This window comes from Arachis hypogaea, chromosome 3 (assembly GCF_003086295.3).
Source record: "Arachis hypogaea cultivar Tifrunner chromosome 3, arahy.Tifrunner.gnm2.J5K5, whole genome shotgun sequence".
Taxonomy (NCBI): Eukaryota; Viridiplantae; Streptophyta; class Magnoliopsida; order Fabales; family Fabaceae; genus Arachis; species Arachis hypogaea.
The window spans coordinates 10,465,796-10,537,884 of NC_092038.1; the positions used below are offsets into that span (position 1 = coordinate 10,465,796).

A 72,089-nucleotide genomic window follows, 5' to 3' on the forward strand; every position below is an offset into this window, starting at 1 on the left:
AAACATCATCAACACGTGCTGGTCAGATTTAATATGCATCTTCTGATATGTAAACGAATTAGCTACAACAACGGGCATCCTGTAAATGAGCGTACTGATCTCCTTTTTTCCAATCAGCCCAGTGTTCATCAGAATCATATTTTTAAGTTGTTGCAGACACGACTGTGGAGAAATCATTATCCAAAGTGGGTCGTCACACATAAAGGTCACTCCCTCACCTGTATACGAAATTTCACCATTGGGATATATGACCACATAAATATATTCAGATGCCATTATGACACCCAAAAATTAGTGAAAGTAGCTCCTGTGAGAGTGGAATTTTCGGAGAAGAAAGAAGGGTAGAAGAAGTGAGAGTGAGAAATGTGGGTTTACTTCTGCTGGCGAAGGGCTTTTATAGCCTAGCCGTTATCCTAATTCGTGTGCAGTACACACAAATTTGTGACATTTCGTGTGCGGTACAGGAGACATGGATTCTGAACTCAGCCGTACACCCATTTTGCTGATGCCTGCCGTGAGTTCCTCCTTCCATTTCGCTGCTGCCCTCTTGGAAATGGGATATCCATTTCGTGGGCACCATAATTGAAATGGAGTTCATTTCCATTTCACGGGCAGAGGCCACAAAATGGCAATGCGCATTTACAGAAAGATTTTCAGCCATGCGCATTTTGGAAATTAATGTTTTTTAGATGCGCATTTAGGTAAAAAAGCCAGTTTTTAGTATAATAGTTCAACAACATATTTTATTTTATATTTTTAAATATTGATAATTAATTAATAATTAAAAATAACAAATTTTAATAATCCTCTAAGGTTACTCTTAATATTATAACTAGACTATCATATAACATTATTTCTACTTATTGACCATCTAAATAGCAAGATTGAGATAAGATATTTAAAAATTAGAGTAAATTTTTGGCTAAAAAATGACTTTTTTTAGTTTATGATATTTTTTAACACGACAGATTAATGATTAATTCGTATTCATTTAAAAATTTGTTGCTAACTAATGAGTTGATGCTAGATTTGAATCATTTTTTTTTGTATTAGATTCGAAACATTCTAAATGGATCTTAATAGATCCTGTCCAGGTCCAGGAAGTAAAACTTATCCAAAAAGAAAATAAAAAAAGAGAGTTAATATTTGGTTCAATTACAGCTCCAAAGAATGCAAGCAAGGCCCCAAAAAACCAAACAATAGAGTAATAGACAGTTATTACTTATTATTGCTGCAACTGCCTAGCTCATTCTTCTTCTCAACTCTAGCTTCCAAGTCAACACAAGTAGCTGAAGTCAACTTGCTTAGATTCAAGATTCAACACACGTCCAAGTAAATCACAGCAATACATACTTCATTTCTAGTTTCTTGATTGAATCTTGTGAGAGCAGCAATGGTGGTCGATGTGGCAAGTGCTTTGCTCTCTGCCTCCCTGCAAGTCTTGATTGACAGGTTAGCTTCTCCTCAGCTTCTGTTCTTCTTTCGCAACAAGACCTACGAAGCTGCCGAGGATTTGAAGCTGCAGTTACTCTCAGTGAACTCTGTCCTCGTGGATGCAGAGGAGAAGCAGATCGTCAACCCATACGTCAAGATATGGCTCAACGAGCTTCGAGAAGCTCTCTACTCTGCCGAAGATCTTCTTGATAAGCTTGACACTCAGGTTTTGGAATACAAGGTGAGGTCTCAGTCACACACCACATTGGACACTGTAATAGACTACTTTGATTCTGTTTCTCCTTTCGCTAAGTCGTTGAATCGTAGCCTTGAGAAAATAAATCTCAGGCTTCATGTTTTGAGAGACTATCAAAACTGTTTGGGCCTTAGGGAAGTCCCACAGAATCTGTTCCCACTGCTACCTAATGTGCCTACTACTAGAAGGGTGGATTGGGCTAGGGTTTATGGCAGGGACAGTGTAAAAGAAACAATCATACAAGGTATGCTTGGAACCATGAATGAGGAAGTTGAACCAATTGTTGTGGCAATTGTTGGGATGGCAGGGGTTGGCAAAACTACTCTGTCTCAGGTTTTGTTCAGCGATGAACATGTAACGCGAAACTTCCATATACGGTCTTGGGTTTATGTCTCTGAGGGTTCTGATGTTCTCTACTTAACCACCAAGGTTTATGAGTCATTGACGGGTTCTAGTGTTGGGAGTACAAGCTTGGACAGACTTCAAGACCAAGTAGCATCTTTGTTGAGTGGAAAGAACTTCTTGTTGGTTTTAGATGATTTTTGGGCTGAGAGTTTCTTTGACTGGGAACTCTTCAAGATGGCCTTTATGGATGCTGCTATTAGATGTGTTATTCTAGTCACCACCCGCAATGAAAATGTGGCAATCACTATGCGTGCTGCTGTTTATTTCCTTTCACATCTACCGGATGATGATTGTTGGAACATCTTTGCTCATTATGCATTTGGGAACAGAAATCCGGAGCCAACTTTGTTGGAGATTGGTCACAGGATAGTGAGAAAGTGCAAGGGTCTTCCTTTAGCTGCAAAAGTGCTTGGGAGTGTTTTACATTCAGTGACAGAAGCTGAAGAATGGAATAACATACTGCAAAGTAAGATGTGGGATTTGCCGGCTAATAAGAGCAACATCTTGGCTGCATTAAGATTAAGCTATCAACTTCTTCCTTCACATTTGAAGGCCTGCTTTGCCTACTGCTCCATATTTCCCAAGGGATATGAAATTAAGAAGTTGAACTTGATCCATTTATGGATGGCTGAGGGTCTTCTACAACCATCAAAGGCTAAAACAATGCAGAGGGTAGGTGAGGAATACCTGTGTGAGCTTTTGTCGAGGTCATTGCTAGAACGATCAACAAGTAATGATTCGTTCATTATCATGCATGACCTCATAAGCGACTTAGCACAATATGTTGGGGGCGAATTTTTTCATCTTTTTGAGGATGATAATGCTGGACGAATTTCGGAGAAAGTTCGCCATCTCTCCTTCTTGCAAGATAAGCTTGATGCACCAGACAAATTTGATGCTTTCTATGATCATTCACAGTTGAGAACCTTCATACCATTTAAGCTCTCAAACTCAAGGCAGTTTGGTTTATCAGCTGATGTAGTTTTCGGTAGCTTGATACCAAGATTCGTTTGTGCTCGGGTGCTTTCTTTGTCAGGTTACTCACTCATTACACTGCCTGATACAATTGGAAACTTGAAGCACTTGCGTTATTTGAATCTTTCTCACACAAATATTCAGCAATTACCGAAATCCATAGGGCTTTTGTACAATCTGCAAATATTGTTGCTTTCAAATTGTGTTCATCTCACTAGTTTGCCTGAAAGTCTGGTGAATTTGATTTACTTGCACCATCTTGATATCATCGGTGTCCCTTTGACAGAGATGCCCCCGCAATTTGGCAAATTGAAGCTTCTTCAAAATCTTGCTGTCTTTGTTGTCAACAGAAACACAGGATCAAGCATTAGCGAGTTAGGGGCTCTATTGCAACTTCATGGTTCACTTTCTATTGTGAACTTGCAGAACATTGCTGATGCCACAGATGCATTCAGAGCCAACTTGATGGGTAAGAAATTTCTTGATGAGTTAGTATTGAAATGGACAAATACTATCCATGACTTACACATTGAAGCAGCTGTTCTTGAAAATCTTCAGCCACATGGAAACTTGAAAAGGCTGAATTGAAAACTATGGTGGCCGAGCATTTCCAGGTTGGTTGGGAAATCCTTTGTTCTCTAACATGGTGTCTATAAATCTAACTGGTTGCATCAACTGCTCGAATTTGCCACCACTTGGGCAATTATCCTCTCTCAAGACTCTACTCATAGCAAACATGAGAAGCCTAAGAAGAGTTGGTCCTGAGTTCTATGGAAATATAGATTCACCTTTTAGAGCCCTTGAAATGTTGATTTTTGAGGACATGCTTATATGGGGAGAGTGGTTGCCAACTGAGTTTGAAGAATTCCCTTCCCTTAAAGAGCTTCACATAAAGAGATGTCCATTATTGACCGGGAACTTGTCCCGCCATTTGGGTTCTCTAGAAAAACTTGTCATCTCTGGATGCCATAATCTTGCCAATTCATTTCCAAGAGTCCCAAGATTGAGAGAACTAGAGCTAACTGATTGCGATGCATTGATGATCTTGCCGGAGGAAATGATGCTAGGGACTGGAGCTCTAAGAAGGGTGACCATATGCGACTGTCCCTTGCTTCAATCTTTTCCTGCACTTGGTCTTCTTACACGGTTAAAGTCACTTCACATATGCAACTCTAGGAATTTAGAGTTTCTTCCACTGCAACAAGCTCCACACAATTACCAAGCAATGGAGCAGTTGCACTTGGAAGGCAGCTGCGACGATCTGGTTTTTTTCCCACTGTCTTCCTTCCCGGCTCTCCGTGATCTTCACATCCAAGACTGTCTCAATCTCCAATCTCTTCAGAGGCTGGCAGACTGGGAACTGCCCTCTCTTGAAAGCATATTGATAAAAGATTGCCCAAACTTGATGTCTTTCCCGGAAGGAGGGTTACCACCTACTCCTATCCTTCGATGCATTTCAATTAGCAACTGTCCAAACCTGTCACCCCAAGCAGAATGGGGTCTTCATGAATTGACATGTCTTGAATTGTTCAGGATTGAAGGGGAACTGATTGGTTTAGAGTCATTTCCAGATGAAGGGGTGCTTCCAGCTTGCTTGAATTCTCTTCACATCACTGGACTTGTGAACCTCACAACTCTCAATCATAGTGGTCTTCAGCACCTTGAATCCCTCAAACTTCTGCAGATTAGTGGTTGTAACATGCTACAATCTCTACCTGCAGAGGGTCTTCCAAATTCCTTGTGTTCTCTCATCATCATGGATTGTCCTCTGCTTGCTCCTCTGTGTGAAGAGGAGACGGGAGAGCATTGGCCTCTCATTTCTCACATCCCAAACATAGTTATTTACTGATCAAAACTCTCTTCCTTTTAGTATTCTACTCTTCTTATGTACTTTATTTATCTCTTCCCGTGTTCCCGAGTAATGTGGATTCATTGTCAGATTATATCCATGTTTGTATATGAATGTTGACTAAGCATTTTACATGTTTATAATAAAATCTAATATTTAAAAGATAGAAGCGGAATGATAAACTTAGATTATGGATCATTACATGGAAAATATCGCAAGTCTCACCTCCTCTGCTTATCTAAATTTAGATCATAGACTTTCAAGGGCTAGGTTGTGTGCCATCTATTCTTAATATATAAAAGTAGATTCATAGGGTTACCCAGATTACTTTTAAGTTATTTCTCTTCTTCTACTAACGTTATGTCAGCACCATGGCTTACTTGGCAAAATTTTAGAATTCACTACTCAAATTTTGTCAAATCAACTTTTATTTTCAAATAAAAAAAACACAAAAAACAATTAAAAAACACAATAAAAACCAACTTAACTTTTTCCAAATCAATCCTTATTTCTAAAACAACAAAAACACAAATTAACATTTACCCCAAAAAAAAGCTCTGAAAACCAAAGAGCTTATTATCTTTCTCATATTTCTCGAAACCCTCTTCCTCTTGGCACCTCTCCGTACCAAGATCCTATTTCCTCCATCTTCTTCCAGTCCCATGAGCCATTGTTTTTTTCTCAAAACAAATTGTCCATCACGATGTCCATCTCCAGCGGAGCCGCATTGCATAAATTGCAGAAACTAAGGCAAACTCCATTTCTCCTGTTGCAGTTTTTCTGTCGGAGCTCGATTTTGGGTCTCAGACCAACGTCACCATTCGGCGCCGCCAACATAGGAAATTTGTCCCAAGTATCTTTCTAAAGATTTTCAACTTTGTCGTTTACTCTTCTCATTCTATTGTTCAATATCATTTTCAATGGTCCTATTTATTTGTTATAAATAATAACATTTTAATTGTATGTGAACTCATTGCAAGTAGCACAGGTTTATATATTCCTCTTTTTTAAACGGTTCTGTCCAACAGTTACAACCAAAATTAGGTTTACCTACATTATTTCTAATTTATTTCTCTTCTTCTACTAACACCATGTCAGCACCATTGCTTACTTGGCAAAATTTTAGAATTCACCACTCAAATCTTGTCAAATCTATCTATCTATCTATCTATTTATCTATTTATAATATATAAGAGCTAATACCAACTCTCTCCACAATGAGTTTAAGCCATCTTTTCTTTGCTAATGATGTCACATCAGCAATTCTAATGACTTGGCAAAAGATGAAAATCAACCAATCACTATTTAGTAAAATAAAATATTTTTAAAAAATTAAAACAAAAAACTCTTATCTATTATTATTCAATTGAAACATCAAGTACTAATTACATGCAATGAACATACATTAAAAGTGCCATAATAATAATAATTATAAAAAATTTCAGTTACAAATATTCAAAATTTACAACTTATACATATTAAGACTCTTACTATTCTTCATTTCTTAATCTCTCATATTAATTGTAAAAGATTTCTTAAATTTAATATAACATTTTTATTTACAAACAAACAAAAAACGTAAGAAAAAGACAAAATGTAGCAATTCATGCAAAACGAAAAATGAAAAAAAAATGAAAATGCAGTTTTATATAACTCTAATATAAATAACCTATGTCTTTTTTAAAAATAAATAAATTCAAAATCTATTTATAATATGTTCTCTAACATATTTTTAATATAACATTTATTAAAATACACTATATAGTATAAATAATCTATCTCTCCCTACATTGCGCGGGTCTTACATCAACCAATCACTATTTAGTAAAATGTTTTAAAAAAATTAAAACAAAAAACTCTTATCTATTATTATTCAAATACTAATTAAATGCAATAAGCATACATTAAAAGTGTCATAATAATAATTATTATAAAAAATTTCAGTTACAAATATTCAAATTCTACAACTTATACATATTAAGACTCTTACTACTCTTCATTTCTTAATCTCTCATACTAATTGTCAAAAATTTCTTAAATTTAATTTAACATTTTTATAGTATATAAAAGCTGATACTAACTTTCTCCGCAATGAGTTTAAACTATCTTTTCTTTGCTAATCATGTCACATAAGCAATTTTAATAACTTGGCAACAGATGAAAATCAATCAATCACTATTTAGTAAAATGTTTAAAAAAATTAAAACAAAAAATTCTTATGTATTATTATTCAATTAAAATATCAAGTACTAATTAAATGCAATAAACATACATTAAAAGTGTCATGATAATAATTATTATAAAAAATTTCAGTTACAAATATTCAAATTCTATAACTTATACATATTAAGACTCTTACTACTCTTCATTTCTTAATCTCTCATACTAATTGTCAAAAATTTCTTAAATTTAATTTAACATTTTTATATGTTTTTCATTCTTATTCATTTATTTTTTAAATTATTTACAAAAAAAAAGCAAAAAAAGACAAAGTGTAACAATTAATGCAAATCGGAAAAAAAAATGAAAATACAGTTTTATATAACTCTAATATAAATAATCTATGTCTTTTTTTAAAAAAAATTCAAAATCTATTTATAATATGTTCTCTAAAATATTTTTAATATAACATTTATTAAAATCTATTTATAATATAAGTAATCTACCTCTCCGCACATTGCGCGTGTCTCACTCTAGTTTGGGTAAAGATCGGTGGCACTGTCTAAGTAGAAGTTCGCATATAGTTAATTGGCGGCCTGCAGTCCGATATAGATTTTTTTTTAAGTATTAAACTTAGTCTGTTATTTAATCTGACCTAATTTAAAATTTATTAAAAAGTTTGATAATTTTTTTTATAAAAATAAAAATATTATTTAAAAAATTTATTTTTAATAAAAATATTTATATATAATATGTTATATTTAATATTTATAAGAATTTTTAAATTTTTAAAGTATTTAAAATATACAAAAGTATTTATAATTAAATATAATAAATTTAAAATATCTCGTAATTTTGTTAATAATAAAAAAATTATTTATATATGTATTATATATAAGGTTAATTAGTGAGTTTGGACTTGTCTTATTAACATATTAAATTTTTTTATAAAAATCTGTGCCTATTTTATAACATGTCAGACTAAACACAGGCCAGGCTGCAGGTTTTTTGGCAGGCCGTCTGACCTTTTTCCACCCCTAAATTAGTATCCACAATTAATTGGTCCTAGGATCACTCACTCATATGAGTAATACAATCATATTTTTAATCTTTCAAACTTACCAACACTCATAATAATAATAAAAAAAATTTAATCAAAATATATCTATTTTATTTGATTGGAACACACATAATATACAAAGCATGTATGGCTTTATATAGACTAAATTTCTTAATAAAATAATAGTTTTTTTCTTAACAACTAAAACTACATTAATGATGATCATGAAATTTGTAGAGCTTACATGTTTTGTCATCATTTTTTTAATAATCAAATATCTCTCTTAAATATTTTTGGTAATTTTTTAAATTTTTAACATTTTTTAATAAATAAATGATTATTATTTTTAATTCAAACTCTACTTTTTCAATTTTTTAATCATATTTCATGAAGATTTTGGTCCATACAAATTGACGTGTACCCCATAATACTCGGAAACAAGATCAGAATCAAAACCGACCATAAAGTCCAGAAACAAGCAATCAAAGCTGAAACCACAACTTGGCCAAAATTGTGCACAAGTCAAACATTATCTCCTAGCCATTACCCACAACAACGGAACTCACTACCTAAGCCACTAATATCGGAACAAACAAACAGAAGATAGCACCTCACTCATCTATAAAACCAAACCCAATAGCCCAGGAGAAAGACAGGTCACAAATACACTCTCACTCATTTAACCGCATTAATTTCTTAAACACTCTTATTGACTTGAGTGTCGGAGTACTTTTTGCAGGTGCTCCTGCAGCCATGTTTCGTAGTGCTGAGGTCAATTCCGAAGGTTGCCTCCAGGACGACGTATAGCTCTGCCTAAAACCAAGCAGTCGCGAAAGGAATGATACACCTCGGTTGAGCAAGAACGGAACATTTGGCGCCCACCGTGGGGCCGAAGAAAGAAAAACTCATCTAACCCCACTATTTTCTTCATCTGGCTTTCTGTTTCTTTTCTCTTGCAGGATCTCTGATCCTCCACTATGGCTGAGAATGGTGCTCACCAACTTACGCAAGCAGAACTTTTAGCCCAAATGGCCAAACTTCAGGCGGAAGTCCGAAGGTTAGCTGAACTGTCCGTTCATAACAATGCTGAAAAACACGAAGAAGGAAACCCCAAAGGCTCGACTCAAGGCAACAGCGATCCCTTATGTCTCAATCCACCGAAAGAGAAGCTGACCTTGGACAACCCATTCTACAAGGAGATCACCAACTTCTAGATGCCCAAGAATTTCGTGCTACCTACTTCCCTTGAGCCATATAAGGGGATTGGTGACCCCCAGACTCATGTTAAAAAATTCCAATCTATGATTTTTTTAATGGCGCTAACAACGAACCTATATTATGTCGAGCTTTTCCTACTTACCTTGATGGTGCTGCATTACTATGGTTTTCTAAACTGTCTGCAGGTTCAATCTCCTCGTTTGAAGAATTGGCAAGATCCTTCATTGACTACTTTGCAGCCTCAAGGATATATGTTCACGGATCAGATTACTTTGGTACCATCCGACAGGGGAAAAATGAGAGCTTGAAGGAATACATGACGAGATTTGCTGAGGCGACCATGGAGATACCGGATTTAGACCCAGCAATCCACCTGCATGCCCTTAAAGCCGGCCTCCGACCCGGAAAGTTCTGGGAGACAATCGCAGTCACTAAGCCGAAGACATTGGAGGAATTTTGAGAAAGGGCAGCGGAACCGATGGAGATTAAAGAACTCCGCGAAGCCAAAAGAACAGAAAGGAAACAACCTCGGAAGGAGGAACACAGGACCATAAGATCGGTAAGCACTAAAGAATCAAGGAAGCCATTCAAGCTCACCCCAAAATTTGACAACTATACCAAATTCAACACAAAGAGAGAAAGAATAATCAAAGAGATCCTCAACACCAAAATTATAAAACCTCCAGCACGAGCAGGAAGTTACCAGGATCAACGATTTGTGGATAAGAGCAAACATTGTGCTTTCCATCAGAAAAATGGATACACAACAGACGAATGCGTGATCGCCAAGGACTTATTGGAGAGGCTGGCCCGGCAAGACCTCTTGGACAAATATGTAGAAGGAAGAAGAAAAACTGAAGACACACGAGACCGAGAAGAGCGCCGACAACCCCCGAAAGAAAGAGATGACAACAAATGGTCCAACCCTAATCCGCCAAAAGGGATCATCAACTGCATATTCGGGGGATTCGCCGGGGGAGGCGAGACAATCTCGGCGCACAAACGAAGCTACCGTGCAATGCTGGCAATCGAAGGAACAGCGCCACAAAGTAATAAGGATGCAATCGACCTTAAAATCACCTTCAACCAGGCAGACGTATCCTCGGCCATTCCGAACTTGGATGATCCGGTGGTAATTTCCACCCAAATAGGCGACCTATTGGTAAGAAAAGTCCTATTGGACCCAGGTAGTAGTGCAAATGTTCTTTTCTATTCAACTTTTATTAAAATGAACTTATCTAAAAAAGAAATGCAATCCTCATCCGGGGAATTGGTAGGATTCTCTGGAGAAAGGATCCCAATTAAAGGTTATATATGGCTAAAAACAACACTGGGGAACACCCCACTATCACGAACCATGGATATACAATATCTTATAGTTGATTACCCCAATCCTTACAATATTATTCTCGGAAGACCAGCTCTGAACATGTTCAGGGCAGTGGTATCGACCTTTCATTTGTGCGTTAAGTTTTAGGCACAGGATGACGAGATTGCAACACTCCATTCAGATTGCCAACAAGCTCGGCAATGTTACAACGCAAGCCTAAAGAGATCAGACATGCAGCAAAAATATCAACAAGAGGTCAAGGTAATTCACAGCACAAGCGAAGTACTGTCCCTGGCAGAACTCGACCCTCGGGAGGACACCCAAGAAAGACCCCAACCAGCAGATGAACTTCAGAAAGTTCCCCTGACGTCAAAGCCAGAACGATTCACCTACATCGGCCAAGCACTCGAAGGACAAAAACAATTGGAGCTTATAAAGGTACTACAAGACAATGCCGACCTATTTGCTTGGACACCTGCGGATATGCCAGGCATAGATCCGAATGTCATTTGCTACAAGCTCGCCATCGATAGGACGATCTAACCTATAGCTCAAAAGAAAAGGAACCTCGGAGCAGAAAAAGCAAAGGCGTCCCTAGAAGAAACTAAAAAGTTACTCAGCGCCGACTTCATTAGAGAAATCCGCTTCACCACGTGGCTCTCGAACGTGGTAATGGTAAGAAAAAATTCAGGTAAATGGCGCTTGTGCGTCGACTTTACAAACCTCAACAAGGCATGTCCAAAAGATGCCTACCCTCTGCCATATATTAACAAGCTTGTAGACAATGCGTCAGGTTTCAAAAGCTTAAGCTTCATGGATGCATATTCTAGTTACAACCAGATCCTTATGCATCCAGAAGACCAGAGAAAAACAGCCTTTATAACTGAGCATGGAAATTTTTGTTATAGAGTAATGCCATTTGGTCTAAAGAATACAGGTGCAACATACCAGCGACTAATGGACAAGGTATTCCACCAATAGATAGGTCGGAACATGAAAATCTATGTGGACGATATGGTCGCCAAGACCACACCAGAGAGATCCCACTGTGAAGACCTCAAAGAGATATTCAATTAGATCCGAGCATATAACATGAGACTCAACCCAGAGAAATGTGTCTTTTGGGTATAAGGAGGCAAATTCCTTGGATTTATGTTGACCTCACGAGGAATTGAAGCAAACCCATAAAAGTGCGACGCAATACTTAACATGGCAAGTCCAAAGACAATAAAAGAGGTGTAGTAACTCACAGGAAGAGTAGCGGCCCTGTCACGATTCTTACCAGCAATATCGAGCCGATTGTATCACTTTTTCCAAACGATATTAAAGAACAAAAAATTCGAGTGGACAAGCGAATGCGAAATGACATTCGCCGAACTCAAAGCTATCCTATCATCGCCACCAGTGCTGCAAAGCCCGGAAGTCAGTAAACCTTTATATCTATATTTATCTGTTTCCAATTATTCCATAAGCTCGGTTCTCATCACTGTGATAGGAAAGACACAAAAGCCAGTATACTTCGTCAGCAGAGTCATGCAACCAACAGAACGAAGATATCCAAGAATAGAACAACTAGCCTTAGCATTAGTAACAACAGCAAGAAAACTTAGACACTACTTTTAGAGCCACACAGTTATTGTAAGGACAAATCAACCGCTAAGACAAATATTAACTAAGCCAGAGCTGGCAGGAAGGTTGACCAAGTGGTATATTGAACTTTCTGAGTTTGATATCCAGTGCCAATCAAGGTCGGCTTTAAAGTCACAAATCCTGGCAGACTTCGTTTCTGAACTCACACCTGACGAGCACCAACACAGCCAAACTTGGGAATTACATGTGGACGGAGCATTAAACCGAGAAGGAAGCGGAGGCGGGATAGTACTAAAGGAAGGAGACACAGTGATGACTGAGCAATCTTTACAATTTCACTTCTCGACAAGCAACAATCAAGCCAAATACGAGGTGCTCATAGCAGGACTTAAGCTCACCCTCAGCCTTCAAGTATAGAACCTAACAGTATATTGTGACTCTCTATTGGTGGTTCAACAAATCAAAGGAGAATTCCAGGTAATAGATCCTTTGTTAGAGCAGTATTGGCTCATAGCAAAGGATCTCATTTCAAAATTTGATAAATTCGTCATATTACATGTGCATAGAGAAAAGAACATTAGAGCAGACATATTATCTAAACTTGCAGTCACTAGGGCTAGTACACAAACATCGGCACTATCACAACTTACACTAAAAAAACCCAGCATTGAGTCACTATGCATAATGAGCATCACTCACACAGATGATTGGAGAATACCCTATCTTGAATATATTAATACTAGTATTATTCTCAGATATGAGACTAACCCTCAAAATTTCAAACGAAAGGCAAGTCTCTTTACAACTGTCGCAGGAGAACTATACAGGCGAGGGTTCTCACATCCATTGCTGAAATGCCTCAGCAAAAACGAAGCAAATAAAGTCATGAACAAGATCCATGAAGGTGTATGTGGAAACCATATAGGAGGACGAGCTCTGGCAGCAAAGATTATCCGAACAGGATATTACTGGCTGACCATGAAGAGGGACTGCATCACGAAAGTAAAAACCTGCGACAACTGTCAAAAGCATGCCACTATCTCAATGAGGCCCGCCGAGGTAATGCACAGTATGGAGGTAAGCTGGCCTTTCCACAGATGAGGGCTCGATATACTCGGCCCATTTCCAATAACACTCGGACAGGTAAAGTTCCTTTTGGTTTCAATAGATTATTTTTCAAAATAGATAGAAGCACAGCCACTAGCAAGAGTAACGGCTGAGAAGGTACGATCTTTCATATGGAAAAATATTATATGTCGGTTTGGAATACCAAAGGAGATAATATCGAATAACGGTAGACAATTTACAGATAACAAACTGGCATCATTTTTGAAAAGTTTTAACATACAACATCATTTTAGCTCGGTCAAACACCCACAAACCAATGGGCAGGCCGAGGCTGCTAATCGAGTAATATTGCAGGCAATGAGAAAAAAGCTCAGTGATGCGAAAGGAGAATGGGTAAAATTGATCCCAGAAATATTATGGAGCTATAATACGACAATACAGTCTATCACAGGCGAAACACCGTTCAAACTAGTCTACGAATCAGAAGCATTAATTCCAATTGAAGTTGGCGTTCCTACCCTCAGAACCAAACTATACAATCAGCAACACAATGCCAGCATAGGAAACACCGAGCTTGATCTTGCCGAGGAAGACCGAGATATCGCCGTTATCAAGCAAAGTGCCATGAAGCAGATTATTGAAAGAAGGCACAACAAAAAGGTGGTATCGAGAACACTCGATGTCGGAAACCTCATCCTCAGATGAACAGAGGAAGCTAGGTGACCTCCATCACACGGTAAGCTCGCCGTAAATTGAGAGGGACCATTTCGGATCGCAAAAGTCCTCAGAATGGGAGCTTACCAACTACAAACACTACAGAGCGACTCAATATCTGGAAATTAGAACATCTCTTCCTTAAAGTTGTATAGATCGTAACTTGTACACTTCGCAGATGAAGGTACTATTTTTCCCCCTTAGAGGTTTTTCCCCAAACAAGGGTTTTACCTAAGGAGGGTTTTAACGAGGTTGGACGCCCAACATATCAAGTATGTATATCATTATACAATCTGATCTCTACTTTCTATCTTCATCTTATTCTGCTCACAAAAGCAAAAAGACATTCAACTATGCATTATTCTACGAATAGTCAAAACGACAAACACTGTCAAAGTAACTCAACCTCAGTCTATTCAAACAAAAGATGATTAAGTCTAAAACATAAAACCAAACATCCATAACCATATACATTTAACAGTCAAAAGCTAAAACCACAAATTGGTTAGCAAAAGCACAAAGTCATCAAAATACATCAAAAGGACTAAACACGTCCAAAACAAATAATCGAAATATCATAAATCAAGAAGGAGAGATATTTTCATCATGATCCTCCATGGTACCATCCACCACCAATTTTCCACCGACCACTATCTTGGTCACATCAAGACGATCACAATCAAACTCTGGGGCCAGCACAGCAATTTGGCTAACAGCACGCTCAAAACCATAGGAGAACATCTCCATCCCATTTTCCTCCAGTTCATGAAAGTTAATAGAGGAGGGATCTTTTTCTTTTAAAATTTCTTTACAAACTCAAATCCTTGAAAGAGCCTGGTGCGGTATTTTACAACTCACAAACTTATCGGCAAGTGCATCGGGTCATACCAAGTAATACCTTACGTGAGTAAAGGTCGATCCCACGAGAATTGATGGATTAAGCAACAATAGCGTTTGATAGGATTAGTTAGACAAACAGAAAATAGTGTTGGAAGTTCAAATAGCATTAAACAGTAAATTAAGAATATTAAAGACAGGCAGATAAATAAGTTGGGAATAAAATATTGAGAAGACAGTTAAGGTTTCAGAGTTATCTATTTTTCGGATTAACTTTTATTACTAACTAATTTAATCATGCAAGATTTAATTTCATGGCAAACTATATGTGACTAGACCCTAATTCCTTAGACCTTCCTAGTCTCCTCTAAAATTCATTAACTGCCAATTCCTTGGTCAATTAATTCCAATTAAATGGTGATGATCAATTTCTAGTTTATATGCCAAAAGAATCCTAATTATCCAAAAATAAGGGGATTATATATCACGTATCCCGTTAAATACAAACAATTAGAAATTCAGTATAATATGTTTTCAAGCTGTTGTTCAAGTAAAGAGCTTTTCCAAGTTTCACAAAAACTCAAATAGAACATGGGTCATACTTCCGTTCCACCCATATTCATAAAATAAAGAGCGAAAATAATTATTGAAATATAAACCAAGACATGGATTAAATTTGAAAGATCAAACAAATCAATCCATACAAATAGACAGAGCTCCTTACCTTAACAATGAAGGATTAGTTGCTCATGGTTCAGAGAAGAAAAATAAGGGTTCTGGTAAAAATGTACTGTCTTTCTATCTGATGGCATCAGATCCCTTTTTATAACTAATCATAATAAATTTAAAATCTAATTATCTAAAATTAAAAATAATATCTTTTCCTAAAAATAAGATTTGAATTTAAATTCGAATTAATTAACAAGTCTTCAACTGATGGGTGGGGACCACTTGATTTGTCCATTCTGCAGCTTCTAATCTATGTTTTCTGGGCTGGAAATTGGGTCAAAACAGCCTAGAAATTGCCCCAGCATTTTCTGTATTTTTGCAGATCGCGCATGTGACGCGTCCGCGTCGTCCACGCGTTCGCGTCATTTATGCAGATTTCAGTCCACGCGTTCGCGTCAGGCACGCGATCGCGTAATTGCGATTTCTCTATTCCGCGCGGTCGCGTGAGCCACGCGTTCGCGTCGGTTTTCGCTGGTCATCTCTTTGGTTCTTTCTCTTTCTCTGCAGAAACTTCATCCAATCCATCTGAATGCTACCTAAAATAAATAAAATTGTACAAAACTCAAAATAGTATCCATGGTGGCTAAAATATAATTAATTCTTAATTAAATTCAACAAATTAGGTTTAAATTCACTAGAAAAAGATAGACAAAATGTTCACACATTAGAGCCCAACGCTACAAAAAAAATTCCAAACATAAAAGCCTTACACGCGAGAACCAATTCCATTAAGCTCGCCTACCATTTCCATACAAAGCCAGACGAGTTTGGGGCCTATGACGTGTACCCCATAATACTCGAAAACAAGATCAGAATCAAAACTGACCATAAAGTCCGGAAACAAGCAATAAAGCTGAAACCACAACTTGGCCAAAATTATGCACAAGTCAAACACTATCTCCTAGCCGTTACCCACAACAACGGAACTCACTACCTAAGTCACTAATATCGGAACAAACAAATAGAAGATAGCACCTCACTCATCTATAAAACCAAACCCAATAACTCAAGAGAAAGACAGGTCACAAATACACTCTCACTCATTTAACCGCATTAATTTCTTAAACATTCTTATTGACTTGAGTGTCGGAGTACTTTTTGCAGGTGTTCCTGCCGCCGTGTTTCGCAGTGCGAGGTCAATTTCAAAGGCTGCCTCTAGGACGACGTATAGGTCTGCCTAAAACCAAGCAGTCGCGAAAGGGATAATACACCTCGGTTGAGCAAGAACGGAACACAAATTAATTTAAAATTGTTAATCAATATCGCATGATATGTTTGATCCTTTTCAACTCACTATCCCAGCATGATTTCTTTTACTAATAGACTGGATTTTACACCTCCGAGAAAAGTGATGGAGGATGCCCCCTTTTTTGGGGTTTTCGATCTGAACATTTTAATTTGCAAATTAATTTGTAGCGAATTTCAATTCAGAAAAATTTGAGGATGATGTTTTGTCATTGGTAGCGAACCTCTTTTAATTGTGATTTGTCAATGCTCTGTCCGGTTTCATCTTTGGAGTTTGGATAAACTTCGAGATATATTTTTAAAAAATATTTTAAACAATAAAATAATTTAACATTTAAATATTTTATATACAAATATTTTTTATTTGTAATTATATTTGAATACGATAATATAAAAATAACTTTTTATTAAATAAAAATATTTTTTTTCTAAAAGGATAAAAATGTAAATATCTTTAAAAGATATATTATTTTAGTAATTTTATATTTATTTAAAAGAGTTTGTAAATTATACTAAAATATTTCTAAAAAATAATATAATTTTTTTTGGGTAAAGTATATTTTTTGTTTCTAAAGTTTGACAAAAGTTTCAAAAATACTTTTAAATTTTATTTTGTTTAAATTTTGTCTCAAAAGTTTTCGATTTGCATCAAATATACCCCAAACGGATAACTTTTCAAAAAATTTAAGACCAATTCAATAACAATTTCATAAGAATAACTCTCAACACAAGTAAATCAAGCATAATTTTTATGCATATTGTTAGATTGGTCTTAAATTTTTTGAAGCCGTCGATGATATATTTGATGCAAATAAAAAACTTTTGGAATCAAATTGAAACAAAATAAAACTTAAGGATATTTTTAAAACTTTTGCCAAACTTCAGGAATAAAAATTATACTTTACCCATTTTTTTAAAACACGCTCAAATATGCTGAGATGCATAGTTATCATAACCGAATTGACAATCCACCCGATTAGAGTATTAGATTAATAGATTACTGATTTAATCATTTGGTGACTGATTGAACTAGCTGATCGATCATAATTAAATAATTATATATAATTTTTTTATAATGAGTAATTTTTATTTTATTTTTATATTATACATTAGCAGCAACCACAGCCGCCTCCATCACTGCCGCCACCGCCACCCTCAGTTTCACAGCCACAAGCACAACAAGAACCTTAGTCATATATTCATCACACACAGCTCTCGGATTATTTTACATCACCAGTTCCATTACACCAACAGTATTGGGGTGTTCTACAATTTGAATCAGGGGATCAAGCCTGGTTTAGCCAACTGTTTGGATTCATAGCTCCGATGCCAGATCACTCATATTCAGGTAATTATGTTGACATTCCCACCAAACAGGGGGCCATTCGAGTGGTATTGCTTCATGTAGGAGGTTCTTGGACTTGAGAACTTGGCACCGCACTTTGTCATCACATTCTGGAGGTAGACAATCTGTTGAGTCCAGTAGGAGTGATGATGCCATGGGAGGGATCATACAGAGCAGGAACCCACGACGTATTTCAATGAGTCTAATTCAGGAGAGTAATAAGGCAATTGATGATGAGGCTGATGACTACCTAGTTGACTATTCAGATGAGGATAATGATGAGGATAAGGATGGTGATGATTATTCAAATGGTCAATATGATGAAGACCGCAGCAATGATCCAGCATAATTGAGATAAAGTAATTTATTGGAGTAATCCCACTGTATAAGCTATATTTAATTGAGATAGAGCATTGTATATGTTGAATTTTGTTTAAGGTACTACATGATATTCTATTTGCTTTGATTAGTTGGTCATTGCTTGTGTTGTATTTTGATAGGTACATCCACAAGCAGAAAAGAAAAATGTTACAATCTTAGAGTTGATCCTCCACGTCAAAGCACTAATCGATATACTCCATCTACTTTTAACAAAGTTGTAAAGAAGTGCAAAAAGTTATATAAAGATATAAGATGGGCAATGAAAAAATAATGCCTTTGTGTCATTAACTATGTTAATTCACATGTACTATGTTAATTAGAGTTTATATCATGCACTATGTTAATACAATATATAATAACATCATAAAGACAATACCAAAGTCATACAATAACATCAAACTCTATTGGGTGGCTGGATCTGCACTTGCACAACCACGTTGACGACATTTGCTATGGTTGTGGCTCTCGACCCCACATTGTTTACAGCGCCTTGGTGCACGCAACATCCGAGTGTCCATCTCATTCAAGAAGCAGGTCATCTTTGGTCGACCTTTGGCTACTCGTCTCAGAAATGGATTGCTTACGAATCGAGGTCCATGATAAACAGGCCACATTGTCAGATTTTCTAGTGGCCTAAACCTAGCTCTGTATATTCTTTGAACTTGGTCCATCTTGTAGACGTCATGAACGTACACTTGCCAATCCAGCTGCTGATTTGCACAACAAGAAAATACATGTCAATACAGAATCCGGTTCACTTGAAATTCACCACAATTGCATACTCTTCGACATAGGTCAACTGCATACTCCACTCCACTCGACATCTCACGTACTTCAAATACTTCAATCTGTCTATCAAACAAACTAACATGGATGTTTTCCGATACTCGCTGATTCGCATGTAATTTGGAGGTCACAAGCTCAGAGAACACATGTCTAGCATTAATATGAGTCTCAGCCTCGACTCTTTTTCTTGTGAACAACTCATTAAGCCTGTAAAACATTGCCTTAACAAGTGCAGTGACTAGGAGATTGCGTGCTCCTTTCAAGATCGAATTGATGCATTCCACTAGATTGGTGGTCATATGACCCCATCGGTATCCACCATCAAATGCCAAAGCATACTGTTCACGTGGGATCCGGTTCAGCCAGTTAGTGTAAGCCTCACCCCATTCGCGTAATCGCTGATAACACATCTTGTACTCACGAACCGTCCTCGAATATCCTATGATAAACAAAAGGCTTCCTATAGAAAACATGCATTATAACAGAATCTGTAACAATAACAAATTTCGTTGTATTCAAATTTACCTATGTTGATGATAAGCTTCTGTAGGTACGGAGTCTTGAACTTCGTTAAGAAGTTGGACTATATATGCCTGATACAAAACATGTGAAAAGCTCTAGGAGGAGACCAGGCTTTGTTACTACGAGCAATAGCTGAGTTGATAGACTCGTGTCGATTGGAAATAAGGCCCACACCATCATGTGTCATCACATGCTGTCGCAAGTTATTAAGAAAAAAGTGCCACGCCTCAGATATCTCTCCCTCCACTATCGCAAATGCAATAGGCACAATATTGTTATTGCCATCCTATGAAACTGCAACTAACAAACAATCCTTATATCTCCCATACAAATGAGTACTGTCTACCTGCACTATTGGCTTGCAATGTCTAAATGCTCTAATACAAGGGTAATAACTCCAGAAGACTCGATGTAGTACACGGATATTAGGAACCAAGTCATCCCCCTGATAAGCAGGCATTGTTTTAAAATAAACAACTGCTGATGACTCATTGTGACACATGGCCTCAAACCATATGGACAAAGCTTCATACGAAGCTTTCCAACCACAAAAAATTGATTCCACTGCCTTCTGCTTTGCTAACCATCCTTTGTGATAACTTATGGTGTAGTTAAACTTTGACTGTACTTCCGCAATGACTGATTTCACTTTTATAGATGAGTCAACTTCTACCAAGGCCTTTATTGCTTCTGCAATTGTGTTGGAATCCAACTTCAAATGGTCTTGAGAAATGGTGGCTCTAGTACAAGTGTGACTACCATTGTACCTCCTTATCTCCCAGTAGTACTTCTTGCACATGTTACTAACCTTGATCAGCCAATCACAACCTACGTCGTATTGTGTACATTTAGCATAGAATGTCGTTGGTTCTGACTCATAAACTTGATAATCTACACCTCGACAAATTGTATAATCTTTTATCGCCTTAATCATTGCCCTCTAGAACTGAATTCCATTCCCACGATGAATTCACAATCTTCTACAACAGGAAGTTCTGCTACATTCACACCACAAAATATGTATTTGATAAATAATTGTTAAATATATGTCTTAACAGTTAAAACCTATTTATAAATTATAAATTATAAATTATAAATAAGCAATAATATAAATATAAATATAAAATCTATCAATATTTATCGTTATCCAAAATATAAATATAAATAAGTAATAATAAATTATTAACCATGCAAAAATACAATATATAATAAATTATAAAATATACATAAATAATAAATAAATAAATAAAAATAATTAATAAAATGCTACTTACTAAATAAAAAAATATACATATGTGTGTGTGAATATAAATATAAATAAGTAATAATAAATTATTAACCATGCAAAAATACAATATATAATAAATTATAAAATATACATAAATAATAAATAAATAAATAAAAATAATTAATCAAATGCTACTTACTAAATAAAAAAAATATACATGTGTGTGTGTGATTATCCTATAACTTTAACTAAATAAATAATAATCAAATGCTATTTGATAAATTATATTATACAAATTACATGTTGGTCATATTATCTAATCAATCTATAATATTTATCTATCATACATTGTATCAAAAATACATAACTGTATTCATATACTGAGAAAATTCTGGTACATGTATGGTCTCCAAATCCAACGAACGAATGAAAATAGGCTCCACAAACGGATGCTGGATTATTAGTGCATTTGCCACCTCTACTACATCTGCCTCCAAAGTGCCGTCAGTTTGATCTTCGTCTCCACTCAGATCAACGACCTCATAGTTACTTTCAAACTCCTCTTCGCTATCGCTATTATAATCTTCCAACTCAATATTTTGATCTGCTTCAGATTGTTCAAACTTAATATTTTAAAAAATTGAAATCGGACCGTCCGATTATTATACAAACGAAAATTTAAATTTTTCTTTTGCCCACACACAAATCGGACGGTCCGATTTGTGTTTCTCTTTTTTGTCACAAAGAAATCGAACGGTCTAATTTCTTCTCCCTAACTTCAAAAAACTAATGCCATCACAACAGCATATTGAGTATGGAAAAGTATAGGTTACCAAGATATAAATCTGCTAACTATTACAAACAATAATAATTAAAAATACTTAAATATAATTTTTTTATATCAATTAAGAATTTAACAAATAATTAGAATTTAAATAATCCTAATTCAAATATGTTTTCCATCTTATGCATTTTGGTTGAGGTGCTTGTATGGAAATTATTAAATGTTTGTTGATCTGTGATATATGTATCATGTAGGAGATTCTGGACCTGTGAAAATGTTTGAAAGAAATAATTTGGCAAACAATCAACTCATTAATTATCTATATGACCCTATAGAAAAATGGTTGTTTTTTATTGGTATTGCTCCTGGTTCCTAAGGTATGTCTTTGGTGCCTTGCATGTGTTATAAGAAGTAGGCAACTTAGTTAATTACATTCATTTTCAAGTTTGCTTTAAGATTTCTGCCTCTTTATGCAAGTTAAGAATTTAACACGGTTTGTAAAGTTTCTGAATAGTCTATACTTCTATTTTAGTAAATCTCCACTAGCAGAGAGGATTTTTATAATTTAAGTTAGTCTTGACTACTATTTAATGTTCTGCAGGCTGTGAAGAGGAAGATTACAAATTAAAGAAGCAGATCAGAAGATATGCTAAGAATTTGAACTGCAAGACCACATTGAAAAGGCAGAAAATCTACTTTAAGATGATTGATGAATCTAAACTAATGGAAGAGGAATTTAAAACAGTTGATGAACTGGATGAAGTGAAAAAGACGTGATCCAAATGTAGCAAATAGAAAGTTGTTCTTTGTTTAGCTAATTGTATAGTAATGATATAATAATTTTCTAAACGATGTAGCTTTACCCCTCTAACAAAATATAAAGTTCTTGCATTATTTTTGGTCATGATGAATTCCTGATTCTACAGCGATGCAAATTGTATGAATAAGTTGAATGAGTATTATGATTTCTTTCGTTATCTCAGCATGATGACAAATTTATAGTTACAGGATCACTATAACCAAATAGATGTAACAAACAATTGAACTTACATTGATATAAATATGTCTAAAGGAAAATTGAGAAGCTCGGAAAAATTCTGTGCACATACATTCATATAAACTTTTGAAAATATGTCTACATTGATGAACAAACTATGTTTCTTGACGTTCAAAATAAGAATCTGACAACTCCTTAAGAGTATAAATCACTTAATCTTAAAAACTTGAGAATCCAACAAGAAACTATTCGATCTGAGTACTCTTCATGTTAGCAACCTCTTTGATCACACTCCTTGAAATGGAACTTTGGTTCATCTATCTAACTTGCTTGAGAGACCAAGTTAGTTGTAGCTTCCTTCACCTGCTCTTCCAACTTCTCATACTTAGTGCAAACAGCCACAATTTCCCTCTCTTATAACAAAAGAAACATCTATTAAAAACACATCCAAAAAATGTTTTAAACAGAAGGCATATCCAATACACACATTTAACAGGAGACACATCTATTAAAGATACATCCAAGTAAATTTTAAATATAAGATATATCCATAAAAGACATATCCATTAAGGAAACGGAAGATATGTCTATTGGAACACAGCTCCATTAGTAGACACATCCAAGACAAAAAGACACATGCATAGAAGACATGACCAGAAAAGACACCTCTATTAGAAAACACATCCATAGTTAAACACATCGTGATCCATTTTCCTTATCATCCCATTTCTTTTTCTTGGTCCAGAACTTGATTTAAAAAGAGCTATCGATATATATATATATATATATATATATATATATATATAAGCCTTAAAGACAAAGCAAATGAGAATGTGACCAATATATTCTTCTCCGTGTGGCTATCTTCTACGTAGAAACATAGATAGAAACAGGCAATTGCTATCACAATAGGAAAATGACTTGATGTTCCACTGGAAATAGTTGAAGAATTGAAGACTCTTCCCTTTGAGCAAAAGAATAATTATAGCTCCAAGAAGACAACATGGTTATTAATGATTTATAAATCCAAACGAACATGAATATTTAACAGGCTTAATTAAATGTGATATGAAGGTACTTCAGCTGGCAAAAATAGAAATTCTTGTGTGCATTGGCCACAATCAAACTAATCTGAATTGTTACAATTTTTCAATAGTTATATATTATTCTACAATCTATCATTGTATTTACAAAATTAGCATCTTCCACACAAAAGCGTTAGAGATATATAATTATAATGTTTATGATTTATCAAGGTTATTTAGTAGAAATTAAATCATCATAAACTAGAGGAGTAAGCAGCTAACTTTCAGCTTGAAATGGCTAGTCAGAACCAAAACAAATCACCTAACTGTGATGTCATTCTTTGTATGGTTGATACCAGGGCTTTTGTGAAATACATGGTTATATGTCTTCTATTCTTCCATGCTTGAATTTCTAGAGCTGAAAAAAAAATTGAAAATTAAATCACCATATTTCTGTCATCTGGTCTACAAGTTTTATTCAGCTGAAAAAAAAAGAAGACTAAAATTAAATAATAATTTCGATTTTTTTCATGATTCTTGTTATTCCTCTTGCTACAAAATTAAGGGCAAAGAATGCAAGTAAATTACTAAAGGAAAGTTAACCTTTAAGAAATCCAGCAATGCAGACAGAAACAAAAACAGTACCATGGAATAATCTGTTCAAATGATCAACTCCCACAGGTCTCCATAAGGAACTTTGATTTAGGGAAACAGAAGACATGTCCATTAGAAAACAACTTCATTAGTAGACACATTCAAGACAAAAAGACGCATGCATAGAAGAATGACGAGAAAAGACACCTCAATTAAAAGACACATCTTGAAAAGACATTTTAAAAAAGACACCTCCAAAATAGCACAACATTTACTCCGTTGACTATGTTAATGCTTGAAGTTTACTTTGCCCACATGCAAACCCAATTTTAATGCGGAAAGGAAAAAACAGACGACCTTATAACCCCGTTTTTATCCCACATTTGCAAATTCTCTAAACAAAAACAATTAATAATGCATACAAAAGCTCTCCAGCAAAGCACAATGAACTGATAATCACAGAAGATTCAAATCAATTCATATAATTTAACTTCTAACATTACATAAAGATAACATCCACAAATTCAAAAATGCATCTTATATAAATACCTAATCCAGATATATGAACCCTCAACAAATCAACCACATCCAAGTAAATAAACCATGAATTACTACTACTAACCTGTTAGATCAGTGGCGCCAACGAAGGAGGAAGCGTCTGCGCGACGCGTCTTGGAGCCGGTGCTAGTTGCGGCGCTGATTGGGACTGGTTAGATAGAAGAGATGAAGTGGGATGGTGGTGCTTCGGCAGGACAGGGAGATTTTCAACGCGGCATGCGTGGAGGTAGAGCACGCGGACGAACCCTCGGTTGGTCTACCAGAGAAGAGACACATCTTTAACGGAGATGCGACAATGACATGCAGCAGTAGTAGCGGCACTGCGTTGATCTCCCGAACACATGCTGCTACTTGGCGATGGAAGCGACGGCGGCGCTGAGTAGGGTTGACACCGGTGTCGAAAAGGAACACGAAGAAGAAGGTTGGATAGGGTTGTCGTCGGGTTTTACGAGTGGATGTTGCTGAACGGTTAAAATTAGGATGAGAAAGTATAGGGAGCCAATGACCTAAGCGTAATGAAGGTTTAGAAAGTATTAGAGATATGATTATCAGTGTTACATTGTGCTATCAAGTTACGTCTTTGAGATGAATGGTTTCAGGACATGGTATTAGAGTTCCAGATCCAGAAGGTCAAGAGTTTGAACCTTGGTGAACCCAAAATTAGCTTTTTATAACATGAGATGTTTATTATCTCTGGTATTGGATGGTTATTCTGGATAGTATAGGTGATGTTCATTTTATTCATAAACTAAAGATTTAGCCCATTGTATATTGTACGTTTAGACCATTGGCTCCTTAGCACTACTCAATTAGGATTACTATGGGTAATTAGGACGAATAAGGTTTGGTATGGATAATTAAGGATGTGATTTTTTTGATAAAATAGGTTTAGGGTTCGTTGAAAGATTCTGTGTTGGTAACGTAGTGGAGTTGATTGGATTATGCAACGTGTATATTAAAATTAGCCATCAAAATCAGTTATCAATATAAAATATATGTTGAAATATAAATACATATTAAAAATAAATTAAACCACACATATATTTATACACAAATATATTAGTAACTAATTTTAATGACTAATTTTAGTGACTAATTTTAACATGCAAATAACATTTCTCTTAAATATTAAGCCCCCATACCTCCATAAATTCGGCTCATTCTTAAACGCTCCTTGCTAAGTATGGAGTGCTGCACACCTTGTGAATTCATTAAATCTGAACTCTTTATTTATTATATTTTATTTGAATGGTCTAGATTTAAAAAGGCAACCTGTTAATCAGGTTAATCATTTTTTTACAAGTTTTAGATTTTTTTTTGTAAATCTCAGATATTTGGCTAAAATTCAAAATAAAAAAATAGTACATAAATATTAAAAACAACATGTCTGTACAAAAAAAAAGTTATTGGACTTTAAAATTAAAATAAATAATACAAAAAAATAAGTTAAAAATTCATGTACTAAATCCAGAAAAAAAAAGATATATTAAAATCTTAAAAAAAATATTAAATATATATTATGTATATAATATTAAAATTTAAATAAATTTTGTTTTGTGTGAAATAAAACTATAATACTAAATATAAATACAATGATAAAAATTTGTGTTATATATATATAATATTAAAATTTAAATAAATTTTGTTTTATGTGAAATAAAATTATAATATTAAATATAAAGACAATGATAAAAAATTTTGTGTTATATATATATAATTTTATTTTGTGTGAAACAAAATTAAAACATTAAATATGAATAAAAAGATAAAAAATTTTGTATTATATAAATTTAATTAAAAAGAACATATATACAACATAAAAAGCAAACAAATATATAATAATTTTATTTTGTGCGAAACAAAAATTTATATAAAAAATATTTATATAATTTTTTATTAACAATTTTTTTATTGAAATATGTTATTTTATTATATTTATAATATATTATTTTGGATAATTATATTATTTTAGTTAATATATATTATTTAAAAAAATATTTAAAATTTATTATTTTGTATTAAGAATATTATTAAAAATATATTATTAGTTTTTCTTAAAAAAAAGTTAATAAAAGAAAGAAGTATTCTTTTTTTTATCAATTCTTAGATGAAAATTATGTCATTTGAACTATAACACGTTGATAAAGAAAGAAATATTCTTAATTATATATTAAATAGAATAATTATTTATTAGGCTCATTCTTATACAAATAAAAATTTTTCTTAATTTTATATCTGTAATATTTTATACCAATTAACTTTAAAATTTAATTATTTTTTGAATAAATTAATAAAAAATAATACAAATAATTGTTTAAATATAATTATATTTTAATTTTTTATTTTATTATGTACAATTTGAGGATAATTTGAAATAAAAGATAATAAACTTGTTATAACTGCCATCTATTTTGTGCTTTGACTATGTCGTCATCTGATGGCGCCTTCATGGAGACCGTGATTCTTCTACAGAATCGATTTTGCGTTTGGAGTTAGCCAACTAGCAGTAGCGACTGACATACGTCTTTCTTTTCTATGGCAGCAATTTTTTGGATTTTGAAGGTCATTTATGGTAGAGGTGGAATGTGGTGGGTTCAAGAGCGTTAAAATCTGTGACTTGTCAGAACGATAATGGAAGCACCTGCCAACAAATAAAACAGTGAAAATGCTTGAAGACATCACATCGACAATAATAGAGTAATGGAGGAATTCAATCAAATTTTTCTGAGTATTTTTGTGGTGTAAAGGTCGTCCGTGTATTAAATGAGGGAATTAGTATTTTTGTTAGTGCCAGTTTGTTTGTTCAGCCCATGACAAAAAAAAATAATAACAATAATAAATAAATTAAATTTACCTGATAACTTTTGATAGTAGATTAACTTTTAAAGAGTGTTGCACTCCCTACTTTACCTGGAGTGCACTAGCTTTCGCCACATAATTCAGCGTTACACTTAACATACTTAATATTCATATTAAAAATAATGAGCCTGTATACTGCATTCGAAATGCCTATCAAATTTTAATTTTAAATTCATAAATAATCTAGAATATACACGTATTAGTAAATTAGTAAATATAAATAAAAAATTTATTCTATTTATATGTAAAAAAAAAAATCCCTCCGCATAAAGTTAATTACTTCAAAATTAAAAACCCGATTCAACAAATTTACTGGGTTATCTCTTCCGCTAATCCCAGACCAAAAAAAGGCTTGTGGTTCCGGAGTTGACTCCTATGCGTTTTCCCTGAGTCCTAACCTACTCTGTGACGACGTTTCGTACATACCTATTACGAACGTGGTTAGCTTTCTTCTACTCCCTTGAATTTGAGTTTCATGTTTGTTTTTGTTTTATCAATAGTCAATTAGTCAAGAACTCCGAGTCTCCGACTTTGGAGTACAGAAATCAGGTAGGTGTTAATGGGGAGGGGCAAGAGACTACTGTCTTTGTTACCTCGGCGGATGCTGGGATTGTTCCACAATCCACAGATCAAGCCCAATTTTCTGACCTCCTTGATGCATCAGTCCTTGCTGACCCTTGTTGCTGTCGCCGACGACGCGGAAGCCAAGCTTTTTCCCCTATCCGGATCTGCCAGCTGTAACGTGGCGGAGTGGATGCATCACTTCCATGATGTGATGTACCGTTTGTCCATGTTGCTGTGGGATAGATTATTTGCAAATGCATTTGCGGATTTTGAACCTGATTGGGAGTTCATACTCCAAAAAATCGAAGTCATGACAAAGCAGAAGCATCTTCTTCTGCTGACCGAGAAATTACAAGGTGAGAAAGATCAAGAGCAACAGCAAAGATCTTCGTATCTGAAGGCTGATGTTTACGGAAGAGAAAAAGAAAAGAATGAGTTGGTTGACTATTTGCTATCTGATCGATCCAGTGGTACCGTTGGCAACACGTCTGTGATTGCAATCGTGGGCGTTGAAGGGATCGGTAAGACCACCTTTGCTGAAATTGTCTACAACGACGACCGAGTCAAGGCCTCTTTCGAACTCCGAGGCTGGGTGGACTATCAAGAGGGTATTGATGCTGTGAGTCTGGGGAATATTGTTCTTGATAGTTTCGACGAGGACTTTCTTTGTTCAGATGGTTTAAAGGAGGTGATTGGTCGTCTAAGGAGGTGCTTGAACGGGAAGAAGTTTTTGCTGGTGCTTGATAGAACTCAGTCTCTTACAGCCTGGGAAACCCTTTGGGCATGTTTTGCTGATGCTGCTGTTGGAAGTGCGGTCATCTTCACCACATCAAAGCTAGAGGCTGCATTAGAGGTGCGTTCCAATCAAGTTCTACATCTGGGCTTATTATCTCTGGAAGACTCGTGTTCATTGTTTTCAGATCATGCTTTTGGAGATGGAAACCAGAATGAACATCTCGAATTTGTGACCGTGACTAAGCAAGTTGTGAGAAAGCTCGGAGGGCTGCCTATTGCTGTCAAGAAACTTGGTAGTGTCTTGTATGACTACCAAGACTTGTACGCATGGAGAGAGCTGCTCAAGATTAATCGATCACATTTGTTAGACTTGAGTGACTTTAGTCTCCCCATTCAGTTCTCAAGATGCCGTCCATACAACTTTCACAATATGGTTCGACTCGAAATAGTAGGCGCTTGGAGGTTAAATCTGCCGAATGAGTTTGGAGAGCTAAGATGCCTTGAGTACCTTGACCTCTCTTTCTGTGAAGTACGGAGATGGCCAAATTCAGTGACTCCCCTATCTCGTTTGCACACTTTAAAGTTGTCTTTTGGGGAATATCCTCCAATACTAGGTGTTATTTTGCCTTTTGTTAACTTACATTATCTGGATATCACAGGCAGAAGTAACTTTCCAATATGGTTGCCTATAGAGCTGGGGGAAATGAAAATCCTCCAAACGCTACTTGGTTTTGCAGCGAACAAGGATTCTGGGTCTAATTTGGTAGTGTTGGCTAGTCTTCCAAGCATCAGAACACTGAGCATTACAGAGTTGCAAAATGTGGTGGATGCTACCTGTGCCTCACTAGCAAATTTGAAGGGAAAAAGGTATCTAGAAAATCTTACCTTGCGATGGAATCAGTTGTGTGCTCCTGAATTAAAACAAGCACCAGAGCATTTGCAGCCACCAGGACAGCCCAAATTTCTTGAGACCCTGGGTCTGTCTGAATGCGAAAGATCACTAGAGTATTTGGAACCTCCAGAACAGCTGAAAATGCTCGAAATTTTGGGCTGTCCAGATAGAATATTTCCAAATTGGTTGGGGGATTCGTCATTCAGGACATTAGAGGTCCTACATCTTCGTGACTGTAGAAATTTCCCTTTCTTGCCACCACTTGGGCAACTCTCATCTCTTAAAGAGCTCTCTATTCAAGGGTGTGACAATGTAAGATCGGTAGGCAGTGAGTTCTATGGGCATTGTACTTCATATGTACCATTTAAATCTTTGGAGGTCTTGTGGTTTGTGGACATGACAAACTGGAAAAAGTGGATTCTTTTAGATGATGGAAGGCTTCATTTTCCTTGCCTCCGTGAGCTCTACTTGATACATTGCCCAGAGTTGCAGCAAGACTTGCCCAAGCACCTACCTTCTCTTAAAAAGATTGAAATAATTAAGTGTGATCGTCTTGTGGCTCCCCGACCAAAGATACTTGACAAGCATGAATTACTGGTACAAGAACAAGAAAAGGGAAAGGAAAAGGACTGTGATGATATTGTTGCTACAAGTGCCGCTGAATGTGAAAAGGAAAAGGACTGTGATGGTATTGTTGCTACAAGTGCGGCTGAACCTAATGAATTTAATTTCATAATGGAACCTATTATTAGAGAAGTTGATGAACCAGTAGTAGATGATGATGAGGATGATGGTAACAACGATGTCATGCTAGATTTTGAGTACTCTTTTAATATTTTAAAAGTTGCCGATGCATCAGAGCTTTGCAATTTGCCAGGTGAATTAAAAAGCCTTAGGATTGAAGGTTGCCAGTTTCTTGAGTCCCTACCCAATCAGTTTTTGAAATATTGTCCAGATATCTTCGAGTTGTTTTTGGTTGATTGTTGCTCTCTGAAGCACTTTGCAGATGTTCTACACCCTAAGTCCCTGAGAACACTTCATATCCGCAAATGTCCAGTTTTAGAGTTCATCATTCCTCTTGGAGTACACAAGAAGTTTAAACTCTTGAAACATCTTTTTATTAGTAGCAGCTGTGAATCTCTTACATCCATCTCCATAAACCTTTTCCCAAGACTCCAAACTCTCTATATCAAGGATTGTCCCAATCTCAAGTCGTTTTCAGTGGCTCAGGGACTTCGTGACCAAAATCTGAAGCTCGAGTCTTTGGAAATCCGAGACTGCCCTAACCTGATATCCTTTCCAGAAAGAGGATTGCCTACTCCTAGTCTCAAAACAATGACAATATCTAACTGCAGAAGTTTGAAGTCTTTGCCCAATCGTTTCTTAACTCTTACATCACTTCAGTCATTGCTTATAGACAAATGTCCAGAACTTGAGTCTTTCCCAGATGGGGGTTTGCCATCCACTTTAAGTTTAATTTCAATTGCTTTTTGTGACAAACTTACACCACAGAAGGAGTGGAAGTTGAATACGCTTTGCTCATTAACTTGTTTCGAGATTGAAGGTGGGTGCATTGGCATGAAATCATTTCCAGAGAAGGATCTTCTTCCTAGAAATCTCAAGTCTCTGCGCATCAGCAAACTCTCAAGTCTGAGAGTCTTGAATGGCACAGGGCTTCAGCATTTGACTGCTCTTGAGACATTGGAGATTAACTGCTGCCACGGACTCATCTCCTTGCCAGAAGGGTTGCCATCATCCTTGACTTGTCTTTGTATCAAAGAATCATCAATATTGATCCACAAACTCTCGTATAAAGCAGGGGAAGAGTGGAGCAAGGTAGCTCATATCCCTAACATACAAATTGATGATGATGCAGGTCATGGAGTTAACAAAGGTATGATTTATATTTATCCTACAAAGATAGCCCTCTTGTTTCTTTGTTGGTGACATTATTGTTATACTTTGTCCTATGCTGCTGATGCCCACTGAGATTGAAGAATGTGTAAATTTATAGTATTGGGTTAGAAAGTTATTTTATATTTTATAAGCCTGTGACCAACATTTATCAGATTGTTGAGCCGCTGAATGGTTTGATATGTGTGCAACCATTGAACAGAAACAATAATTCCAGGGAAGGAAGTTGAAGCTGCATCATTAAGTTTTAAGCAGCCACAACCAAAGAGAGGGTTCTGAAAGCTGTTGCAATCCCAACTAAGAGGAAGTGGTGGAATGAAAGCTTGTGTCCTCTTCCTCTACTAGCCTGTGTTGTGAACTTCTTGACAAACCATGTGAGTTTCTCTTACTTCACTAAGAATCTTTTCATTTTTGGTTGAAATAAAATTCAGTCCCGGTGATGGCAATGGTAATTTTATTGTAGCTACTGTTACCGCTACCTAAAGCCTCTTGTTAATGTTACTGTACTCTTGTTCTAGGTAGTGCCAACCTGTGTAAATTGTGGCAGTTAGATTAGTTAACGATGTTAGTTAAGGCAGTTAGAAAATTAGTAAGTCACTAAATGACGTGGCACTTAGTTACTTCTTTACTAGTCATTGTAACTCATTGTATAAATACTTAAGCAGAAGCTCAATACAAGTTAACGAATTTAATATCATCATTTTACACCAAAATAATCCTTTTCTTCTCTAGGAAATTCTCATAACAGTTCTCTTTGGTTTGGAACTTTGGATAATTTCACATCTATAATTGTATATACGTGCTCAACAAAGCAACACTTATCCTGGGCTAGATTAGCTTTTAGGCTATTCTTTATAGTAAGATTTTTTTTCCCAAGTATAAACACTCTAGTTAAGTATTTATTTCTATTTCTCACATTTTAGCCCCAATTTTACGTGTTATTTATTTTCTATTTAGTACAATGACTCAAGTATTATACTTATTGTCATTGTCCTGTCCCTTCCTTTTCTTTCCTTTTCTTTCCTTTCCATCATATTAACGTCTTTTATATCTACCTAAGTTATCACATAGATAGCTAGTAACAATATGAAAACCCTCAATCTGATGTATCCAGCTTATCAGGTGACAACCAAACTCACGAATTCTTTTGAACGATGCAAGATTGAAGATGAAAGTCTTGGAAGAGAAGTAACTCAATATGCATGTATTATATTATTAATTGATTGTGTTACACTGTTATGACTCTGCACTATATATAGAGTCCAAGACTGACCTAAAGAAACAATTCTGTTATAACCAACTTTAACAGAATGTATATAAAAGGAAACTAAACTGATTTAGTTATTACTAAGTATAAACAACACTAGCTCTGCACTTTATGCTCTGTATGTTCAGTCTCTACGCTATTGTCCTCCCTCAAATGCAAGTTCACTTCGAAGTTGCCTTGAGTTTGGTTTTAAAGCAATCAAATGATGTGAAATAGAGGGATTTTGTGAAGATGTCCGCAATTTGTTTTGTGGAAGGGATGTGCACCACATTTAATTTGTTTCGAATGATTCTTTTCCTAATAAAATGGAGATCTAATTCGAAATATTTTGTCTTATTATGCAGAATTGATTTGCTGTTAACAGCACAACATTGATGTCGCAGAACAATGATGGAACCATGTTTGATGAAAATTTGAGTTCAGTTAGTAGATTTTGGATCCAAATCACTTTTGAATCAGCACCCTAAATGCTTTCATGTGTATTTTTGCCCATTTACTCTAATATTACTTTGGTTTAAAATATAATTTCAGGAGTGTGATAGGTATATTATAGAAATTTATTAGGTTTTGTCCATTATAAAAAATTATTTTGTATATTGATTTTGGTGCAAAATACTTTTTCTGTTGCAGCAGCTTATCACACATAGCCGGGTTAGTCTGAACCTAAGTTTGCAGTATCTATCTTAGAAAAACGAGAATGAGAGTTAAAATACAAAAACACACGTTGACACTAATCTTTGAGATTTCCAGCGTCTTGCATAAATACAAAAAGGAATTTGGTTAGAACGTAGTTCTAATACAGTAATGTTACACATTCAAGTATGTTGCACATTCAAGTATTTTTATAAATTAAGTTTAACCAAATTAAATCATAAGACTTAAAATAATGTTAACTAATTTTTATTATGTTAGACTAATTTAATTGAATTTGAACAAACACTTGGATGAGAAGTATTATTCGTTCTGATAAATAGAAATATCTTCATCAAAAACAAAAAAATACTATTGGCCCATTGGAAGGACAAAATAATTGGGTATCTAGTCTAGTTGTAATAGTTGACCATAAATGTGAGTCCAGTAAAGAAATATAAGTCCGACTCGAATCCGCTTAATTCGCAAATTATCTAAGTCATGCCAAACAAAATGACCCTCTTATGAACGTTATATTTTTATGGTCTCGAATTACCTATTTTACGAGTAAACTGGGTTGAGTCATGACTATTTTATATAAAAACCAAAAAATGTTATAAGTCTAGTTGTGCTTTCGATAATAAAATTCAATTTTTCCATATAAGAAAAAAGAAATTGTGGCAAGAACAGAATAAAAAACAACTTAAAACAAATCTTACTTTGTAAGCTCCGTTGACCAGAAAAGTAAGCTACCAACCATCACCGTGTACTGCTCATATTAATAGTATTAGTATGTAATAATGACTCTCCTACGACGAAACTTCCAAAGTCAACCATTGATGCAGTGTTCCATATTTGGCTCAAGCTAGAGGCAGAGACGCGGAGTGAAGAAAAAAAAAAAAAGGTGCTAGTTATCAATTACTCTGTTTGGATCTCTAATCAAGAATCGTGTGAAGTTAGTGGTTGCTTGTGTTAGAAGGCACAATGGTGGGTGTGCTGGTGAGTGCTCTTCTCCCTGCCGCTTTGCAAGTCTTGATTGACAGGCTAGCTTCTCGTCAGCTCTTGGATTTGTTTTCTCGGAGAACTATTGCAGCATCGGCGGCGGCCGCCGCGGCAGAGAAGCTAAAGCTGCAGTTGCTCTCCGTGAATGCAGTCCTTGCAGATGCAGAAGAGAAACAGATTGTCAATCCATATGTCAAGATATGGGTTGACGAGCTCAGAGAAACTGTGTACCATGGCCAAGACCTTTTGGACCAGATTGCTACCGAAGTATTGCGTTTAAATCTGGCATCCAAGTCAAACACTGCCATGGAATGGGTAAGAGAATTCTTGGACTCCATTACCAGTAAATTGAATTCTAGTCTTGATGAGATAAACATTAGAATTCAAGTTTTAAGGGATCAGAAAGATTGTCTAGGTCTCAGAGAACGTCATGAAAAGCAATCCCAGTTGGAACTAGGAAGTGCAGATCTAATGTATGTTCCTACAACTCGTATGGTAGATCAGTCTAAGGTCTATGGCAGGGATCAAGAAAAAGACGAAATCATTCGACTCATGTTCGCTGCCATGAGTGAGCAAGTTGATCCAGTATGTGTTGTTGCAATTGTTGGCATGGCAGGGATTGGCAAGACCACTCTGTCTCAGCTTTTGTTTAACGACCCTCGGTTAGTGCCAATGTTCGACACTTTATCGTGGATTCAAGTTTCGGCGGGATCCGATGTGCTGCACTTAACCAAGAAGGTTTGTGAGTCTATGAGCGACAACTTGGACACACTTCAGGTTGAACTTAATCGCAAGTTGAGAAGACAAAGGTTGTTGCTGGTTTTAGATGATTTTTGGTCTGTGAGCTTTTCTGATTGGGAGCTATTCAAGATGGCCTTTTCTCATGCTATTCCCGGTAGTGTTATTCTAGTCACCACTCGCAATGGAGACGTTGCAACTACTATCCGTGCTGCCGTCACTTATTTCCTTTCGCCACTTCCATACGAGGATTGTTGGGATGTCTTTGCCCACTGCGCTTTTGGGAGTACAAACCTGAGTACAGCTGATCCAACTTTGGTGGAGATTGGTGAGAAAATAGTGAGGAAGTGCAAAGGTCTTCCCCTTGCTGCAAAAGTTCTTGGGAGTCTCTTACACTTGGTAACGGATGCTAGAGAATGGAATGTCATACTGCAAAGCAAGATGTGGGATTTGGATGCTAAGAAGAGTAACATATTGCCGGCCTTAAGATTGAGCTATCAACTCCTTCCGTCGCATTTGAAGGCCTGTTTTGCTTACTGCTCTGTGTTCCCTAAGGGGTATGAAATTGATAGGGTGAACCTAATCCATTTGTGGATGGCTGAGGGCCTTCTGCAACCATCAAAGACTAAAACAATGCACGATGTAGGCGAGCAATACTTGCAGGAGTTATTGTCAAGATCATTACTACAACGACCAACTGGTAATGACTTGTGTGTCATCATGCATGATTTGATAAGCGACTTGGCACAATACGTGGGAGGCGAGTTCTTCCACTTCTTTGAGGAGGGTGGTGATCAGAAAATTCCTGATAAGGTTCGCCATTTATCATTTTCAAAAGACAAGCTTGATGTGCCTAAGAGGTATCTTTCACAAGTGTGGACCTTTCTACCATTCAAAGACTCAAACTCTAGTAGGCAATTTGATTCATTAACTGACAATGATTTCAATAGTGTGATACCAATGTTTGAACGCATTCGCGTGCTCTCTTTGTCTAGTTATCCGATTTCTACATTACCCTCTACAATAGGAAACTTGAAGCATTTGCGGTATCTGAATCTTTCTTATACAAGGATTCAAGAGTTACCAAGCTCTACAGGGTGTTTGTACAATTTACAGGTACTCTTGTTAGCACATTGTGATTGTCTCACTAGTTTGCCCAAAGATCTGGAGAATTTGACTGATTTGCACCATCTTGATGTTACTGGTGCTCCTTTAGTAGAGATGCCACCAAATTTTGGTAGATTGAAGCTTCTTCGACATCTTACTACCTTCATCGTGGGCAAAAGCACTGGATCAAGGATTAGTGAGTTAGGAGCTCTGTCTCAACTGCATGGTTTACTTTCAATTGTGAATCTGCAGAATGTCATTGATGCCACAGAAGCCTCAGGGGCCAACTTGATGATGAAGACATTTATTGATGAGTTGGTATTCGAATGGACAAACGATGTCCATAATTTATCCAAGGAAGCAATTGTTCTTTATAATCTACAGCCGCATAAAAACTTGAAGAGGCTCGAGATTGAAAACTATGGTGGCAGAACATTTCCAGAATGGTTAGGTAACCCTTTATTCTCTAACTTGGTGTCTGTACAACTAATTGGTTGCATTAGCTGCTTGACATTGCCACCACTTGGGCAATTAAACTCTCTTAAGACCCTCTTAATAGCAAAAATGACATGGCTAGAAAGAGTGGGCCTTGAGTTCTATGGTAATACAAATTCACCCTTTAGAGTCCTTGAAGTTTTGACTTTTAAGGACATGCATAGGTGGAAGGAGTGGTTGCAAATTGACATTGAAGAGTGTTTTCCTTCTCTTGAAGAGCTTCACATTCAAAATTGTCCTAAATTAACAGGAAATTTGCCCCAACGTTTGAGCTCTTTGAACAAACTAGTAATTGCTAAATGTAGCATTAATTCCCTTCCAAGGGTTCCAATGTTAAGAGAACTAGAGCTATTTGATTGTGATGAGTTGATGTCCCTACCTACGGAAATGATGCAAGGGAATGAACATATAAGCAAAGTGTCCATATACAATTGTTCATCACTTAAATATGTTCCTGCACTTGGTCTTCCCATAAGGTTAGAGTCACTTTACATAGGCAAGTGTAGGAATCTAAAGCTTTATCCAGAAGAACACATGATTGAGCATTTGCACCTTGAAGACAGTTGTGACAGTCTCATAATCCTTTCATTGTCTTCCTTTAGCTGGCTTCGTCACCTTCATATCCAAGGTTGTCCAAATCTTGGATCTCTAAGTATATCAAATGAGTTTACAGAAGAATTGTACCATCTTGAAAAGATTCAACTGAAGGATTGCCCCAACCTAGTGTTCTTCCCTTATGGAGGGTTGCGTACTCCTAATCTTCAAGTGCTTTCTATTAGCAACTGCAAAAAGTTAGCACCCCAGAAAGAGTGGGGTCTGCACGAAATGCTATCGCTTTCGTACTTTGGGATTGAAGGGGAGTTAACTGGTTTAGAGTCCTTTCCAGACGAAGGATTACTTCCAGCTTGCTTGACTGATCTTCATATCATGGGACTTGAAGACCTCACATCTTTGAATCATGATGGTCTTCAACACCTTGTTGCTCTTAAAAATTTGGTGATTGAAGGTTGTAGCATGCTTGAGTTTCTACCTTCACAGGGGCTTCCAGGTTCCTTGTCAAATCTTATCATTGCAGATTGTCCCTTGCTTGTTCCTCTCTGCCAATTCGAGACCGGAGCTTACTGGCCCCTCATTGCTCACATTCCCAACAAAGACATTGTGTGAAGAAACAATATGTGGAAGGACGAAACACTGGAACTTTTTTGTTTTCTGCAATGTCCTATGGCTGATTGTTTAATTGGAATGCTTTGTTTAGCATCTTTGATCTGTGGCTGTGTGATATGATATGATGAGGGATTCAAAACCATTGTTTTTTGTATGGATTCTTTTGTTTATTGTTGATACCTTTTGTATTCAGAATCTCTTGCTCACCATGCTCTTTGTAACATCCTTCTATACTTGTAAATAAATTTTCATATTTAATGAAAAAAAGAAAAAGCACAAGATCAATGATCTTCAACTGGATTGTTCTAATAATGAGCCACTGGTATTTGGGTTGTGTTATCAGTGTCCTGTACGCACAGAGTTCTTCTTGGGTGGCTTGGCCATTCCTTGCAGGGCGTTTCTTTGCAGCGGGGAGAAGCTTTGAAGACAACCTAGGATTTATGAATCAACATAGAAAATGCAGCTGAGGTATATAACTTTTTTGAGGATTTTGTTCAAGATTATATTGATTAAATAATGATTAGCTAGAGGAGACAGTCTCAAAAAATGTCTCATGCGCTTTAACAAAATTGTTGTGCCTAATTCCAACTTAGAAAAGCAGCTGGATCATTTTTACAAAAAATAAGATAAAAAAAAAGTACCAAGTTCTGTGGTCAATATTAGGTGAGTTCTGTCAAGTACCAAGTTAATTATAGTGTATTATTATTACATGAAAAAGTAGAATTTTCCTTTAAGGAAATAATAAGCGAAATTAATTAGGTAGTTGAAGACAACACCCCTTCCCTTTCCTCTACTTTCAAACCGTTGACTTTCTTATTAAGCTCTTGTTTCAGAATTCTGTTGGATCTTCTCTTTCAGATTGGCCATGGCCTGGCCACTAGTCTCTGCCTTCCCTAGGAAGATGCTCAAGAACCTTCAAAATCAAGAAACCATGGAGTTTCTTCATCAGTCTTTGCTGACCGTTGCTGCTGTCGCCGACGACGCTCAAGAGAATCTCTTCGCCACAACTTCAACCTTAAGCAATAACATGGTAGAGTGGCTTTGTCACTTCCAAGATATCATGTACCTTTTGGACGAGCTTCTCTGCAAGTTCGATTCTGGAAAAGCAATAGCAACAACAGTTGCAGATGCTAAACGTGAAGTTGAGTTCGTCCTTCGAAGATTTGAAACCATATCAAACCAGAAGCATCTTCTCTTCCTGACCGAGAAACAAGACCAACTATCTTCTTCTCCTTCTTCTCAGAATCTAAGAAGAGATAAAGAGATGAATGAGATGGTTGACCTTTTACTCTCCGATCGAGAAAATACGCCTGTGATTGCTATGGTTGGAGCGGCATGGACCGGAAGGGACACTCTTGCTAACCTCGTTTACTACCATGGCAGAGTCAAGGCCTGTTTCGAACTTCGAGGTTGGGTTGACTTTCAATGGGATCTTGATTCCGAGAGTTTAGCTAAGATAACTCTTGATAGTTTCAATCAAGATTTTCACTATGATGAAAGTCTACCAGAACTGATTGATAGACTGCACAAGTGCTTACAGGGGAAGAAGATTCTTCTTGTTTTGAACGGTTTTCGAAATCTTTCTGGCTGGGAATCCCTTCGATCATGTTTTTCTGATGCTGCAGGCAAGGGAAGTGCGATAATACTCACTACTTCAGAGCTGGACGTTGCGTTCGAGATGCTTTCGGATCATATTTTGTCATTGGAAGATTCCTTGTTTGATCTTGTTGATGAAAAGATTGATCCACAAGGCTTTCCTATTATGTGGACGGGAAAGTCTCTTTATCATCTAGTTCGCCTCGAAATTGTAGGCTCTTGGATATCATATTTGCCAGATGAGATTGGAGAATTAAGATTTCTTGAATACATTGACCTCTCTTTCTCTGAAATTCGAGCATTGCCGGATTCAATAGGCATGCTATCTCGTTTGGAAACATTGAAGTTGGCTTTCTGCTGCTATCTTCGAGAGCTGCCAAGTACCATGGAAGATTTGGTTAACTTGCGTTATCTTGATCTAATGGGAACCAAGCTGCTAGATATGTCCTTAAAGCTTGCAAGTTTCAACAACCTCCAAACCTTGATTGGCTTCACGGTCAACATGAATTCTGGGGAAAATTTGACAGAGTTGGCAACTATATCGGATATCCAAATGCTAAGCATCACAGAGTTGCAGAACATTGTGGAAGCTAGGAATGCTGCAGAAGCCGAATTGAAAGAAAAGAGGCGCTTGGAAGATCTTGTTTTGAGATGGAATCAGCTGCGCTTTGCTGAATGCGAGCATGCACTAGAATATTTGGAGCCACCAAAACAGCTAAAAGTGTTGGAGATTTCAGGCTGTCCTGATAGAAGATTTCCAAACTGGTTAGGAGATGCCTCGTTTGCGAATTTGAAGGTGATTTGTATTTATGACTGTAAGAATTGTGAGTTCCTGCCACCACTTGGACAGCTTTCGTCTCTTGAAGAGCTATATATTCGAGGGTGTGGCAATGTAAGATCAGTAGGCAATGAATTCTATGGACAGTGTTCTTTGCATGTTCCATTTAAGTCCTTGAAGATCCTGTGGTTTGTGGACATGCCTAGTTGGAAAGAATGGATCCTCTTAGATGATGAAAGTCTTCAGTTTCCATGTCTCCGCGAGCTTTACTTGATACAATGCCCGCAGTTGCTGCAAGACTTGCCTAACTGCCTTCCTTCTCTTAAAAAGCTTGAAATATTTCAATGTGATCGCCTCGTGTCTCCACTACCTAAGATACCTCATCAAGTCCATGACTTGATGGAACAGAAAGAGGAACAAGAACAAGGCTGCACTGAGATTCTTGCAACAAGTGTGACTGAAGTGACTTCAGAATCCTCCTCACACCATGCCACAATTATAATGCCTCCTGTCGCAAATGGTAAGAATGATGAATTAGTATCAGATGATGACGGAGGCATGGTAGATTTTGAGTCTTCTTTTGAAATTGTGAAGATTGCAGATGCATCAGAGCTGTGCAACTTGACATCCAGAATAAAAAGCCTAAGAATTGAAGGTTGTCAGTTCCTTGAGTCCCTACCAGATGAATTTCTAAAAGATTGTTCAAATATCAGAGAGTTATTTTTTATTGATTGTTACTCCCTCAAGAACTTTTCTGATGTTCTGCACCCCAGTTCCCTGAGAACAATTTATATCCACAAATGCCCAAATTTAGATTTGCTCATTCCTCTCGGAACACACAAGAAATTTGCATTCTTGGAATATCTTTGCATAAGTAGTAGTTGCGAATCGCTCGCCTCCATATCCATAAACCTATTCCCGAGACTCAGAACTCTTTATATCAAGGATTGTCCCAAACTAGAGTTATTTTCAATAGCTGAGGAACTTCGTGATCGAAATCTGAAACTTGAGTCGTTGGAAATCCGGGACTGTCCTAATCTGATATCCTTTCCAGAAACAGGATTGCCAACTCCTTACCTTAAATCAATATCAATATCTAATTGCAGAAGGTTGAAGTCACTGCCTAATCATTTAGCATATCTTACATCACTTCAATCATTGCTTATAGACAAATGTCCAGAACTTGAATCTTTTCCTGAAGGGGGCTTGCCATCTAGTTTAAGTTTACTTTCTATCACCTTTTCTGACAAACTTGCACCTCAAAAGGAGTGGAAGTTGGATACACTTCCCTCATTAACTCATTTTGAGATTGAAAGTGGATGCATTGGCATGAAGTCATTTCCGGATAAGGACTTTTTGCCAAGAAATCTCAGGTCTTTACGCATGAGTAAACTTTTGAGTCTCAGAATCTTGAATGGCACAGGGTTTCAGCATTTGACAGCTCTTGAGACATTGGAGATCAACTGTTGTCATGGGCTATATTCCTTGCCAGAAGGGCTGCCATCATCTTTGACTCGTCTTTGCATCAAAGAGTCCCCAATATTGTCCCAGAAACTCTTGCATAGAGCGGGCGCGGAGTGGAGCAAGATAGCTTATATTCCCAACCTACAAATTGATGAAGTTAAAAAAGGTATGAATTGGATTCACTATACCAAACATCAAAAAGAAAATCCCTAAAATAGTTATCCTAATGTTCTAGTTCATGTCTCTTTATCAGTGCCATTTTTATGCATATGCATCTTATATTCTTAACTGCTAGCTTAGCATTTGTGAGGGTGATAAGCAGCCTGATCATGGAAGTTTGTATGCATTTGCTGTTTATAATTTTATATGCATTCAAAATTCAAACATTATTTTAAGCATATATATAAATAACACTGAGCAATTACAAGCCTTTTGAATTGGTTTGGCATGTGAAATCAGTTCAAGTACTTCATTAGTCTTGATTCAGAATTTTGTTTCTGTGATCACAAAAGCAACATATAAAACTCTAATGATTTATCACTACTTATCAGTATGTCATGTTGTAATTGCATCCTTTTGTATGTTTTGTTCTGTTTCTTACCTCTTTCTGGTTGCAAAACAAAAGGGGAAATCCCTGAACAAAAACAAAAATTCGGGGAAAAGAGATTTGTAACAAGATCAACATATTTGGAGGGAGGAAAAGGCATCTTAGATGGAGAAAGCCTCAAAAGCCAAAAATTGGATCAAAGAAGGAAAAGGATGCCAATGGTGTCAGATGTATCCTATGAATCAGACTGGAGCAAGATAGCTCATACTTCCAACCTTCAAATTGGTGATGGAATCAAAGAAGGTATATATTATGTCCATCCTAATGCTCTATTGCTCTAGTTCTTCTTGTCTATTTGTCAGTCACATTATATGAACATCTCTGCATCTATGATCCTTATCCTATAATTCTTACTGTTTATTTAGTGTAGGAATGGTAGATGATTGGCCTGAGCTTTATGTAAATATTTAGTTACTTAAGTGCTTAGTTTTCCCTGATCCAGAATTTTGTTTTTATGACTTATAAAACTATGAAAAACTTTGGTTACTTGCCTCTTTATGTTTCTTACCTCTTTTTCACTCATTAACAGAAATGGAAACCATGTTTGTAACAGGATCAATTGAATTGGAAGCCAGCAGCTTAAAGGGTGAAAGTGTGAACAAAGATGAAAAAAGCTTTACCAGCCAGCAATGGGACCTAAGTTTAGTTACAAAGAAAAGGATGCCACCAACATTAAAAGGTTTCTACGACCTTCAACCTGATGATGAAGTAGTTAAAAAAGGTATGTATTAGTTTAATAAAGGGTATGAATTAAACTTTTGAACTTGTTGGTAACATTGTTATGTGTGGGTATGATACTTGATGATAATAGAATAGTTCATATATTAGACTCTTTGAGCATCTGAATAATTATCTCTATTGAGTGCTTATTTTACTGACACGGCACAGGTAGAGGAGGCCGAGGCCGCGACCATGACCCTGCCAGATTAGATGACACTTGGACCTCATCAATGGAAGCAGAAGTTCAAACTGTCCATGGAATCTCAAAGAACCCTTTCAGCCACATAACTAGCAAGGGAAAAGATAGATATTTGGAGGATTTCACCCTGCAACAGTTGCTTGAATTGACCGAAAACTTCTCAGAAGACAAAATGATTGGGAGAGGAGGCTTTGGATCAGTATACCATGCTACACTGCAAGATGGTAAGGAAGTTGCAATAAAAAGAGCTGAAATCTCTCCCAACTATGAAGATGAGAAGGAGTATGGCTTTGTGAATGAGCTTCAGATTCACTCAAGACTCCACCACAACAACCTGGTTGGGCTATTAGGATTCTGCCGTGACACGAATGAGCGCATCTTAGTATATGAGTACATGAACAATGGCAGCCTCCATGATCATCTCCACAGCCACCAAACTTCTTCTGTTCTAATGTCATGGCCGGCACGGATCAAGGTAGCACTTGATGCAGCAAGGGGGATAGAGTACCTCCACCACTATGCTGCCCCACCAATTATTCATCGTGACATAAAGTCATCCAATATATTATTGGATTCCAAGTGGACAGGCAAATTGTGTGATTTTGGAATCTCATTGAAGGGTCCTGAAGATGAGGACACACATCTTTCAGTTGAAGTAGCTGGCACACCAGGCTACTTGGACCCTGAATACTACATAACTCAAAGACTAACCACAAAGAGTGATGTTTATAGTTTCGGAGTTGTTTTGCTAGAAATACTAACTGGCCGAAAAGTCATACATAGAGCTGATGATGGGGAGCGAATACATTTGGCAAGTTTTGCAGTACCTTACATTGATCAAGATGAGATTTTCAAGGTTTTGGATCCAAGAATGCCACCCCCAAAAGCTGCTGAGGAGTATGTGGGGTATTTAGCAGCAGAATGTGTGCGCGCAGCGCCTCGAGACAGGCCAACTATGGCTGAAGTTGTAATTCACTTGGAAAGAGCATTGGCTGCTTGTTTGGCCGTACCAGCAATATGAAGGAAGGTCCACCATTACTTCTTTTATAAATTTAGTACAAAATTCATGTCCATTTCATAGTTACAAACTTGCAAAAGTAATTTTAGTATCATCAAATCAAATCAACAGTTATTCTGTCATAATAAAGTTTCTAACACAAACTATTAATCCTAGCTCCATTTTAAACAATCATGGTAGAACAAACCCCTCTGTAAATTCTATTCCAAAGAAAAAGTGTTTGTGTTGCATCGATGATTAGGTGGCACATGGTGAGATCCTCACTTTATAAGATCCTTCATCCTTGTCCCTTCTTTGGCTTCACTTGCAGGTTACAAGTGACATTTTGGATTTTGGACATGCATTAAAAATTTTAATGTGATCAACTCCTTTAGATTTTTCCATTTTTATTATGCTATTTGGATATAATATAAGCACATATGTGTATCATTCACTATAAAATCTATTTATTTAATTTTCACTTAACTTTCATTTTCTTTTTAAAAAAAAGAGCCAAGAGAGGGAGCAGATATTGGGCTAAAAGTGTGTGTCATGCCTTTTCAAGTTTCCCTTGCTATTTAATCCATTCTAGAAGTTTATCTATCTAGAAAATATCATTTCTACTTTTTCTTTTGTATCTACACTAGTTGTGAATTTCACTTTCTTTTCTTGTTTCTTTTTTCTTTTTTACTTTTCTTATTCTATTTCTTATTTATTTGATGTCTAAGGCTAAAAGTAGGTTTATACATATATGAAAACTGTATATATATTAAATCTGTTACAATTCAAAAATGGAATTAAAAAATATAACTTCAGCTAGTATTGGAAAACAAAATTGAGAATTAGAGGATAACAAAATTCATACCCCTACTTCAATCTTTTTGCCTTCCTTTTAACTAAACGTTCTTCCCTAATTTGGCCTATATATTAGGCTAGAATCTTAATAGAATTAGAGTGAGCCAGATAAAACTACCATTCTTGCATCTATGGTTACTGAGAAGCTTTCTTAGTAGTGGAATCATCAAGAGGGTGCCAAAATCTATTGTAAAACCACATAGAATCAGCTTCCACTGCATATCCATCTTGATTCCTATGCCAGCTATAGCGAGCATGTGTCTTGTTCTTTATGTCGAAAATGGCGTGTCCAAAGCTAGCCTCCCTGTGTGCTGAGTAATCTGGCTGTGGTTCTGTCATGCTACACTCTCAAAACAATGTTCATATCAGAAACAAATTAAACACACTCATAAAATATTCATGTCTCACTATGTCATTGTAAATCTAGAATCTAGCTTACTTGATTGCTAAGCCTTCAACATTCCCTCCATCACCAATGTTTATGTATACTGGAGCTGATTGATCTCTTACTGGGGTGCAGTTTTTGTTTAGAATATTGTAAGCAATATTCGAGATTCGTTCCTGATTCGTGTAAAATTGTCATTATTTGTTTATCTTTCTGAATTTTATTAGATGACCATGTAAAATTATGTCGTATTAGTACTTACAGACCGTTCGTAGGCATGAACATGGCCAGCAAATACAACATCAACCTTGTTCTCTACTAACCATGGTTCAAACATTACCCTCATTGTTTCGGCTTCCATGTAGTGATACTGGTTGCTGTTGTACCAAGGTGAATGTACAAGAACAATCAACCATGGAGTCTCTGACCTGTTAACTTTTGGTAACTCCTCTAATAGCCATTGGTATTGAGGTGTATATGTTCCTATAATGATTTTGAAGATTATTTAGATTATCATAACAAAACTGAATGCAGTAAATCAGTAATAGTGACTAATTGCGTGAAGATGTCTTTAAGTGAATATGATAGCTAAGAATTGTTAGATAGTTTATCGTGTTTGATTAAATTGCTTTAACTATTATTTTCATATAAAAATATTTTTATCATCTGAGATAGTAAAAGTACTAGAGAAAGTATGGAGAATCAATTTTTAATTAGCCAACTTTAGCATTTAGAATTTAAAGTTGAAGATTTTTTATTTAGGATTTAGAATTGAAGGGACTAAAAAAATTTGGTTAACTAACATTACTCAAAGTATTATTACCATATGCGGAATATGAAGACAAGACAATAACGTATGCTGAAGCTCTCTTGATTGAATACCAAAAGGGTTGAGTGCTATTTGATGCTTTATAAGGAACATGGTAACGATGGGTGAATGGCTTGAAAGGAATGTTTTCACCCTTCAACAAATTCATCAAAACAACATTCAAAACTCAGTTGGATATTATTGTTAAGAGGGAGAAATATTGAAGCTTACAATTTCAGGAGCAAAATCAAGTTCATGGTTGCCAGTAGTCCAAATCCAAGGTTGATAAGCAACAACTCTTTCAGAAAACCTTCCCCAAGTATCCCATCTAACGTTATCATGATTAGGGTGGTTATCAGCATAAGACAGATCTCCAACATACAACACAGCTTCTCCTTTACTTGGGCTATTTTCATAGTGAGTCAGTGTTGCATTTGAATCATAAGTCTGTCCAAGATCCCCTGTAATAAATACGTACATAAATTCCCACAACAATTAATAAAAATTAAGATTCAGCTAATATATACTCTCAAATTATTATCAATAAAAAAATTTAAATTTATGTTATTCTCACTCTTTTTTATAGTCACTTTTTTTTTTATAAATTCATGAAAATATACAATACAAAAAATCATATTTGAAGTAGCATACATTTCCAAAAATAGGAATGGAATTATTATTTTTCTATATTTAGATATAAGGTTCAAATGTATAACAAAAGGTGAAAAAGTGATAACATGGTGATTTGTAATCTATTTTATTCATCAAATAAGATATAAAAAATATATTTTTTTTCTATATTTAACTATATATTCACGTTGAGTAATGTTAAGCAGACAATAACCTAAATTTACTTTATTTAACTTAACAAATGTTAAGTTATTCTAGCTATAAATATATTATATATGTAACATCTATAATTATACATTTATTACATCTAATATTATCCAATTATTCTAGTTATAATTAAAAAATATAAATAAAATAATTTTGAAGTGTTTTGAATTAATTTTTTATTGTCTCTTAAACATTTTTATTCCGCATTTATGAAAATCTTTCTATTAGAACTGTTCAAACGGAACCTTAAAGATGAATATAAAAAATGGTTTGGGAATTTGCGTAAAATTAAATTTAAAAAAAAAACACTTACCCATGACACCAAATGTGTATGGCACATCAGGACCAACTTCTGGAGGAGTCATAAACCAAAATTGACGTGCTGATTTTCCAGTTCCAACCTCATAGTAATATTTGGTGTTGTGCTATAAAAAAAGAAATAAATATATAAAAAAATTATTACTAATAATGATAAAAAATTAATCCATAAGGCAAAATCTTAACTAGAACTAGAAACATTATAACAAAGAAGCAAATGGAATATACCTCCAATTTTTTGATGGTGCAATGATGAATATAACCAGACTTGTAAGTGTGATATTTATAAGTAACAACTTTTCCATTAGAAACCTTTGGTTTGCTTTTGTCTTTTTCACTCCAATAACGAACTTGGTTTGACCCTTTTTCATCCATTGTCACCCATGACACAATCACTGCCTTCCCCTCAAGATCACCTTGTGTTATATGAACCTTTTTTATTTATACATTAGTATTTTAAAAAAGTCAGAAGACTAAATCACAAGAACTAATCAAACCAAACTAAACCATTTAACCTATTGATTAATTCACTTTACAAATAAAACAAACCCAACTTTGTTCAAGACACATACTGAAACAAATAAAAATATCTATCTTTTAAAATAAAATTTATGAATACTCTATAAAATAGTGAAAACAGAAATAAAAAATATCAAGAACAGATTAGAAGGGGAAAAAACATAACCGAAAAAATTTGTGTGTGGTTTTAAAAAATGTAAATTTTCTGAAAATGAGTCATACAAATTAATTTCAAGATGTATCTAATTTTTTTTGCAGATTATGAAAAAACAACCTTTTTTTATCATTTTCTGTATTTCTAATTATGAAAAAACAACCTGTTTTTGCAAAAAAAAAAAATTTTTTTTTGGGTATATACCTGTTGGGGAGCATTATGACCAGGAGGAACAGCAAAGACATCACTATCAAGTGGCATATCCTCAGTCTTCTCCTCTTTTCTAACAAAGGAGCTTGTTGAACCTCCATTGCACAACACCGCCACATTTAGAACCAAAAAACCTACAACTAAACCTAATGCTACAAAACATGATGATGGGGAAGAACCCAAAGGATGCATTGTTTTTTTCTCAAACTATAATAATAATCTACTCAAATGAATTAATTTACACCACAGTTCTTGTATGCATGTTATGGTGTTTATGTATTTATAGCTTTGGGATTTTTAGTAATAGTTATACCGTTAATTGCTCTTGCTATTGGGTATTTATAGGGCTTGTATTTTTGTTAATAATTTTTTCTCGATAATTGATTTAATGCTTGACATTCAAAATAGATGGATTAAATATGTTAGGAGAAAGGATTTATCCTACAAAGTACAAGAGACACTACCTCAGAAAATTCACAAAACATGCTCGCAACCAAACAAATGTGTGTTACATAAACAATACCTCTTGTCTCAAGTACTTATCTATGTCTTTAGTAGAGTTGAAGAAAGGCTCATTTTAAATCACCATTCAATCGATGATAGATTTGAATGTTGTTATAATATTAAAAAAAATGAATGTTGTTAGATATTAAACTATTTGTATGCTTTTATTTAATATCTTAAATTCTTAATGTTAAAATATCTAAAAATTAGAAATTCATAGTTCAGAAAAAATTGTAAAGAAGCGAGCAACACAATTATTATTATTATTATTATTATTAAGCATAAAATTAAAAATATTTTATATTTTAATATTTAAGAGTGAAAATTTTTATCTTGGCGTCGGATCAATTTTATAAACAATAATAGGGGCGAAATATATACATATTAAAAAATAATAATACTATATATAGTTAAGACTTAAGATTGAACTTTTGGTGAAAAATAAAAATTGCTTTTTTTGGACATGAAAAACTGCTTCTTTTTTGTTTGGTCAGTAGATTGGACAACCCCTAATTCTAGGTACTCCAATGGATTGGATAACCCCCAATCCTAGATAGGGGAGATATGCCATGTGAAATATTTTATGACAAGTTTGACAGATTATATGAATTGGTCTGTTTATTTTTTATTTTTGAAAAAAAAGTTGGCTACAAAATCTAATTTTATGCTCAAAAACAAATTTTGAAAAAAAATCCATTTTTGTATAGTGGCAGAATTTTATCATGCCAATAAGGGGTCATGCTTTTCGAATATTTTATAAAAAAAATTGTAACTATATGTTTTAGAGCAAAGGATAAAAAATTTTTTGACCTATTTGTCTGTGGATATTTAAGTCTTCCAAGATTGAAAAATATATTTAAATCTTTCACTTTTTAGAACGCGTAACATATTTATCCCTCTGTGGAATTAGGGGTGAAAGACGTAATAGAGTTTGTTGACTTGGAGGAGATTGCTGAGCCATTTGTTACTTGTTGATGTGAATAGGTGAGTGTTAGAATAAGACAAATAAGTTCCCAAATATGAAAGACACCCGTTTCGATATTGAGTCTTATCTTTTCAAATTGGAACTCTATGGAAGGTGTAATCCATTATTGTTGCTACTGATACTTATTGAGGGTAAGAAACTATTTTCCATGGCTACTGATGGAGGCTCTTCAAACACAAGGCGAGGTGGGAGAAGCCAAGAGAGATCCGTTTCAAATGCCAGTCTATGTACTGTACAAGGAGGTGATGATAGAGATGGCACTATTTCAAAGTGTTTCTACGGAGTTTATGTAATTCTCCACAAGTTGAGAACAACCACCAACTCCAATAGACCTTTTTTTGGGTTCCCATGCTTTAAGGTAAGCTTAGACTGTTGTATTTGGATAGAATTTGTGTAGTTTATCATTCTTTGGCTCGCTTGATAAGCACGATGAAAAAATTGAAAAAATTTACAAAGACTTTGAGTGCTAACTATTAAGGTGAAGGCGCAAATGTTGAAGAATATTTTTTTGGAAGACATGAATTGGAGAAAAGATTGTCTAATTTAGAGAAGATATTGTCTTTAGAGATGAAAAAAATATGAATATGTAGGGTGTAAAATCCAATTAAATTATAATTAATAAACTAATTATGAGTAAAGAAGATTAAGAATTTAAAATTATAGTTTGAAGAAGTAAAAATAATTAGAATACGAATTAAAACACTAATCTTAAAAATTCTGATCTAAAATTGGACAAATGGGATAAAACAATTGAACCAGGTCCATGTTGAACCCAAGCCCAACTATTAAAACATTCCCCCACACTTAACAAGATCATCAAATTCAGAAATGCATCGCATTGGGAGAGAGGGAGGAAACGGTGAAGAGAGAAGAGAGTGAAGAAAACCTAGAATACTATTCATTTTTTATTTCAATTACTCATATCTTTCGAACCCGAATTCCGATTGACGTGTTGTTTACGGCCACGTGTCACTCATCTCTTCCTCTATGTTCTTATCTGAATAGATTGGTAAGAATCTCAAACTTTTTTGTTCTAATTTTGCTGTTCAAATTAAATTCGAGTTTGAGCTTTAGATATTGAAAAATTTTATAATTTTGATGGTTTAGAGTTTCTCTAGTATGAGCTATTACTGGATTTTATCAAAATAATTAGTGAAGGTAAGGAAATCTTACTTTCTTTGAATCTTTCAATTTCATAAAGGCTAGGTATTGAGAGTTGTGATTTTGTATGAAATTGGTGGAAAGATTAGATTAAATAGCTTGGTTGGAACTTGGATGGTGTAAATTTGAGCTTGAAGTGGACAAAAGCTTGAATTGCTTTGAGGAAGAAGGAGTCTAAGGTGCTGGAGCTTGGGAATATCTTCACTAGAGGTATCGATTTTAGTTTTGAGCAGGTATTATATAAGATTATGTAAAAACCTAGGTTAATTGTCTCTAGGATAGGATTGAATAGAAATGGTTGTTATTGTGATTGATTGGTTATGTAAATTGAATTATCATTGAGTAATGTAAAATGTGTATATGAATGAATTGAACGTGAATTGTGGTTGAAAGATGAATTTAAATTAAAAATTTATAAGTGGTGATTGTAATGTAAATTGATGTTTTGATGGTTTAAGTTATATGGATTCGACTTGGGTTGGTTAGGCTTGAATGAGTTAGAAGATATTTGAGTATTGAGGAATGTGTGTTGATGGTGTCTAGTGAAGGTTTAGGATGGTTTGGAATGGAGTAAGTTGGTGAATTTGGTTGAAATGACTTTATGCAGATATTGGTAAAAATGAGTTTTTGACCAATTTCAATGGGCCATAATTTGGCGCTTGGAGTTCGAATTTCAATGAAATTTATCTTAAATTAAATGTGGTGATGAGAGCTCTAAGATGGTTTAAGAATGATGAAAAACTGAATTTTGTAGAAGAAGTTATGAGTGATTAAAAATTGTGGTTTTAAACTGAAAATCTGAGATGTTGTAGAAAAACCAGGATTTTAGTCAAGTGTACGCACAAAGTGGTGCGTAGGCACGAGGTAGAGCGAGTGTAAGTGCTCGTGCCTACGCACGAGTATGTGCGTACGCATGACAAGAGAAATTTACAGGTTGTGCGTACGCACAAAGAAATGCATACGCACAAGCTGGAAACCTTTCAGGTGCATGCGTACGCACAAGCCCTGTTTTCACACTTAAACTCTGTTTTTGACTATTTAGCTTTTTTGAAATAACTGTTTATGGCGAGGTCTGGGTATTATCCCGCTTGCGTAATGAATTGAAATTGAATCTGAGGATTGAGACTCCCTGGGTAGATGCAGTGGTTCACCCCACTTGCTCTAAGTCGAGACTTGAGACTTTGTTGACCCTCCACCGCAAGATATGGCTAGACACTTAATACCTTTTCGGATAATTCCTCTAAGAGATGTAAATTTCTCTTGGGGATGCGCGCACCGAAGGACTGTCCAGGATTAGCTACCGGACATGTCGGTTTGGCTGCATAACCGACAGATGAGCTCATTGGTCATAGGACAGACATGCATCATTTTGGTGTGCATCTTGTAATTGGTTTGCTTTCTTGATTAATTGTGCCTATTTGCTATTTGATCTACTTGTTATATATGCTCTCATTATCTATGTATGCCTTGTATTGTCTTGTTTGTATTTGTATAACTGAAAAATCATCTCTTATGCTGGTGGTGGTGATATCGAGGATTGTTCTGGAGGAGAATGTGACTTGTATTAGGAGTAATTGGGAGTCTGAGATCATTAATTAGCTTAATTTAGTTCTGATTATCCTGTTTGGTTTAGAAAGGACCCTAGCCTTAAATTTTGAGTTGAGTTGAGTATATGATCGCCTAGTGGGTCCGTGTGATTTTATATCGTCTCTATTTTGAACTTTTACCCTACTGAAAACCTTTTGGTTCTCACCCGTTTCAGGAATGTGCAATTTTTTAGATACAGGACGTGATGTACCTCGTTGAGTGTGCTGGATGCTCTTCTGGAAGCGAAGATTTATTTTAGGAATTTTTTGGTACTTACTTTATATATATATATATATATATATATATATATATATATATATATATATATATATATATATATTCCACTTTTGTATATTAACTTATATATCCCTCTTAGAAGTTGATTTTGGAAAAACAGGATTTATGTTTTAGTTATCTTTTGGGATGTATATATATTTTTAGTAGGTCTTTGCTTCGCAGGTCTTGACGTTTCGAGTGCGACGTGATTTCTGTTTTACTTTGCTTATCCTTTCTTTCAAGGCTCCTAGTTATACTATCTTTCATATATATATATATATATATATATATATGTATGTATGTATGTATGTATGTATGTATGTATGTATGTATGTACTTTTCTGTTTTAGAGGTCGTAATATTCCACTACCTCTGATTTACAAATTAAGCGTAAAGCTCTGTGTGTTAAGGTGTTACATTAAGGTATTAGACCCAGTTTGTTCTCGTAGAGCCTGAGGGACGGACTGACTATGCTTCTGAGCATACTCTGTGTATATGTTATTTAGGATATTTGCTTGATAAATATAGCATAATTTTTCATAAGCATACTTTTGGAAATTTAAAGCGCTAAACTTGAGATATTGAGACTGATCACCTTAATATCAATTGTTTGGTGTGGATAAGACCCAAATGGTGTCTCGTGGATGTAGATGAGGTCGAGGACGAGGACGAAAAGGTAATGAGAAAACCGTATTCGTAGGTAGTCTGGCTGATTTCATAGCCGCAATGGAGAATGTGGCTACGACTATTAATGTTGCTGCTATTGTGACCAACCGAGCAGTGGATAGGATAGAACAACAAGTTGGAAGTGGCAATGAAAGTGGTAATGGACATGGTGGTAGAGGTGATATTCTGAGTATTGTGGTACCAATGGAGATATGGAGCTTTCCAGAGCTGGTCAACAAGAGTCGAATGGCAGAAGAGTGCTCGAAGAAGACTGATTTGGATAAGAGTGATAGCCAAGAATCCTACAGGAAGGGAAAAGGAAAGAGCTTTATACCAAAGAGCCAGAATTTCAAAAGGAATGGTTACATCCCTCCACATCCTCAAGGTCAGAACAATTACTGAAAGAATGACAACCACCATAAAAATGGAAAGGAAAAGCAAGCGAGGACATATTCAGATGGGTTGAGGTGTTTCAAGTGTGGCTTACCAGGGCATAAGACTAGGTATTGTGCTTGTAGGAGAACTTAGAATGCAAATCAAGCTCAAAAACAGGGCCAGGATTTTGCCATGACGGTGGACGATGCTACTAGACCTGACTCCCGAATTCGAGGTGTTAGTGAATTGACGAAATAACTGGTTCTTAGTGGGTGTTGAAAATTTTGAAATATTTGGTATGATATATTGGTTGGGTTTAAAGGACCCTTTAATGATGATTAGGTCTAATTTCAGTTAGTATTAAATGTTCTCTCTAAAGGTCTTGATCATGTGATTTTCTTGACGGCCGTGAATTTGATTGCGGTTCTAGTTACAACATAATCATAGAAGTCGAGAATTTTGATGAGACCTTGAGTTAAAATTAAGGACACGTTAAGGCCCTAAAGTGTGATTCTAGTCTTAGGATATACATGCGTTTTCTCCCTTTCTCGAGAGATAGAATTTTTAATAGAACTAGTGTCAGGAGTAGGACCAATTTCAATTATGCCTCGTGAAATATCATCTTTAAGGAATTCATTCGACCAAGTATTCTCCATGAGGAGTACCGGTTTTGTCAATAAAGAAGAAAGACGATAGCATGAGGCTTTATGCGAGAGAGAGAGAGTGTGCTAATGAATCCTTGTGACTCGATCAACCTTTTCTTTTATAACTTGCATTGAAGTTTTTGTCTCAAATTACTTCTTGAAAAATGATTTGATCATTTTTCCAATCCTATTCTTTACTCGCATGTATCCATGCATGAATCTTGTACCTTTCGAGGTAAGCCCGAGCTTGTTTTGATACAATCAAGTGATCCTTGGATCCTTAGGAACTTGCTGTCGAGTTGAGTTGCCTTCTTTCGCGAACTTATATTTCTTTAAAATCAGCTCAAACTTATTTGATTTGATATGCCTTGTTCTCCCTATCTAGGAATTTTGACTTAGATCCCTTTCTTGAGATGCACTTTAATTCTCTTTCTGGTGTATCTCATTGTTTTGTTTTTCTACGACTTCGCTTAATTGTAATATAAGATATCCTTCCTATTTCTCGAGACTACCATTCATGCCATTCGTTCTCTTTTGAGTTTAGTATCCTTTCGAACTAAACTTGAGCTTATTTCAGCGTCGTGTACGATTCCTAGATGTGACCATCAAGACTTAGTTCCTTAGAACACGACTTGTGGACGCAGAAGATGAAACTCGTAAGTACGCGACTTCACGAGGAGTTGTGAAACTTTGATTCTTGCATATTACATTGCCTATGACCAAGTTGACTCGCGAGGATGCACCATTTGTATGGACGTCTGACCTTGAGAAAAACTTTCAAACTCTGATTAACTGTAGCATCAATACTCGTGTTGCATGAATCACATAAGCCATTTGAGGTTTATTATGATGCTTTTTTGAAGGGTTTAGGGTGCGTTTTGATGCAACATCGGAACGTTGTTGCTTATGCATACATTATGTGACTACATATTCACTAATCATCATTAGAGAAAAAAATTTGTGGTATATTACATTAGCCAAATAAATTTATATATAAGTTTTCTTTGAAAAGATCTAGGTTGTTTATAAGATGAGAGAGCCATTAACTTGATACTTTAAGATTTTGACTTAGATGTGGTATCTTCTTATCTGATGTTTTCTCACTTGGTTTCTCTCTGAAGTCTCTCTGGTAGTCGAGAACTTCCCACGGTAGCCCAAAAAGTGGTATCAGAGACGATAGTTAATCAGTCTATTGGTTAAAGAGTATTCAAAGTGAAGTACTGGAAAGAGGAGAAAGAAGAGTGAGGAGTTTATAAAATGAGAGACCCACTAACTTGATACCTTAAATTTTTGAGTTGGATGTGGTGTCTTCTCATCTTATGTTTTCTCACTTGGTTCCTCTCTGAAGTCTCTCTAGTGGTCGAAAGCTTTCCACGGTAGTCCAACTAGTGATATCAGAGTCAATGATTAATCGGTCTGATAGTTAAAGAGTATTCAAAATGAAGCACAGAAAGAAAAGAAGGAAGAATGAGGAGTATAGAAAATGAGAGACCCATTAATTTGACACCTTAAGATTTTGAGTTAGATATGGTGTCTTCTCATCTTATGTTTTCTCACTTGGTTCCTCCCTGTAGTCTCCCTGGTAGTCGAAAGCTCCCCACAGTACCCTAACAAACGGTATCAGAGCCGATAGTTAATTGGTCTGATGGTTATCTTTTTATCTTATATTCCCTTACTTGGTTTCTTCTCGATAGTCGTGATCTCCCATAGTAGCCCAATAGTATTAAAGTCCATTTTGTTCTTCTAATTGAAGCTGTAATATATGTTGGTTTATGACACTTGCTCACCCAATCATCCAAAAATGTGTTTTATCCTTTTTATCTCCAAAGTTAGTATGTACCTACGTAGGTTATTGCAGTCTACAAACTATACCTTTTAGATATTAAAATTGTTCTTCTAATTGAAGTTGCAATTCAAGTTGGTTTACAGTACTTGTTCATTCAATAATCCAAAAATATGTCTCACCCTTTTTTCTCAAAAAACTAGTCTGTACTTAGGTCATAACAGCCTACCAGCTATATAAGTTGGTTTATAATATTTACATTTATATTTGTCTATTTCTATATTAAAATGAATTGTCATAAAATAAATATTATTTGGATTATATTAGATAAAATTATTTTTAGGTAAAAAATGATTAAAAAAGATATAAATTTAAATAATTATTTTATATTATTTTATTTTATATATTTAAGTAAATTTTTTAATCAATTTTATGATAAAAATTAATATTATTTATTAAATTAAAAATAATATACAAATAATATATTAAAATATACTCTATTAGATTATATTATTCATAATTTTTTTAGTATTATTTGTATTTTTTATTCAATATTATTTTAGACTATAAATTTTTATTACTTATAAATATATTATTAGTTATAGTTAATTTTTTATTTATTTTATCTTTTTTAGTGGAATCAATAATTCATATTATAACAAAGTTATAATAATAAACATAATATACTATAATTATAATTATAAATTTTAACAAAGCCAAACAAAGAACAAAATTTTTCATACAAAATAAAAATAAATAAAGAAGAAAACTCATGTAAACAAAAGACAATAAAAACTTCAAAAAAAATTAACAAAAAACGCTGGGATTGAGTTAGATGTGGTGTCTTCTCATCTTATATTCTCTCACTTGATTTTTTTCTGGAGTCTCCCTAGGGGTTGAGAGCTCCCCACAATATCCTAACAAGTGATATCAGAGCTGATGGTTAATCGGTCTGATGGTTAAGAAGTATTCAAAGTGAAGCACGAGAAAGAGGAGAAGTAAGAGTGAGAAGTTTATAAGATGAAAGTCCCATTAACTTGATACCTTAAGATTTTTAGTTGGATGTGGTCTATTCTAATCTTATATGTTCTCTCACTTGATTCTTCTTGGGTAATCAAGAACTCCCCATGGTATCCCAACAAGTGGTGTCGGAGCCGATGGTTAATCGATTTGGTGGTTAAGGAGTATTCAAAGTGAAGCACTGGAAAGAGGGGAAGGAAGAGTAAGGAGTTTATAAGATAAAAGGCTCATTAACATGGCACCTTAAGGTTTTGAGTTGGATATATATGTGATGTCTTCTCATCTTATGTTCTCTAACTTGATTCATTCCCGAAGTCTCCCCAGTGTTCGAGAGTTCTCCACGGTTGTCCAATAAGTGGTATCAGAGTTGATGGTTAATCAATCTGGTGGTTAAGGAGTATTTAAAGTGGAGCACTAGAAACAGAGAAAGAAAGAGTGAGGAATTTATAAAATAAGAGATCTATTAACTTGACACGTTAAGATTTTGAGTTGGATGTGGTGTCTTTTCATCTTATATTCTCTTACTTGGTTTCTTCTTGATGGTCGAGATCTCCCTGTAGTGGCCCAACAGTATTAAAGCTCGTTTGATTCTTCTAATTGAAGCTGCAATACATGTTAGTTTATAACACTTGCTCACCTAATCATGCAAAGATGTGTCTTATCTTTTTTATCTCCAAAGTTAGTTTGTACCTACCTTGGCCATTGCAGTCTACAAACTATACTTTTTAGATATTAAAATTGTTTTTCTAATTGAAGTCGCAATATAAAATGCTTTACACCACTTGCTCATTCAATTATCCAAAAATATGTCTCACTCTTTTTTCTCTAAAATTAGTCTGTATCTAGGTTATAACAGCCTACCAGCTATACAAGTTAGTTTACAATTTTTACGTTTATATTTGACAACTTCTATATTAAAATGAATCGTAGTAAAGAACATATTATTTGGATTATATTGCTCAAAATCATTTTTAGGAGCTAAATGATTAAAAACAGATACAAATTTAAATAATTATTTTATTTTATATATTTAAGTAAATTTTATTAATCAATTTATGATAAAAATAATATTTACTTATTAAATTAAAAATAATATATAAATAATATATTAAAATATACTTTATTAGATTATATTACTCATAATTTTTTTAGTATTATTTGTAATTTTTATTTAATATTATTTTGGACTATAAATTTTCATTACATATAAATAAATTATTAGTTATAATTAATTTTTTATTTATTTTATCATTTTTAGTGGAATGAATAATTCATATTATAACAAAGTTACAACAATAAACATAATATACTTTAATTATAATTATAAATTTTAACAAAGCTAAACAAAAAATAAAAAATTGCATACAAAATAAAAATAAATAAAGAATAGAAGAAGAAAACTCATGTAAACAAAAGACAATAAAAACTTTAAAAAAATTAATAAAAAATTGTTGGAATTGAGTTAGATGTGGTGTCTTATCATCTTATGCTCTTTAACTTTGTTCTTTTCTGGAGTCTCCCAAGGGGTTGAGAGCTCCCCACGGTATCCTAACAAGCGGTATCAGAGTCGATAATTAATTGGTCTGATGGTTAAGAAGTATTCATAGTGAAGTACTAGAAAGAGGAGAAGTAAGAGTGAGAAGTTTATTAGATGAGATCCCCATTAACTTGATATCTTAAGGTTTTGAGTTGGATGTGGTGTATTCTAATCTTATGTTCTCTCACTTGATTTTTCTCGGGCGGTCGAGAACTCCCCATGGTAGCCCAACAAGTGGTATTAGAGTCGATGGTTAGTCGGTCTAGTGGTTAAGGAGTATTCAAAGTGAAGCACTAGAAAAAGGGGAAGGAAGAGTAGTAAGGAGTTTATAAGATAAAAGACCCATTAACTTGACACCTTAAAATTTTGAGTTAGATATATATGTAGTGTCTTCTCACCTTATGTTCGCTAACTTGATACCTCCCCAAAATTTTTTCGGTGGTCGAGAGCTCCCTATGGTCGCCCAATAAGTGGTATCAGAGCCAATGATTAATCGGTCTGGTGGTTAAGGAGTATTTAAAGTGAGACACTAGAAAGAAGGAAGGAAGAGTGAGGAATTTATAAGATGAGAGATCCATTAAATTGACACGTTAAGGTTTTGAGTTGGATGTGGTGTCTTTTCATTTTATATTCTCTTACTTGATTTTTTCTCGATGGTCGAGGTCTCCCCATAGTGGCCCAACAGTATTAAAGCCCGTTTTATTTTTCTAATTGAAGCTGTAATACATGTTGATTTATGATACTTTCTCACCCAATCATCCAAAGATGTGTATTATCCTTTTTTTTTCAAAGTTAGTCTGTACTTACCTAGGCCATTTGTGCTTCAGGGTTCAATTTTTTACTATATATATGATGTCTTAAATTCCTAGCTTTACATATAGAAAATTGAAGCTTTTTTTTTTTGGGAGATGGGGTTGTCAGTGTCTATTATTTAAGTATGAATTATGAAAGCTTGCATGCACATACACTTATGTGATGTTGCCACTGACGCCTCACATGCAAAGACCAATAAGCTGCACATTACAACAATAATAATTATAGCATTGGTACTTATGAAAGGTAATTACACGATTCAAGGAATGATTAAATAATATATCAAAATATACTTTATTAGATTATATTACTCATAATGTTTTTAGTATTATCTGTATTCTTTTATTAATATTATTTTAGACTATAAATTTTTATTATTTATAAATATATTATTAATTTTAGTTAATTTTTTATTTATTTTATCGTTTTTAATGGAATCAATAATTCATATTATAACAAAGTTACAACAATAAACATAATATACTATAATTATAATTATAAATTTAACAAAGCCAAACAAAAAATAAAAAAATTCATACAAAATAAAAATAAATAAAGAATAGAAGAAGAAAACTCATGTAAACAAAAGACAATAAAAAATTTAAAAAAATTAATAAAAAAAATATTAGGATTGAGTTAGATGTGGTGTCTTCTCATCTTATGTTCTCTCACTTTGTTCTTCTTTGGAGTCTCCCAAGGGGTTGAGAGCTCCCCACGGTATCCTAACAAGCGATATCAGAATCGATGATTAATCGATCTGATGGTTAAGAAGTATTCAAAGTGAAGTACTAGAAAGAGGAGAAGTAAGAGTGTTAGATGAGATTCCCATTAACTTGATATCTTAAGATTTTGAGTTGGATGCGGTGTATTCTAATCTTATGTTCTCTCACTTGATTCTTTTCGGGTGGTCGAGAACTCCCCATAGTAGCCCAACAAGTGGTATTAGAGCCGATAGTTAATCGGTATGGTGGTTAAGGAGTATTCAAAGTGAAGCACTAGAAAGAGGGGAAGGAAGAGTAGTAAGGAGTTTATAAGATGAAAGACCCAACTTGACACCTTAAAGTTTTGAGTTAGATATATATGTAGTGTCTTCTCACCTTATGTTCTCTAACTTGATACCTCCCCAAAGTTTTTTTGGTGGTCGAGGGCTCCCCATGGTCGCCCAATAAGTGGTATCAGAGCCAATGGTTAATCGGTCTGGTGGTTAAAGAGTATTTAAAGTGAAACACTAGAAAGAGGGAAAGGAAGAGTGAGAAATTTATAAGATGAGAGATCCATTAACTTGACACGTTAAGGTTTTGAGTTGGATGTGATGTCTTTTCATTTTATATTCTCTTACTTGGTTTCTTCTCGATGGTTGAGATCTCCCCGTAGTGGCCCAACAATATTAAAGCCCGTTTTGTTCTTCTAATTGAAGCTGCAATACATGTTGATTTATGAAACTTTCTCACCCAATCATCCAAAGATGTGTCTTATCCCATTTTTTCTTCAAAGTTAGTCTGTAACTACCTAGGCCATTTGTGCTTCAGGGGTCAATTTTTTTACTGTATATATGATGTCTTAGATTCCTAGCTTTACATATAGAAAATTAAAGCTTTTTTTTGGGAGATGGGAGTTGTCAGTGTCTATTATTTAAGTATAAATTATGAAAGTTTGCATACACATACACTTATGTGATGTTGTCACTACCGCCTCACATGCAAAGGCCAATAAGCTGCACATTACAACAATAAGGAGGGGAAGGAAGAGTAAGGAGTTTATAAGATGAAAGACTCATTAACTTGACACCTTAGGGTGTGTGTGGTTAGGGTAATATTAGAATATTCCTAGGAATGTTTAGATAGAAATATCTTATTCCCATATTTGTTTCAAAGTTTAAAAAAATATTTCCAAGTAATTTTTAATCCCTGGAATCAAAATTCCACCAATTTCATTCCTATCTCTCTCCTTATTATCTTTAATTCCAATGGGAATGGAATGTGTATAATAAAGTAAAAAGACCAAAATACCATTGTTAATTTAATTCTAACCCTTCTTTCAAGATTTTTTCTAACTCATTTAAAACAAAAAAAAGAAACCCTAGCAGAGAGCCCTCCTCTAGAAAACCAAACTCAGCGAGCTTTTTCCTCAAATTCATGGAGGCTCCACCGCCGCCTCGCTACCACTTTGGATTTGTACAACCACTGCGCTCCTTATTCTGGAAGGGAATCGTTCGCGTTCATGCTCGTCAAAACCCACGTTAGGGATATTTTAGTAAATTTAAAAAAAACTAAAATCAATAATAAAATAAAAATAATATTTTATTATATTTATAATTTATTTAAAAATTTAGAATCTAAAAAATTTCATTAAAAATATTTTATTTTATTATATTTATATTTTATTATATATATTTACTAAATTTAATCATTAATATTCTAATTAAAAATTTTAAGGACATTTTGGACAAAGTATTCACAATTTCTAAATATACTAAAAATATGAACCAAACAAAAATTAACACATTCCTAAACATATTATTAATATTTCATGGATTTTACTTTTATAAACCAAACATAGAATACCATATACTTGGTAATACTATTTCAAGAAATCATATTCCTAGTAATGATATTTTTAGGCGTCAAAATTAATCCGTCAACCTCACACACCTTTTAGGTTTTGAGTTGGATATATATATATATATGTGGTGTCTTCTCATCTTATGATTTCTCTCCAAATTCTCTCTAGTGGTCGAGAGCTACCTACGATGACCCAACAAGTGGTATCATAATCGATGGTTAATCGGTCTAGTTGTTAAGGAGTATTTAAAGTGAAACACTAGAAAGAGAGAAAAGAAGGGTGAGAAATTTATAAAATGAGAGACCTATTGACTTGACACCTTAAGGTTTTGAGTTGGATATGATATCTTTTCATCTTATATTCTCTCACTTGATTTGTCTTTGAAATCTTCCCGATGGTTGAGAGTTTCCCACCATGGCCAACAATATTTTGTCCCTAATAATAATCATGTTTGCACTACAATTTTCATGTAATGTGGTTATTTTTATGAGGAGTGCAACAAGTTTTGTGATTTGTAGCTATCAATTAGTTATTATTGATATTTTTAATGGTATGATATTTCATCTAATGGTATGAAATTACTTTATTTTCTTCTATTGGTTAAGTACCGGTCAGATTTTAATAAAAGTGCTGGTTACCTAGACTTTCTTTATTTTTATAGGACATTCTGGTGCATATTAATGGATTTTTTTATTTTAATAAATAAATTAAATATAATAATTATCGAAATAAATAATTTAAAAAATATTTACCGAAATAAATATCCTTCTCTTTTCTCATTTAAACTGTAAATGAGATAATTTTACACGTATTTCGTTTACAGTGTAAACGAGATAGATGTAGTTTTTTAATTTTCATATATCTCATTTACAGATAGATGTTATCTCGTTTACCGTAACAAGATATATGCATTTATAAATAATTAAATATAATTTTTAAAAATAATAAAAAAATATTAATACTTTTAATTTTACCAAACTCTTAATAATAGAAGGTTTCAAATAATAGAAAAGATAAACCGTCCATTTTAAATAATAACCTTAACACATTTACTTTAAAAGCACACAAGTGTACCGTTAAATTGACTCCTAATAAGAATCATCCAACCAATCAATCCATCTCCATTGAGTTTGTTTGAGATAAGGTTATTTAAATTATATTTCAAATTTTTATGTTCTGCCGTACAACAAATGAAATTTTCATGTACTCCCCTGTAACAAAAGAAATTTCAAATCTTTAAACGAAATAATTAAATATAATTTTTGAATTTTTAAATTTTAAATTTACAAATTTTTTTTTGTTGTATCTCGTACATAAAAATTTTGTTTGTTGCATGAGAGTAATTTGAAATATAATTTAAATAACCTTATCGTGCAAAGAACTCAATAGAGATGGATTGATTAGTTGGATGATTCCATCAAGAGTCAATCCAAGGTAACCGTGTTAATAGTGGGCAGTTTAACAGTGATTTATGAACGCGTTAACGTGCTTATTTTAAATGGACAGTGCATCTTCTTTTTATTTAAAATGAACGGTTTATTTTTTCTATTATTTGAAACATTCTATTTTTAAGAATTTGGTGAAATTAAAAGCATTAATATTTTTTATTATTTTCAAAAATTATATTTAATTATTTATAAATACATATATCTCATTTACAGTGTAAACGAGATAACATGTATCTCGTTTACAGTGTAAACAAGATATAAGAAAATTGAAAAACTACGTATATCTCGTTTCGTGTAAAATTATCTTGTTTACAGTGTAAACGAGATATAAGAATAATATTTATTTCGATAAATATTTTTTAAATTATTTATTTCAATAATTATTATATTAATTTATTTATTAAAATAAAAAACCCACATATTAATAAGCTTAATATTAATATGTATATATTTTTCACACATTATATAGTATATGTATTTATTTTCAGTTTTTTACCAACTCAAAAAAAATTGTTTAAAGCCAATGAATTATAGTTCAATGGCATAATTTTCTTGTACCCAAAAGATCGCGAGTTCAAATCTGCTATCGTTAGTAAAAAATATATATAATTTCTTTACCTAAGTAGCTTTGCAATTATATATATCATGCTATTATTGAGCTTCACGTGATATTGTGATGAATGTTATACTCTTAATAATATTGTGTCTTTGAATTAAATTTTTATTTATCTAGCTAAAATTTGTTAAAATGTCTATTTTCGTAGTATAGAATAAAAGTGTATAGAGAATATAAAAAATAAAAATAAAAATAAATGTAAATTATGTGAAATCTATTATTTTTTCGTTTAAATAAAATATTATTTCACCACTATATACGCTTGCTATTTTTTAATTTTTCCATACTTTTGAACATGTGTTGATCTTTTTACTGTATGCACTACTACAAACTCTCCTAAAAAAAGCACATTAAAGTAATTCTTTCTTCTACTATCTCATTGATGAGATTCCATTATTAGTGATGAGACACTTTCAGAAAATGGACATCACTAGATTGTCTTGATATTTTTCTATAAATGCTTAAAATGTTATTTATTTATTTTTTAGGAAAATAGATTAAGTTTAGATGAAAACTTTTGTTTTTGATTTCTTTATATATTTTAATTTTAATTCTAAAATGTTGCCGTTGAACGAAGAATTGAGGGTGACATTTTACTTGGCATCTAGTAACATGGGTCAGCTATTCACCCTAAAGCACTTCAGTTTTTAAGATGGTTTTTAATTATGTACATTTTACCTGTTTAATTCTTTTTTAAATTGTTTTTAACTTTTGTTTTCAGTATACCACCACATTGTCTGTAGTTGATTTTCTTTTGTCTAGTTGAATACACGTTTTTACTAAAATTTAATTTTAATATAATGTTAATATAAAAATATTTACACATATTTTAAATCATATCTTATCACATTAGTTAGAATTTTATTAAAAGCATTAAATATAAAGTATGCTGGAACATCAAAAAAATATTCTAATATCAAATATTTTTATTGAACCTTACACAACAATAACCTAAAAACGATCGATCGAAATATATATATATATATATATATATATATATATATATATATATATATATATATATATATACACACACGAAGAATGTTAGAAACATTTTTCTTTTTATTTAAGTCGATCAACACAAACTAATTTTCTATTTTTTTTTTCTTCACTAAAAATATTGACTTTCTAATATTTTCCATATAGCAGTGTTTAAAAGTTGTGTCCCCGTGGATCGTCTCTTAGTAGAATTCTCGGAGCTGCTGCAAAGTATTTCAATTTAATAAAAATTAAAATTATGAAATAATTAATTAAGAACTTTAAACTGGCAGTATTATTTGATATATATAAATATGCATACAGAAGAAGTACATATATATACAGATATACTGAGTTAAAATAAAGTTTTGTGCACGATAATTTTAGACATATTTTAATTTGTATATAAAATATTATTTTTATATACTCTGCAAATATGCTCACATACATAAATTATAAAAGGTAATTAAGGATTCAAACTAAGTGAGCATGCTATTCTTATAACAAGAAAATGAATAGAAATAAAATATTAATTCCAGAAATTAAGCCAAAATTAAAAAGGTTCCTACTTTTTTTTTCCTTTTCTTTTTCAAGTAACAAAATGTCTCAATATATATCATGAGGCGAGATATATAGCTAGCATACATATACATAGAGTACAAAACATGTAATAACCGTAACAATTAAAAAAAGAATTATTAGGGTTTCTACTTACATGATGTTTTGGATGATTGAGATTCAGGTTGAGTCTTCTTTCGACTCCAAACAAGACGCTTTGCCATGTTTCCAAAGTTGAGTGAAATAAAACACGAAACGATTTTGTAAGACAAAAAAAAGTTATTAGTTTGTAAATATGATGTTTTTGTATGAGTGCTTTTATTTGTATCTTCTTGACGCTAAGTCTCTATGTATATGCATGTATTTATAGTGTTGATAATTCTCAACTTTTCATTCAGTCAAAATTTTCAGTCCTTGTATCTTACCAAGTCAACTTGCATGGTGGAAAAAAGATAATGCTACTACTTGTTGTGTATACACACATATTGGTCTTTTATTATTACTATTTTGGTTCACACTTTTTTTTAATGGAACGAGTAAAAATATAATCATATATATTGTTTCTATATAGATAAAAATTTACGTATAATTATTTTTATATGAAGTTGATAGTTAAAAATTATTAAATAATTATTTTGTTAAATATATTAAATTATTTAATAATTTTTAATTATCAACTTAATACAAAAATAATTGTATATAAATTATTATTTATATATCAAAATTTTATTTTCGAAAAGTTTATAGTTGAATTGTTAATGTTTGATAAATTTTAAGAAAAAAAACATAAAACAAATAAAAAAAATCTACACAAAAAATTAAGTGAGCAAACTTAGAAAAGATATTCTCATTTGATAGTGCATGTTAAAAATATTTTTCTCTTAAACTTTTAAAAAAATAATATTACGACATATTTTAGCATAATTGTGATGGTTTAGATGGATGCTCGGTAATAAATTATTGTATGCTAGATAGTTAGAGGCACAAATAGTTGAAACTTGAGTTAGCTAGATTAATTAAACTGATTAAGCCACTTAGTTAGTTGAAGTTAATTATAGTACTTAATAATTATATATAAATAAAAAATACTATTTATATATTAAAATCAGCTAGTAAAATTACTCATTAATATATTTGTATATAAATATATGTGTAGTTTAATTTATTTTTAATATGCGTATTTATATTCCAATAATATATATTTTTTATACTGATAATGAATTTTGATGGCTGATTTTAATTGTATATGTAGCATACTAGCATTATTCTATATAAATTGCTGTTAACTCGTGTAATGTAATGATGTATATGTGGTTAATTAACTGCCCATATATATAATCCTTTATAAAGTAAGAATATTTTGTTGAGTTATTGTGTCTACATTTCAGACATATTTTAGATATGATATTTATAGATATTCATTCAATACGCATACTGTGTCTAATGGTGTCTTAATAAAAAATAAAAAAAATTAAATGCATTTAGATACATCTAAATACCATCACGTATTAGCATATCCAATCTTATTTTTAATATATATTTTTAAAATAAACTTAAAAATAATATATATTATTTTTATTAAAACAAAAAATATATATCTTATATATTTTATATAATTAAAATAAGACATTAAAAATAATAAAAAAATCATATTTTAATATCAAAATATCAGTATAATTTTCTAAAAAAATACTTTATATTTTATATATATGCGTGTCCCTTATCTTATAAAATTTTAAAATTTATGTGTTGACGTATTATGTATCATATCGTATTTTGTTTTTAAATCAGTGTTATACATTATAAATAATACCAAAATTTATTTCTCAAAAAAATTTGAAAAATAAAGGTTAAGGAACCAAAAGTTGTTAAAATATATTTTTTATATTAATTAATGTAATTAACTACATTTAGTTTTCACCTTCTCACACCTATTTTGAATTTTATAATGAATTTGATTTTAATAATTACATTTAGGGTAAGTTACTAAAATAAAATTATTTGTCTTTTAATATTATTAGAATATAACATTTATACATTGAAGAGGCAAATGCATCTTTTCTATTTTTATAAAAATTGCGATAGAAATATGGTGAATTATGATTTGGACGTAAACGGCAATGTAGCGATCTATGTTGGATTGCATGTGAGAAGAAATTGCTGTACCCCGATTTTTTATGGAATGCTTAAAAGGCATACACTGCAGTATCCTATAGCAGTTTATGTTTGTCTATGTAAATTTAAAAGTTGGATGAATGACTTGCACTTTGTCTATATCAATTTCAGGTTATATAAGTAATAATGTCAACTTTAGTATCTGATTATTGTACCTTGTTTGGAATTTGAATTTATTAGCTTGGCAGGTGCTTATACGATTAAGGTTGAATCTATACTTTACATATGTTTTTGAATTTTGACCCTACATTATTTAGCCTAAATGAAGATATGTTAAATTTTTATTCATGTAAAATAAAAATCTTTTTTATTTAACTAAAATAAAATTTAAAGAGGTATAAAAATGAAGAATTATGTGTTGTATACATATTATTCTAATTATCATGAGTTAATTAATTTAATATTCATTTTTTTTGGCGTACCATTCTAGATTTATTACAACCGGATGTAAACTAAAGTGGTATAAAAATAATATAAATTTTCATAAGTAGTATTGCATTAAACTCAAAAAAAAAAATATGATACAATTCATACAAACAACATCAAAATATATAACATCGTCAACCACTTGTACATGTGTGTATTTAATGTATCACAGTAAATCACATAATATTAAAAAACTTTAACCTTTCATTTTTTTTCTTATTCCATTATATCTTTAGAAGATGAGAATAATTTTTGTTAATTTTTTTATAGTATTTCAATATAAATTTTATATTGTCAATTTTAAAAGACCAATTTAATTTGTCGCACTCAAATAAAACTTTACTTTTCAATTTTCTATGAGTTCTATATCATGAGAACTTAACTTTAATTTAAAAGATCGTCAGGGAGAAGAGAAAAAAAATTCAATTTGGAGTCAACATTAGTATAAACTAAAAAATTAGGTTCTATAAATTGTTATGAGTTGTTATATTAACAACGACATATCATTTTTTAAGGGATATATAAGTAAGCATAAACTGTTATAAGGATACCGTAGTTATGCCTTTCAACTATTTCATTAAAAATTACTAGAGAAATGTAACGGTTTCTTCTCACACGTAACTCAACTTAAACAACTACAAATTATAATCCATCATACCCCTGTCACAGTTTTTATAAAAATGAGAAAGATGCATTTTCCTCTTCAATAGATAGATGTTGTATTTTAATAATATTAAAAGACAAACTATTTATTTTGGTAACTTATCCTTATATTTAATATTAAAATATTTGATTTTATTAAAAATAAATATTAATATTAATAAGTTTAAAAAACTTTAAATTAAATAGATGATGATCAAATATTATTAAATAATTACTTGCAAAATTATTATTTTAAATTCTAATTCATATTTACTGATTAATAATTTTATTAATTATGCAAATTATGGACATTGGGCGTAAAAGCAAATCAAAGTCCAAATTGAATTAAACACATTCAACTTTGTACAATATGTTACATAACATGTGGCAGAATTTTTATATTTTGTTGGACTAGAAAAACCAATTTTTTAACCCAACAAGGTGCTAAGTTCGAAATTAAAAAAGAATTGGGACCAATGATTAAGCTATTCTTTTAATATGGTGAAATCCAATTTTGTTATATAGCTACATGCTTCCATGGATCCCACTTTCACTTTTTGGTGGATTTCAAATTTATTCAACTTACTTTAATTGCATTGAAATCATGAGAGAGAGAAATAGCAATTGATTTGATTGCTATCATTAATGTCACACGCTACTAAACAAAAGGGGAAGTGAAAATTAATTCAATTTAATTCTTTTGTTCAAATTATAGTCAAAGTTTTCTTTCTTCTCTCTTCTTTCTCTCATCACTTTCGGTCATGTCACAGAGAAATGGAAGAAGCAAGTTATCAGAACTTAAGTTCTGTAGCGGTGGAGCTACAAGTAAGAAAGAGGCCATTATGTTGATGACATCAAGAAAAAGAAAATCTGAAGTATAAAGTGACTGAGATCTTTACCACAAAAGGTAAGATGTGGTGAAGTAATCTTAAGCCTTCCATACCTGAAAATAGAAGAAGATCCATTTCGGTCAGAGGAAGAATATCCTTGAAGGTATGACTCATCTCTACTTTTGATCAACCACCACAGGAGATAGCTACGTGAAGGAAGAGGCATAAGTTAGAGCAGATGGAGCTGTCATCATCAAGAACTCATCAAGGGCTAGGAATCCTTCTTGAAGTGCAAGTAAAGATGGAAGGCTCGAATTGATGAAGATTGATGACAAAGGAAGACATAGAAGTAATTGCATGTTGGATTTTACATTCGGTTTCCTCTCCTCTCTCTCTGGTCGAACCGATTTTTGCATGAAAAAGTAGAAGTTTAGCTCGGTTCAAGAATTTCAACTTTTGAGGCTTTCCCTTCTATAAATAAGGGAGAACAGTCAGGGCTTGAAGCAAGGAAAAGAGTGAAAGCACAGTATTTCTATAGCTACCCCAACTAATAGAAGTTCTTCTCCTTCAATGTTCTTCATTTTGTATTTTTCTGTTTAATTTTGTTTGTCTTGAGTCTCATAAAAAAAGGCAAACAGTGAGGTTTGTAAGAAAAAATCATAGAGCAGAAGAAAGCAGAGTGCAAAAAATTAAAAGAAAAAGCCATAGATGTCCTTAGAGGTCATTTGTACATCTTTATTGTGTTTCATGATTCTGTGAGAATCCCCTTACAAGTTGGGTTAGCACTTAGCAGTTGAAAGTTTGGTAGGTTACCAAGTCAAGTTCAGGATTGGGGCTAGATTCTGGACTTGTCTCGGATAGAAAGGGTAGTTCCTAGGGAGAATTGGTGTATATAATCACGATTATAGTAAAATTCCATCATTGTTGTGATGTAAACTGGATGTAGGCTGCATTGCACTTAGCAGCTGAACTAAGATAGATGCAATTTTCTCTCTCTTCTACTCAATTTCTATTTCTACTGCATAGGAGACAAAACTGAAAAATATCTCTTAACTGATTACGAGACAAAAAGAAAAAGTCTCTTGACTAAGCACGAGACAAAAATAAGAAATATCTCCTCAAGTTTTCTAAAAGGACAGCAAGTGTTATTAAGTAAAAAAAAGGACTAAGATTCAATCTCCCATTTCTCTTAGCCACTGATAAACCATCAAATATTATATAACATAAGCCAATTTTAATATTTTACAATATTTTTTATTTTGTGTTTAATTTTTATTTTTAATTTATTTTTTATTATAAATTTTATACTTTTAAATTTAAAATTAATTATTTAATTTTTTTAGTAATTAAATAATAACTTTTAGACACAATAATAAATACTTATAATATGTCATTCTATTAGCAATCAATTCATATTCGATAAATAACATCATTTTATCAAATATAAAATATGTGTTACCGAAGATCATATGCAACTTTCTGATAGAAAATTTGTCTTGCAACATTAGAATTTCTTAAGGGCATACGCTATTTCCATAAAAAGAATTGCTCATTTATCTCTATTGTAACGATGTAATAATTTTTTTCCTATAAGCATTG

The 72,089-nt window shown here is 33.8% G+C and overlaps 6 protein-coding genes and 1 long non-coding RNA gene across 11 annotated transcripts; 4 read left to right on the plus strand and 3 right to left on the minus strand.

Annotated features, from left to right (window-relative positions):
• Positions 1 to 1,169: 1,169 nt before the first annotated feature.
• On the plus strand, positions 1,170 to 5,085 carry LOC112772775 (putative disease resistance RPP13-like protein 1). The gene is given in 2 exon segments (XM_025817777.2): positions 1,170 to 3,651; positions 3,653 to 5,085. Coding segments are annotated over 2 exon segments (3,525 nt in total). The 5' UTR covers positions 1,170 to 1,393; the 3' UTR covers positions 4,920 to 5,085.
• Positions 5,086 to 18,997: 13,912 nt separating this feature from the next.
• Positions 18,998 to 20,838, minus strand: LOC112772793 (uncharacterized). Its single transcript, XM_025817800.1, has 4 exons — positions 20,251 to 20,838; positions 20,028 to 20,190; positions 19,379 to 19,842; positions 18,998 to 19,306 (listed from the first exon to the last, which is right to left on the minus strand). The coding sequence occupies exons 1-4, from the start codon at positions 20,836 to 20,838 to the stop codon at positions 18,998 to 19,000; spliced, it is 1,524 nt and encodes a 507-aa protein (XP_025673585.1).
• Positions 20,839 to 22,946: 2,108 nt separating this feature from the next.
• On the minus strand, positions 22,947 to 25,702 carry LOC112789441 (uncharacterized). 3 transcript variants are annotated; one of them, XR_011879523.1, is made up of 3 exons: positions 25,155 to 25,654; positions 24,542 to 24,633; positions 22,947 to 24,356 (listed from the first exon to the last, which is right to left on the minus strand). It is a non-coding gene; the product is annotated as an uncharacterized lncRNA (long non-coding RNA). The 3 variants fall into 3 exon arrangements; XR_011879525.1 differs by having other exon boundaries at positions 24,584 to 24,633; positions 25,155 to 25,627; XR_011879524.1 differs by lacking the exon at positions 24,542 to 24,633 and having other exon boundaries at positions 25,155 to 25,702.
• Positions 25,703 to 28,102: 2,400 nt separating this feature from the next.
• Positions 28,103 to 33,917, plus strand: LOC112789442 (putative disease resistance protein At3g14460). Of its 3 annotated transcripts, none has more exons than XM_029296011.2 (3): positions 28,103 to 32,034; positions 32,257 to 32,428; positions 33,169 to 33,917. In XM_029296011.2, exons 1-2 carry the CDS (start codon positions 28,509 to 28,511, stop codon positions 32,331 to 32,333), a joined length of 3,603 nt encoding a protein of 1,200 aa, XP_029151844.1. In that variant the 5' UTR covers positions 28,103 to 28,508; the 3' UTR covers positions 32,334 to 32,428; positions 33,169 to 33,917. The 3 variants fall into 3 exon arrangements, with proteins under 3 accessions (XP_029151844.1, XP_025687123.1, XP_029151842.1); XM_025831338.3 differs by having other exon boundaries at positions 33,177 to 33,917; XM_029296009.2 differs by having other exon boundaries at positions 33,666 to 33,917.
• A 1,018-nt stretch (positions 33,918 to 34,935) lies between these two features.
• On the plus strand, positions 34,936 to 38,457 carry LOC114926025 (putative disease resistance RPP13-like protein 1). Its single transcript, XM_029296014.2, has one exon. The coding sequence runs from the start codon at positions 34,936 to 34,938 to the stop codon at positions 38,455 to 38,457; it is 3,522 nt and encodes a 1,173-aa protein (XP_029151847.1).
• Positions 38,458 to 39,031: 574 nt separating this feature from the next.
• LOC112772801 (uncharacterized) lies at positions 39,032 to 44,968 on the plus strand. The gene is made up of 4 exons (XM_029296013.2): positions 39,032 to 42,461; positions 42,921 to 43,145; positions 43,456 to 43,623; positions 43,791 to 44,968. Exons 1-4 carry the CDS (start codon positions 39,323 to 39,325, stop codon positions 44,840 to 44,842), a joined length of 4,584 nt encoding a protein of 1,527 aa, XP_029151846.2. The 5' UTR covers positions 39,032 to 39,322; the 3' UTR covers positions 44,843 to 44,968.
• A 598-nt stretch (positions 44,969 to 45,566) lies between these two features.
• LOC112789443 (purple acid phosphatase-like) lies at positions 45,567 to 49,140 on the minus strand. Its single transcript, XM_025831339.3, has 8 exons — positions 48,899 to 49,140; positions 48,250 to 48,453; positions 48,017 to 48,128; positions 47,098 to 47,327; positions 46,882 to 47,020; positions 46,321 to 46,541; positions 46,113 to 46,234; positions 45,567 to 46,013 (listed from the first exon to the last, which is right to left on the minus strand). The coding sequence occupies exons 1-8, from the start codon at positions 49,094 to 49,096 to the stop codon at positions 45,809 to 45,811; spliced, it is 1,431 nt and encodes a 476-aa protein (XP_025687124.3). The 5' UTR covers positions 49,097 to 49,140; the 3' UTR covers positions 45,567 to 45,808.
• Positions 49,141 to 72,089: the final 22,949 nt, after the last annotated feature.

Coding starts and splice junctions, on each gene's coding strand:
- LOC112789443 (XM_025831339.3), bottom strand. CDS start 49,096: ATGCATCCTTTGGGTTCTTCCCCATCATCATGTTTTGTAGCATTAGGT. Junction 47,021..47,097: donor TTGATTTTGCTCCTGAAATT/GTAAGCTTCAAT, acceptor AATTTGTTGAAG/GGTGAAAACATTCCTTTCAA. Junction 46,014..46,112: donor GTTGAAGGCTTAGCAATCAA/GTAAGCTAGATT, acceptor TTGAGAGTGTAG/CATGACAGAACCACAGCCAG.
- LOC112789442 (XM_029296011.2), top strand. CDS start 28,509: ATGGGGAGGGGCAAGAGACTACTGTCTTTGTTACCTCGGCGGATGCTG. Junction 32,035..32,256: donor AGGTCATGGAGTTAACAAAG/GTATGATTTATA, acceptor ACCATTGAACAG/AAACAATAATTCCAGGGAAG.
- LOC112772801 (XM_029296013.2), top strand. CDS start 39,323: ATGGCCTGGCCACTAGTCTCTGCCTTCCCTAGGAAGATGCTCAAGAAC. Junction 42,462..42,920: donor AATTGATGAAGTTAAAAAAG/GTATGAATTGGA, acceptor GCAAAACAAAAG/GGGAAATCCCTGAACAAAAA. Junction 43,624..43,790: donor TGATGAAGTAGTTAAAAAAG/GTATGTATTAGT, acceptor GACACGGCACAG/GTAGAGGAGGCCGAGGCCGC.
- LOC112772793 (XM_025817800.1), bottom strand. CDS start 20,838: ATGATTAAGGCGATAAAAGATTATACAATTTGTCGAGGTGTAGATTAT. Junction 20,191..20,250: donor ATTGCAAGCCAATAGTGCAG/GTAGACAGTACT, acceptor GCAGTTTCATAG/GATGGCAATAACAATATTGT. Junction 19,307..19,378: donor CAGTTGACCTATGTCGAAGA/GTATGCAATTGT, acceptor TGTGCAAATCAG/CAGCTGGATTGGCAAGTGTA.
- LOC114926025 (XM_029296014.2), top strand. CDS start 34,936: ATGGTGGGTGTGCTGGTGAGTGCTCTTCTCCCTGCCGCTTTGCAAGTC.